The sequence below is a fragment of the Hibiscus syriacus genome, unplaced genomic scaffold (assembly GCF_006381635.1).
Source record: "Hibiscus syriacus cultivar Baekdansim isolate YM2019G1 unplaced genomic scaffold, ASM638163v2 tig00110503_pilon, whole genome shotgun sequence".
Taxonomy (NCBI): domain Eukaryota; kingdom Viridiplantae; phylum Streptophyta; class Magnoliopsida; order Malvales; family Malvaceae; genus Hibiscus; species Hibiscus syriacus.
The window spans coordinates 3,606,639-3,678,727 of record NW_024062764.1 but is presented as its reverse complement, the minus strand read 5'-3'; the positions used below and the strand labels follow the sequence as shown (position 1 = coordinate 3,678,727).

The 72,089-nt window shown below is 34.5% G+C and overlaps 6 protein-coding genes across 6 annotated transcripts; 3 read left to right on the top strand and 3 right to left on the bottom strand.

Annotated features, from left to right (window-relative positions):
- Nucleotides 1-329: 329 nt before the first annotated feature.
- LOC120129589 (U1 small nuclear ribonucleoprotein C-like) lies at nt 330-4,136 on the bottom strand. The gene is made up of 5 exons (XM_039147054.1): nt 4,027-4,136; nt 3,746-3,773; nt 2,992-3,247; nt 1,606-1,784; nt 330-531 (listed from the first exon to the last, which is right to left on the bottom strand). Exons 1-5 carry the CDS (start codon nt 4,032-4,034, stop codon nt 520-522), a joined length of 483 nt encoding a protein of 160 aa, XP_039002985.1. The 5' UTR covers nt 4,035-4,136; the 3' UTR covers nt 330-519.
- Nucleotides 4,137-8,293: 4,157 nt separating this feature from the next.
- Nucleotides 8,294-12,644, bottom strand: LOC120129711. Its single transcript, XM_039147151.1, has 5 exons — nt 11,448-12,644; nt 11,256-11,396; nt 10,334-10,715; nt 9,159-10,183; nt 8,294-8,980 (listed from the first exon to the last, which is right to left on the bottom strand). Exons 1-5 carry the CDS (start codon nt 12,642-12,644, stop codon nt 8,294-8,296), a joined length of 3,432 nt encoding a protein of 1,143 aa, XP_039003082.1.
- Nucleotides 12,645-38,748: 26,104 nt separating this feature from the next.
- On the bottom strand, nt 38,749-39,562 carry LOC120129710 (protein SLOW WALKER 1-like). The gene has a single exon (XM_039147150.1). It carries the CDS (start codon nt 39,223-39,225, stop codon nt 38,749-38,751), a length of 477 nt encoding a protein of 158 aa, XP_039003081.1. The 5' UTR covers nt 39,226-39,562.
- Nucleotides 39,563-41,256: 1,694 nt separating this feature from the next.
- Nucleotides 41,257-42,000, top strand: LOC120129543 (histone H2AX-like). Its single transcript, XM_039147008.1, has 2 exons — nt 41,257-41,542; nt 41,628-42,000. The coding sequence occupies exons 1-2, from the start codon at nt 41,342-41,344 to the stop codon at nt 41,847-41,849; spliced, it is 423 nt and encodes a 140-aa protein (XP_039002939.1). The 5' UTR covers nt 41,257-41,341; the 3' UTR covers nt 41,850-42,000.
- An 11,520-nt stretch (nt 42,001-53,520) lies between these two features.
- LOC120129709 lies at nt 53,521-57,194 on the top strand. The gene is made up of 5 exons (XM_039147149.1): nt 53,521-54,109; nt 54,317-55,519; nt 55,565-55,785; nt 56,516-56,651; nt 57,052-57,194. Exons 1-5 carry the CDS (start codon nt 53,521-53,523, stop codon nt 57,192-57,194), a joined length of 2,292 nt encoding a protein of 763 aa, XP_039003080.1.
- A 5,795-nt stretch (nt 57,195-62,989) lies between these two features.
- Nucleotides 62,990-68,931, top strand: LOC120129835 (serine/threonine-protein phosphatase BSL1-like). The gene is made up of 21 exons (XM_039147239.1): nt 62,990-63,408; nt 63,505-63,565; nt 63,636-63,714; nt 63,811-63,890; nt 64,047-64,141; nt 64,515-64,614; nt 64,715-64,784; nt 65,263-65,364; nt 65,483-65,564; nt 65,663-65,833; nt 65,925-66,114; nt 66,205-66,406; nt 66,487-66,654; nt 66,731-66,969; nt 67,087-67,171; nt 67,271-67,369; nt 67,447-67,646; nt 67,726-67,801; nt 68,132-68,267; nt 68,349-68,488; nt 68,577-68,931. Exons 1-21 carry the CDS (start codon nt 63,204-63,206, stop codon nt 68,658-68,660), a joined length of 2,664 nt encoding a protein of 887 aa, XP_039003170.1. The 5' UTR covers nt 62,990-63,203; the 3' UTR covers nt 68,661-68,931.
- Nucleotides 68,932-72,089: the final 3,158 nt, after the last annotated feature.

The window sequence follows — 72,089 nt, the reverse complement described above, 5'->3', positions numbered from 1 at the left end:
AACCCGACCCGACCCGACCCGAAATAAATAAAAAAATTTAATTCAATGAAAACAGTGACTTAATTGAAAAAAATTATATATGGAGGGATATTATTGTAATTATCCCTAAATATATAAGATAAAATTATATATATTTTTCGGGTCAGGTCGGGTCGGATTTTTTTTTACCCTAAACCCGACCCGACCCGACCCGAACAGTGCATTTAAAAAAAACCCGACCCGACCCGAACCCGAATTTTTTTTTTAAAAAATCCGACTCGATCGGGTCGGGTCGGGTCGGAACCCGTCGGATTCGGGTTGAGTTACCATCCCTAGATGCATCTACATTTTCTTTACGTTTGGTATAATGTTGATGGGTTAGGTGAAACCATTAATTTTGATTGACTTTGGTACATGTGATTTGATGAGTTCGATTGAAATGGCCCGAGCTGTTAGTGAGAATAAGATCTTGTCGTTGACACAAAGGCTAATTGGAGTTGGCGATGTGAGCAGTGAGTGTATATTCTGGACTTATAATTGTCAATTGTTGGCCTACATAAAATATAAATAAAATGATATTAGTAATAATAATAATTATTATTATTATACTTTAGTATATAATAATAAATATAATATATATTTTAATCCCAATCAAAAAAATGGGTGTCTATATATATTTAATTTGATTTGAATTAATACGAACCAAGTAACCTACGTAGTAAATGAATTGTTGGTGTTTCTTAAGGATCCGGATTTTAACACTATGAATACCAGGGTATGAGCTTTTAATGTCAAAAGACTGAAAATTATCTTTAAACAAATACTATCTTGTACTTACTCCAATTAATAAAATAAATAAATTGATTTTGATTTAATATATTCTTCTAAGCAAGATTTTCTTGCGAAAGAGAAGTGGGGCAATCTTTACCCATACTTCACTCCCAGCAAAAAAAGCATTTGCCCAGTGTTCCTACTTGGTAATTCTCGACTTTTGATGATCTAAGTGAGAGAGCAACAAGAAAAACTAATATATATATATATATATGTAACCCTTTTAACTATGTCACTTTTCCTATATATTTATACAATTTTCTTAAAATAAACCCTACATTTTTATCATGCATGCATTGATCCTTATCCTATTAAAGGTTAATGACCTATTTGAATATATATATATATATATATATATATAGGGTTTATTACGTACATAAGAGTGATAGCTTTTTGAATATATTTTAACCAGCCAAGCAAAATCAAGGAGTGATGCAGTAAATGGCAGAAAGAAACTCCATGAAGATGAGTGGGTTAGTGCCTAATGGTTAACTATCAAATTGACTCCTATCTTTAAATAAAACATCATTTTAACCCCTTAAATTTTTTCAAATATATATATATATATATATATATATATATATATATATCAATTTCACCTTTAAATTTAACCAAAATCTCCCGTCACCGACCACCAAAGCTTCATGTTCAACAACATATATAGGGCTTAACCTCTTACTTTAGATATGGAAGCAAGGGCATGCGAGTTTAACCAGATTAGTGATTAGCTTCAGAAGGTTGTGTATGGGCATTGAAATTGTCGAACCCGTCACTCGTTGAGGCAGCAGAACTGACCTGATACGGTGCAGACGTGGCCGGGGTTCCATTAGAAGAAGTGGGTGTCGTCGCAGTTGCAGCAACTGTCGTTGGGGTAGCCAATGTAGGAGGTCGTGGAAGGCTGTTAACTTGTCCCGGCAAAGGAGCACAAGGTGGTGCCATCATCGGCGGCGGCATGCCTGGAATGGGAGCATAACCTGCCATTGACACCCAAATGTGTATATATATTTATTCAGTCCCATATTTCCATTTTATGTGTGTGATCAAGATCTATGATGGAAAAGCCAATCCCTTGACTGAAAGGATGCCAGTGTCAATCAAGCTAGATGAAGTGCTTGACATATAAAACACCTTTAAGCAAAAAAAACTATCACAATCCAGAATCCACAATCACACATAATTCAAGATATAGTATGTTGATTAACATAATAAGAGTACAAGAAGAATGCGAATAATACTACTCGAGCACTCGGAAATGGTCTTGGCAGACTATGGGGCCTGATTCCTGGGACCATTGGTTGATTTACAGCTAACAGAGAAACAGTGAAGTCCCAGGAATGAGATGAAGTGTGAAGAAACAACAGCTTGAAGTAACCAAAACAAGCAAAAAATTATCAGTCCACAATCACACAAAATTCTGGATAGAGTATGTTTATTAACAAAATCCGGGTACAACAAGAACACGAATAATACTACTCGAGTACTCGAAAATGGTCTGGGCAGACTATGGGGCCTGAATCCTGGGACCATTGGTTGATTTACCTAACAGTGCAGTCCAAGGAATGAGATGAAGTGTGAAAAAACAACAGCTTGATGGAACCAAAACAAGCAAAAAATTATCAGTCCACAATCACACATAATTCAAGATAGAATAGTTTTATTAACAAAATCTGTGTACAACAAGAACACGAATAATACTACTCGAGCACTCGGAGATGGTCTCAGCAGACCGGCCCTGGACTATTGATTGATTTACAGCTAACGGTGCGACCCCAGGAATGAGATGAAGTGTGAAAAAACAAGAGCTTGATAGAACCAAAACAAGCAAAAAATTATCAGTCCACAGTCACATAATTCGAGATAGAGTATGTTTATTAACAAAATCCAAGTACAGAGAGAACGTGAATAATACTAATTGAGCACTCGGAAAAGGTCTTGGCAGACAATGGGGCCTGGTTCCTGGGACCATTGATTGATTAACGGCTAACAGTGCAGTCCCAGGATGAGATGATGTGTGAAAATACAACAGCTTGATGGAACCAAAACAAGCATGCAAAAAACTCATCAAGCTCATATCACAACATCAATTCAGGATGGATACGTTTATTACCCAAATATTGAAACCCTACGGCTACATTAGCAAGAACACGAAATATGCTAATATGTATCCAGTTTGAATCTTACCAGGAGCACCGGGAACAGGTCTTGCCAAAACAGGGGGCCTCATTCCTGGGACCATCGGTTGATTTACAGGTAACGGACCAGCCCCAGGGATCGGCATATTAGGAAGTCGAGGCCTCTGAGCCATTAAATGTTGATTGAAAGCAGCTCCAACATGCTGGAAAGCCGCAGCTTGACCAAGATGTTCCTTGATCCTCTGGTCTATTAAACTCTGGGTCTGCTGCTCCTCAAATTGCTGATAGTAAGTTCTAACATTCGCCTAAAAAACAACAAATCAGCAAAACTCACAAGATCAATTTAGGGGTGAGTATTTGATCAAGTCGAGTAAAAAAATTTGAGTTAGTCGAGTCTTATTTTATATCTCGAACTTTATTTGAATTTTTTTCAAGTTGAGTTAAGTTGTTCGAGTTTCTGCTTAAATTTAATTGTAAATATTTTTTATGTTATAACACTAAATTGATTCAATTTTAAATGGTTTTCTATAACCATATACAATATGCATGTATTTTTCTTCATATTTTTTATATGCATATAGGCAGAGTTGAGTGACTCAACTCAAACTTGAAAACTATTCTACTAATCACTAAAAGTTTCTAGTTATATTTTTTAAATCATAATTCATTTGAAACTTTTTCAAGTCGTATTTATGAAATTAGTCAAGTTAAAAAAAATCAATTTTTTCGAGTCAATTTTACTCACCTCTCTAAATAAATCAATACAAAGACAAGAATTTCTACAATTACCTTGTGTTTATAACCTGCATTGTGCTGCTTTCTAACTCATGGCTGAAATTTAAACCGAGAAAAGAGAAAAATTAGAAGTTCCTTAATTTTCAAGAAAATCAATTCAAAAAAATGAAAACCCCAAATAGAAAATAATTAGGAACTAACAGAATCGTGGGTCAAATAAGTGTCTCAATAATCACAGTAATACCTGCAGAATTTGAATCCAAGCAAAGATATCCACGAAATGCTAATGAAGAAATTTCGTAGTGAGAACGCTTAATTAAGATTGAACGAATTTGAAAATATTCATTACCGAGGCATTGCGAAACGACTCAGAAGCAAAGCTAAATGCTTGCCGATCGGAAAACCCTAGAGAGCTTGCACCGTAGGAAGAACCCTAGCTTCAATACAAGGAAAAAGAAAGAGGAATTTTGGCTTTATGAGTATAAATTTTGTTGGGAGTTAATATACAATCTGTATTGGCAGTGTTTTAGGATCGTCACTAAAAATATTGTTTTTTTAAATATGTGCTTAAATGATTTTTAATCATTCATAACTATATCAATTTAGGTGTTCGAATATTACCTATCGTTAAACTATGTCGTTAAAGAATATGGATCATGTCCTGATAATTTAAAAAAATTATTTAAAATTAAAAAATAAAATTGTATAATTTTTTTTTGAAATATTTAAAAACACTCCAAAACTTTGAAAATTTTCATTTCAAACCTTAAACTCATATCGATCGCCACCCTCTACCTTCAACAAAGCTCCACTTGATCTAATCCCCATTCGACGATCGATAACCCTATAAAATAGTAACCAATCGACGTTTGTACCTTGATGAACCCTATGTAACAAATTATGACAATGATGGTTGTGGTCGACAAAGACGATGTCAGTGGGTTAGTGTTGCGATTTAGGATTTTTATGGATTTGTGATTTTTTATAGTTTAAGAGAAACTAGGGGTTTTATAAATATAATAATATTTTTATTATTTTTAAAAAAAATAAAAATTACAAAAACGTGACATGTGTCATTTAATGGAGAAATTTTAAGGACAATTATAGTCTGGGCACCTAAAGTGATAACGTTTGAAATAATAAAACCTGAATGATTCAAAAAAATTAGACACCAATTTAGAAAAAGTGATATATTTTGAACACTTATTTTATAAATAAATCTTGTATCTATTCACAGATAACTCTCAACCTTTTAACATTGAAGTCTCACACCCATGACATCTATGGTGCTCGAACCCAAGTCCTCAAGAATAACACCAATTCATTTACCTCGGATGTCACTTAGTTCGTGCAATAGAAATTATATTTTCAAGGCTTAAGTATACAAAAGGTGTCTAATCTATGCTTGTTTTTCCAGTTTAGTGCCTAACATTTATTTTGTTTCAGTTTGGTGTCTAACGTTTCATTTCGTTACTCAAAATTGATCAAGCCGTTACAGACCGTTAAGTTTGGTCGTTAACCCATTAAAAATGCCACCTATCATTTTTTTAATATTAAAAAATGATTTCTGAAAATAAGAAATTATTTTGTTCCAATTTAATGCCTAACATTTATTTCGTTTCAATTTGATGCTTAACATTTCTTTCCTTCTCTTCCCCTTCTCTACCACTGGTCTAGAATCAGCGGCGGTCTGGAGTTCTCCTATTGAGTTTTTCAATAGGTTTTCGACTGCTCCGTTGTTTGAACTCCTGATTACTACTGATGTGAGTTAATATGTTGTGCTAATTAATGACATTTTTATGAATGAAAAGAGGAAGATTCGCAGCTTATTTTGATGGTTGGTTGGATTTTGTGTTGCGGTTTGATGGGTTTCAAAATGAAGCTATTCAAATGGCAGAACATGTTAAATGAACCACCACACTTGCCTTCATCTTCAAGGAAGGTGTCATGATTTCTGCTGATTCTAGAGATAGCATGGGTGGATATATATATGTATGTGCAAGATTGATTTAGTATTCTTGAATTCAATTTCAAAAAAAGGGTGGAGAAGGGAGGAGAGGGAAAGAAATGTTAGACATCAAACTAGAACAAAAGAAATGTTAGACACTAAAATGTAACGAAATAATTTCTTATTTTCAGAAATCATTTTTAATATTAAAAAATATGCCAGGTGACATTTTTAATGGGTTAACAGTCAAATTTAACGGTCCGTCACGGCTTGACCCATTTTAAGTAACGAAATGAAACATTATGCACCAAACTGAAACAAACTAAACGTTAGGCACTAAACTGGAAAAACAAACATAGGTTGTACACTCTTTGTATACTTAAGCCTATTTTCAAAATAATATTAGTATCATTGATCACTAAATTAATTATTGAATATCGTAACTTGCTTTTATTATTATTATTATTATTATTATTATTATTATTATTATTATTATTATTATTATTATTATTATTATTATTGGATAATGGTCACTCTATTATTATTGTTTTTACAATCGGGTCATTTTATTTTAAAATTTATAATTAAGTCATTTAATTTGTTTATCGATTGCAACGATTAGGTTATTGTGGCGTTAAATCTTAAATAGATGTTAAAAATTCATCTTTTGATCACTCAACTTTGAGTAAATCTTTTTGTAATGATGCAATCAAATGTTTAAAGTGTCTTTGCAACTTTAAAATTAATAGTTAAGAATGTCCTCAATTTTATTTATAGATTCATAAAATAAAAACATATCGAAGAATTTTTGTCCAAAATTAACCCTAAGACAATAAGGAGTAGATATTACACCATGTAAGAAATTAGAAAAGAAAAGCACAAAAAAGTTTGCTTATAACCAAAAGTTGAGTGCCCAATATGTAAACTTACTCAATATTGAGTGATCTAATTGTAAATAAAAATTTTAACATTCGTTTGAGATTTTAGATCACAATGACATGATGGCTACAACCATTAATAACTTAGGTGATTCGAATATAACTTTTTGAAATATGACGACTCAATTATTAACTTATTAATAATAAAGTAACGTGATATAATTTACCTAAAAAATTTACCTAAAATTATTTTTAAATTAATTATACTTTACCCAACAACTTTCTAAAATAAACTAAATTTTGGGTATTTGCCCCAAAAGTTGTCTTATAACATCGATGTTTCATTACTCACTCTTACCTCTCCAGGTGGCTTCACTATGATTTTACCATCTTTTGCAACAGGCAGGACGGACATGCCCCCCACGGTCTAATTATCTTTTGAAATTAAGTCCTTTCCCCTCTTAATTTTTTTGATATTACTTTTTAAGACACCATCAATTTTAAAATTTTAAAATTTTAATTTAAAATCTGTTCAGAATGGGACTCAGGCCACAATCTCTTACTTCGGAGGCAAGCGCCTTATCCATTAGGCCATATATGAACCCTTTGTAGACATTATATTTTGTCCAAGACCAAATTTCCCTTTTCATTTTTATTTTATCATTCCTTTTCCATTTTACTTTATTTCTAGTATATTTTTTGATTTCTTTATATTTGGTAATTATTTTAAGGTTTGCCATTTGTGTTAATTGTATGTTATCAACATTTGTGTTTGGGTTTTAATCAAGTTTGAACATTCTAGGTTAAAGTTAATATAATATAATATAAAATAAAATATATATTAATAACCAATTTTATATTGATCTTTTATTCATTTTTAGGTTACAAACGAGGCCCATTATTACAAGATTCAGTCTTGAATTACAAAACAGACCAAGTGACCCAACATGCCAAAATTGAATCCCAAGAAGATGGTTTGTATGATAACCTAACAATAATTAGGGTTTCCATATCTTCTCCCCAATCGCAACTTTCTCCTAACCATTGGGTATGTGCTTGATCCAACAACCTAGATGAGAAGAGAATTAGGGCTTTTGGAACCCTAAACCTAATACACCACCAATGCTACTGTATGCACCTGTCACCGCCGTCGCCTAGGCCAAACCACTCTGACTCCACCATTTCAGCCAACCATCAACATGTCAATCAAACAAAAAGCCAAAATCAGTCAAAAAAAATATTTATACAATTCCATTTAGATAAAACAAGGAAAATCCCAAGAAAAATCAAAGACTATCAAGTGTTGAAAATAGGATAATCATGTCCTACGACATAGGCTCTCGGTACTACAAGACACTCCACAAGTGATATAGAGGACATGCAACACAAGATTTAAAGAGGAGGCCATTTTCGAAAAGGGGGCTGAACGAAAAAATAAAGAAGAATGAATCAAACCGGAAAAAATAAGAAAGAGAACCAAACAACCAAATCAAAAAAGAAAAAAAGATAAGTGAGTAGAAAAAGACTTATCTCATTCTTTGCTTTTCGGAGAGCCGAGAGCACGCCGAATTTCAGAGATTTCAAAAGGTATAATCCTAGATGTAAGTGTTATGGAATGAGAGAAATAGAGAAAGATACGAGAAAAGAAGGAGAGAATGTAGAGAAGAAAATAGTCATTCATTCATTGCATAAGGAAAATGTGATTACAGAACATGTATTATTTAGTTACAAGCTGGAATTGAGACTAAAAAATGGACAGTTGTCATAACAGAATAATAACAAACTGATTCCTATCCTTCTATATCATTTGCAGGTATTGGGCCGTTCAGATTGGGCCTCTCACACTTCTCTACTGTTCCCTTGGTCTTCTCCAACACATCAGCTAAGTCCAAGGTATTGCTCCCTCGTGCTTCAATTCCTTCCCTACTTTCAATCCCCAAATTATTTTCCTCAATCCCTAACCCTCGTTCTTCTAATCCCAAATCTTCTTCATTCCTTCGTTCTTCCTCTCCGCCTTCGATTCTAACACCACGTTCTTCCTCATCTTCTCCTGCTATAACAATACCCCCGGCTTGAGACGATCCTTGTCCCCAAGGATCAAACATAGAAAATTGTCCTTGCAAAACGGAATAGTCTTCCCAAGTATCATTCGCTTCATCCAAGTTCTCCCATCGAATCAATAGCTGAGTTATGGGTTTACCATTTCTATTCACGATACGTCTTCCCACCACCTTCAATGGCTTGATTCGTAACTGACCGTCATCTTCTATTGCAGGAGGATCTGTGACAGCTTTGGAGGAATCCTCGATGAACTTCTTCAAGAGACTCACATGGAATACTGGGTGAAGTCTCGATGACTCTGGTAAGTGCAATTTATAAGCCACTGCACCTATCTTTTCAATTATTTTATATAGTCCATAGTATTTTGCTGCTAACTTGAGATTTCTGCGCAGGGTAAGGGAAGTCTGCCGATAGGGCTGTAATCGCAGGTAAACCAAATCTCCAACATTAAAATTCCTTTATGATCTATTCTTATCTGCTTGTTGCTTCATCCTATTACTGGCTAACTCTAACTGCTGTTTAACAAGCTATCTTAGATGTTCACTGCTATTCATAATTTCATTGATTGTTTGTACAGTAGTATGTAGGCCAAACCATAATAGGTGGTTTGTATCCATATAATGCTTGAAATGGAGTCATCTTTAAAGCAGTATGATGAGTGGTGTTATACCACCACTCTGCCTGAGGTAGCCATTTAGCCCATTTTCTAGGTTGATATAAACAAATGCCTCTTAAATATTGCTCCAAACACTGATTAACCCTTTCTGTCTGGCCATATATTTCTGGATGGTAAGCAGTGCTGAAAACTGCTTTAGTACCCAATTGTTTCATCAATTCCCTCCAAAACAAACTAGTAAATGTCTTATCTCTGTCAGAAATGGCCATTTTAGGCTGGCCATGTAGTTTATAAATATTGTCTAGGTAGAGTTTAGCTACCTCTGCTGCAGTGTAAGGATGAGATAAAGATAGAAAATGACTGTACTTTGTGAATTTATCCACAATCACTAAAATACAATTTTTCTTTAGTGAAGTAGGTAAACCCTCAATGAAATCCATAGTGATGATTTCCCAAGCTTGAGTAGGAACAGGTAAGGGTTGTAGCAAACCAGGCTTAGCAATATGTTCTACTTTAGTCTGCTGGCAAATGTCACAACATCGTACATAAGTAGCAACCATTGATTTAAGATTTGGCCAATAAAAATTTGACCTAATCCTATAATATGTAGCCTGTGCACCTGAATGTCCTCCTTGAGGAGAATCATGCATATTCTGTATAATCTGTAATCTAAGACTTCCAGTAGCTCCCACATAAACTCTTCCTTCATATCTAAGGACAACCTTAGTATACTTCCACTTATTATCAGCAGCAGGATTAATAGTCAAAATTGATATCCAATTTTGAGCTAAAGAATCCTCCTTATAACTGTCCTCAATCTCTTGAACCCAACTAGGAATCAAAACTGTCACCCCCATAGTCAAACATTGGCCTTGATCCTCCCATCTTCTAGATAAAGCATCAGCAACTATATTTGACTTCCCTCTCCTGTACTGAATAGTATAATCTAATCCCAACAACTTTGTCAACCCTTTCTTTTGAATGATAGTGGTCAACTTCTGCTCTAACAAAAATTTTAAGGGCTCATGATCAGTTTTAATAACAAATGGGCTACTCTCCAAATAATGTCTCTATTTAGCAACAGCTAATAGAATAGCAAGATATTCTCTTTCATAAATAGATAATAATGAATCTCTAGGGCTTAGAGCTTTACTCAAATATGCAATAAGCCTTCCCTCTTGGGACAAAACAGCCCCCACACCTCCAGAACTAGCATCTGTTTCCAAATAAAATGTCTTAGAAAAATCTGGCAGGGCTAGGACTGGAGCAGTACACATAGCCTTTTTAAGATCTTCAAAAGCAACATAAGCAACAGAATTCCACTGAAATCCATTCTTCTTTAGCATCTTTGTCAATGGCCTGCTAATAATGCCATAATCTTTGATAAATCTCCTATAATAACCTGTTAGACCAAGAAACCCTCTGAGAGATTTAAGGGTTTTAGGCCTAGGCCAAGATTGCATCACTTCAATCTTGCTAGGATCAGTAGACACCCCTGCAGCAGAAATAATATGACTAAGATATTCCACCTTAGTCTGTCCAAAAAAGCATTTGGACAGTTTTGCAAATAATTGATTAACTTGAAAAACTTCTAACACCATTTGTAAATGTTGAACATGCTCCTGCATACTGTTGCTGTACACTAATATATCATCAAAGAAAACTAAAACAAATTTCCTTAGGAAAGAATAAAATAACTCATTCATAAGAGCCTGAAATGTAGCAGGTGCATTAGTAAGGCCAAAAGGCATTACCTTAAACTCATAATGCCCTTGATGTGTTCTGAAAGCTATTTTATAAATATCCTCTGGTCTGATTCTAATTTGCCAATATCCAGACCTCAAATCAATCTTAGAAAAATATACTACCCCATGCAACTCATCCAATAAATCCTCCACAATAGGAATAGGAAATTTGTCCTTGATTGTCATAGTATTTAATTGCCTATAATCCACACAAAATCTCCAAGTGCCATCATTCTTTTTAATAAGAAGGTAAGGTGATGCAAATGGACTTTTGCTAGGCTGAATAACGGAAGAAGAAAGCATACTAGCAATATGTTTTTCTACCTCTACCTTCTGATTATGAGGAAACCTGTAAGGCCTTAAATTAACAGTTGTAGAATTAGATTTCAGTAAAATAGCATGATCATGAGATCTCTGAGGAGGTAGGCCTTTAGGTTCAGAAAAAACTATGCTATACCGCTCCAATACATGCTATAGTTCAATAGGAATAGAAGTAGAATTTCCTGCCATAGTTAATAATACCACATGACCCAAAATATCTGAATCCCATGCAGACATTTTAAGTAAGGTAGCTCCTGATATTTGTTGTAGTTCAGATGAGGGTTGTTGTCCCTGAATACAAATTTGCTCTCCTTGATGGTCAAAGCTTAGAGTCATATTATTGAAGTCCATTAATATTGGACTGAATAACTTCATCCAATCAACTCCCAAGACCATGTCACTTCCTCCCAATTTGAGCAACCTAAAATCATGTAAAAAAGTATGTCCCTGCATTTGCCATTCAACTTTGTTGCAATGGGCAGAACTAAATAACTGTTGACCATTAGCCACAGTGATAGCCAAGGGATAAGGAGTTTTAATTTGTATGCCAATATCAACCCATTTATGAGTCAAGAAACTATGCGTGCTACCATTATCAATTAGGATATTCAATGGTTTACCTTGAATAGTACCTTGTATTCTCAATGTATTATGGCCAATGCAGCCCGTAATAGCATTCATAAAAATCTCCAAATTTTCCTCCTCTTGTTGCTGAAAGTGTTCTGTAGCAGTATGATCATTTTCCAATGTAGAAGTTTCCATCTCCTCAGTAATCATATTCAATTGCCTGGTTTTACACTGATGACCTGGAAAATACTTTTCACCACATCTAAAACAGAGATTATTTATTCTTCTGTAATCCATAAGACTTTGCTTTTGATTTGGTACTGAAGTAGGTTTGGTAGGGACTATCAGTGTATTTGTTTTAGATGTATATAAGGGATTTGGGTAGGGTGGGGTTTTAAAAGAAGACCTCACTCTTCTGTTCTGAAACTCCACAGACAGTTCATACAACTTGGCCTGTTTAGATGCTTCAGATAAATTTTTAGGATCTAAAGCCTTGACCTTATGCTTGATATCCTCTCTAAGTCCACTAATAAAAAGTGACACAAAAAATTCCTCTGTCAAAGTAGGATTCTGCAACAGCATATGAGGTTGCAACTCCTCAAACTTCTCTTGATACTCTTCCACATACCCCTTCTGAGTCAATTTAGTGAACTCCTCAACAATATCAGAAAAAGTTCTATCACTGAATCTATGACAGAGATCAGCTTCAAACAGATTGAAGACCTTGCTACTTTGGTGAAACAAGGTCAGAATGAGACTAATCCACCTAAATGGTGGGAGACTTAGGAGAACAGGATTACTGCACTGGAGGCCAGGATGACCACAAATCATAACTATGTGGAAGATATATTAAAGATACTGACAGGCAGAACTGGGGGCCAAGAGCAATCAGTGGGGGAACATGTACAATCTCCTGATACTTTTAAAACTAAGGAGAAGACTCCTGTTATGGTGACTGTGGTGAATGACAAATCTAGGTTTACTTATAAAACGGATGAACCTGGTTTATTAAAGACTAAACCATATGTTTGTTTAGCCATTAAGAACAATTCTAGGTCTGAGAATCAAATGGGTGAAAACAGTGACTCTAGACCTATTATATTGGGACTAGAAGCTGAAAAAAGGGGGCCAGGGGGTTCATTTAGTTCTGGGATTATGTGGAATAGACCTAAAATAAAACTTCCTTTCTTTGAAGGGGTTAATCCGAGAGGGTGGGTTCAGAAATGCCTGAAATACTTTTCTATTTGTGGGGTTCCTGTTGAGCAGAGAGTGGAACTAGCTACAATGTATTTATCAGGCAAGGTAGAAGTTTGGTTTGATGGTTACATTATGCAGAAACACCATGTAACCTGGCTCTGATACCAATTTTTTATGGAATGAGATAAATAGAGAAAGATACGAGAAAAGAAGGAGAGAATGTACAGAAGAAAATAGTCATTCATTCATTGCATAAGGAAAATGTGATTACACATCAGGTATTATTTAGTTACAAGCTGGAATTGAGACTCAAACATGGGCAGCTGTCATAACAGAATAATAACAAACTGATTCCTATCCTTCTATATCATTTGCAGGTATTGGGCCGTTCAGATTGGGCCTCTCACACTTCTCTACTGTTCCCTTGGTCTTCTCCAACACATCAGCTAAGTCCAAGGTATTGCTCCCTCGTGCTTCAATTCCTTCCCTACTTTCAATCCCCAAATTATTTTCCTCAATCCCTAACCCTCATTCTTCTAATCCCAAATCTTCTTCATTCCTCCGTTCTTTCTCTCCGCCTTCGATTCTAACACCACGTTCTTCCTCCTCTTCTCCTGCTATAACAGTAAGTGTTTTGATTGAGATTTAGGTAAGGGTGATCTCGGATTTGGATTTGGGAAAGTGGGGAGAGTGATTTGAGTAATTTTAAATTTTCTGGCCATCGTCGACAGTGGTCAACGGTGGTTGTCAATGCCATTGAGTGAAGATCGGTCGTTTTATCTTCACTGGCGAAAGATCAGGAAGAAAAGCTTTGAGAGATTTCTCTCAAATATGTTTTTGAGATAAGAGAGAAAATGAAGAGTTAGGCTAAATTTTAGTCTTGATTTTCACTTATATATGGTACCCAAAACGACGTAGTTTTGAAGGTTAGGGCAACCATGCCAAACCCGCGTAGGTTAACAACATCCCAGGTCCTTCAAGCTTTATAATCCTTGCAATTTGGTCATTAATACATATGAGTTTATTATGTTTTCCATCCTTTTAATTTTTTCATGCTTCATTTTAGTCACTAAAAGTTTGGATTTACTCATGATTCAGTTCCCTCTATTTGTAATGTTCTCAGTTTAGTCATCAATCGAAATATAATTTTTATGCTTCATGCCTTTTATTTTCTTTTATTATGTTTTCATCCCTGTCTAGTTCATAACACATTTACGAGAATTTATGGGTTTATTTCATGTTAGTCCCTGAATTTGGTTTTTATTTTTTAATTAGTCCTTACATTTTTTTATCATTTTATTTTAATTCATCCTTTTATATATATACACATATGTTTATATAATATATAATTTTATATATGTAAATATGTCCAACTCTGTTTTTATATATTTAGTACATATATATATATATGCAGATACCATATCAAATATATGTTATAGTTTAAATTAGTAATATATATATATGGTAGTTTCCTTTTGTCTATATTCTTATAAAAAATAACACTTTTAAATATTTAAATATATTATTGAGTTAATCGATCAACGAATCGGCCAAGAGGGGGTGAATTGGCAATAAAAATTTTGATGGAAGCTTTTGCAGAAAATTGAAAAAGATTGCACAGCGATTTAGAGTGGTTCAAATTCTCAACCATGTCTACGTCCACTACCTTAACTATCCACAATAAGGATTTCCCACAAATTCACTAATTTGTCTTTCTTTTGAGGACAAAGAGTAACCTTACAAATCCCTCAAGAATTATACCCCAAATTCTTGAGAACACTCTCTCCCAAAGAGAAAATTACAAATTTCGCAAACTTACAGAAAACCTCACAAGGCAAGATATTTGCACAATTCTAGAACAAAGAAAGAACACTCAAGAATGAATACAATTGAGCGCAAATGGTGTTCTTGAAAGCAAAATGAATATTGAATGAAAATAGGCTTGAAAATGCTCAAACGATAAGTTCAAGGCTTTCTCTTTGATTCTCTCTCAATTCTTGTTTCTTGTCTTTGATCAATGGCTCCTCAACTTGTTTAAATATACCTTGGATCACTTCTGAACTTTGGGGATCATTGGTGAAGTCAATAGAGTCGTTATGGTGTAATTATCATTTAAAAATTCTGTTGGGAGCTTGGGTGTATCGGTACACTCTGTGTAAAATTCAAATACTCCGACCGTTGGTTGACCTAGTGTATCGATACATCCCAGGTGTATCGGTACACTAATTACATTCGATGTTTCTCGGATCCAGGGGTGTATCGGTACATCAGCCAGTGTATCGATACACAAAATGCATTCGATGTTGGGGGTGTATCGATACATCCAAGAGTGTATCGGTAGCTCCCTTTGCAAAAATCATTTTTGGCCCGATTAAGGTTCGAAATACTTTGTAAAAATTGTTTCAAAAATATTTTAAGACCCATACACAATTTTACACTTAAGGTTTGAAATTGACATTTGAAAACTTGGAGTAATATTTTTGATATTCGAATAATTTAATTCGAATATTTGAAATCAGATATAAAATCTTAATATCATTTATACTCTATTTGTTATATCGAAACATCAAAATGTTTTCAACATATATTTATAATATAATATATATTGAATATTTCGTAAAAGATGACTTTTAATATAAATATTCATTTTTTATTTTATTTATATTTTATTATTGGTTATTTATTATTTCTATTCTATAATCTTTTAGACACAAAAATATTTTTATTTTAAACAATGTTACTTTTCTATGTATCTTTGTACATATATAAAAAATATTTTAATAGGAGAATTATATTTTATTTTATGATAACATCTTGAACGAAGAGCGATCGGTTAGAAAACTTCTAAATACCTGAGTGCTTTTTTCTTTAAGACACAGGAGTGAAAGACATACTGTCAATTTCTAAATTAATAATTATAAATATTTTTGTGTCATATTGTATTATTTATTATTTATTTGATTGATATTTCATATTTCATACATCATATACATATCATTTATTATTTTTGCATTCATAAATCATGCATTTGTTTTCTCGTTTTCCAAAAGAATTAAAGGCAATGTTGTCTTGCATATTGAGTTAACGAAATTACGTCCAACATAATTGGATTTCAATTTTTGTTAATTCACGTAGTAAGGGAACATCCTTTTAAAATAAGATCGAGTGAATTAATTTATTTTTTTATTGAGTCAAATATAAAAAAAAAGAAAAAAAAATAAATTAACTCATCGAAATAAAAGAATCGTAATTTAAATTTTGAATTCAAATTTGTAAAATTCCACTACTTAGACAACATAGAATCGAGAGGTACCAATTTTGGACGTTGTGGGGGTGCTTACCCTTCCCCACGCACAATAGACTCTCGAAAACTTTAAAATTAATCTTTGGTAAACATAGACCAATTTATATCATAAAAACAATTTTCTTAAAATTGTTTTAAAATATATTTTTTAGATATTCGACCTACATAACTCAAAGGTCGATGGCGACTCCAAATTTCAAATTAAACCGAAATCCAAAATTTCCAAAATAAAGTCATAATTATTTTCAAATTTGTTTTAAAATTTAATAACTTATAAAAAATGGTTATGAAAGATCAGTGACTCCGTTGGGGAACTAGAGAGTCAGACCCTGTTCGATTATATGTAATTCGAGTTGATGAAATTTTACAAATTTGAACCGTTACTTGAGTTATGATCCTTTTTTATTTCAATTCTCATAATCATGCATCATATTTTATTGATTTATTGTAAATAGTTGCACTAATGATTGGATTTCATTATTTTTAGATAAGTTAACTTTTTTGAAATAAATCAGTCATGTTTTTTTTTGTTTTTTTGGTAAAAGGTTTGTGATTTCTTCCTCACACACATCACATGCATTTGCATGTCATAAGTTCTATACACAAGCTATGTCCCACTAAGTGGGAGTGAGTTACTAGTGCCTTTATGAGTAACCCTCGGCACATGATAGTGAATCACTCTTGGAGTACATGCCCTTATGATCTTCATGAGTAGCCCTCTGTGTAGACATAAGGAATGTGCTTCTTTGTATTGAACTCGATATTCTTAAGTCTATAATGAATGAGGATTGAGGGTTTGACAGCCCAAGAGGGCACCAATAACAAGGACAATTCGAGTACCTCTATTACCTTTGAACCTGAACTTTGCATATAGTAAACCATTATCCGTCAGAAATCATGCTGAAACTCGATCTGACCGTATTCACCCTAATAAGTACACAAAGGAAGAATGTCTCCTAACCTTTGCCTTTTAATTCATAAAATAAATTTATTTTAGAAATAAAAGCATGAAATCTAGACACCATGTGGGTAGATTGTGATTACACAATTCAAGCATGTAGGTAGAAAGCATGTATGGGTAAGATTGTTGCTTTAATAAAAATATGATTGGCTAGGTACCATGATATGGTAGGTAGTATTTATTTTATCTTTATCTTATTATCCTGAGTAACTTGTGTTTCTTTTTTTGTTCTTTTTGTTTACTTTTGTTTGTCATGGCATATCATCATATTATCATAAAAGAAGGCATTGATCTGCGAATTGATTATCTTTTTGGAAAAAAATTTGATACATGGAGCAAATGTACTAGAACCAAAATAGCTCGTATACTAAAATTCGAGTATGGTCTGAGACTGCTAGAAAAGAATGAGGAGATACTTTACCAGAGGACTACATATCAGGGCTGACTAGATACACTCACATCGATGTCCAACAAAACAAGATCGAGGATCTGAAGAAAATCTGGATTAGTTTGAAAAGCAGTAAGAAGCAAGCATTCCGGGGCATGTACGGTTCGCATCACAGATTTGCTCTTTGTTACTGTAGAGGAACCTTTGTTCCAAGCTTTGACTCAATTTCGGAACTCAACCTACACTTTAACAAGTATGATATGACCCTGACCATTGAGGAGGACATTGTTTTGTTTAACTTCAAAAGGAATCAGGTGGATTGGATTTATAGCCAACCTTCAAAACCTCAATCCTTCAAAAAAGATAGTAGTTGTTACGGGGATGGGTGAAAAATGGGCCTTAGAACAAATCAATAAGAAATGGGAAGGTGAACAATGGAGTAAGACTTTCCGAAGCTTACTGATGGCATCAAAAGTTACGGTAACCCTTGATTATAAGAATTGAAGGCTTCAAAGAAAGAATACGAATCTTTCACAACCTGATGAAAATAATGTCACGATGGAAGAAGTGATAAAGGATATGCCTTTTGAAGCCAAGATTCTTAGGATAGAATTTGAGGCTGAGAGAACCGAATGGGTAAAGGAAAATGGAAAAATGAAGAATGTGATATTCCATCTGGGATTAGACAGAGATGCTTACAAAGCAGAAGTTGAGTGGTACAAGAATGATAAGGAAAAACTTGAAGAAGACCATGAATATTTAAAGAAGGTTTATAGGAAATTGTACTTAAAAGACCGAAGGGTTAGGTTCGGTAAGACTTAAAAATAGTGGGTGAAAAATGGCGAAATCAACAAAATAATGCTCTCGAAGTTTTTATTTCACGAGATAATGCAGTGTTCAGATTAATTGCTTGAATGGGGTAAATTCTACAGTGATGGCCATAGGTCGCCATGCCATCCGGGCGACCTACGACGTGGCAACACGCATTCAGACGAACCAGCATAGGTCGCCATGCACGCCCGGCGTCCAACGTTCTTTATCATTCTCGTGCCATGCACGCCGGCGTCCAACGTTCTTTATCATTCTCGTGATTCTCTTTGCTATGCATGGCCCATGCACGTGGGGTGTAGGTCGCGAGTTGGCGACATGGTAGGTCGCCATGGAGTCCCGGCGACCAAGCTCTGGAATGCATTTGCATCCATAGCTGTGAGATTCCTGCATCCGTAGCTGCATGCGTTGCATCCATAGCTGCATTATTGCAGCGTTAATTTAGCTGCTAAATGCAGCAAATATTGATGTTCAATTGCAGTCGTTCAATGCTCAATAGTTATACGATTCAATGTTAATCTTATTTTCTTCAACAGTCAAATTTAATGACTCTGTCCAACGCTTTTTTGCTTTATATAAAGGATATGGGGTTTAAGGTAGAAGAAGAAGTAGATCCAGTAGCATAAGCATAAGCACATATAAACTTTGCGGAGAGAAAGAAAAGGAAGAAGAAGAAAAGAAGATAAAGGATCAAACATAGTTTGTGAGGTAATTTTTTATTGTTTAATTTAGTTTATTATATGAAATTATTAGTTTGTTAGTTTAGGGTTTAGGGTAAAACTAAAATCTAGTTAATTAGTTTGTTAGTATAAATTATTAGTTTGCTAGTTTAAGTTATATTATATTAGTTTGTTAGTTTAAGTTATATATTATATTATATAAAAAATTAGTTAATTAGTTAATTAGTTTAAGTTATTAAATATAAAAAAATATTAATTAATTTGTTAGTGTCTTTAAACGTATATTAGGTTGTTCTTTGAAGTTGAAGTTATATTATAAAAAAAATTAATTATTGCTTAATTAGTTTGTTATTTTAACTAAACTTATATTATAATAAAGAAATAGTTTATTAGTTTAAGTTATATTATAATATATTAGATTATATAAAATTAATTTGTGGGAGCTATTGTTGTTTAAATAAATTAAACGGTTTACACATACAGGGTATTATTCCACAACATTTGCCCACGTACAGATTGATTCGAAGAAAGAAACAAAGAAGGAAAAGAAGAAGGCATAAATACGTGAGTAATTTATTATTTTTTGTTGTTGTGTATGTGTAAATTAGTTAGTTAGTAAATTTATATTAGATTATATAAACTAATTTGTGTGAGATAATTTCCGTTTAAAAAATATTGTGTTTAAAAATATTTAGTGTTGTTTTAAAAAAATATTTTGTTTAATTTATATTGTATGTGTAAATTAGTAAGGAGTAAAAATTAATTGAATGAAATAATCCGGCCAACGCATTATCACGATATTTTACCTAACAAATTTGTTTGATATTTTTAAAAAATAAAAAATATTATCAAACTAATCATGATTATTAGTAATAATTACTAAATGATTGGTATCAAATCTAAATCATTAAATATTTATAATAAATAATTATTAGTAATCATGACTAAATCATATTATTATTAAATCATTAAATATCAAATCATTAGATTAATAATAATTATTAAATCATTATTAACAATATTAGTAATCAATCAATTAATCAAGTTAAATAACAAATTTTATTTAATCATTAATATAATAGTATATTATAGTATATTATATTTAATGATTTAATGTTTTATGAAATTATCTTATCTAATATTTTAATCTAAATTAATTTATTTTTTTATTTGTAGAGAAAATGAGCAACAACTTTTTCACGATTGTCCATTATAATAGATAGATTATGGAAAATGAGGTCGGAGTAGTTTTTCAGTCTGAAAAACCAATAAATATGATGTTCAAAAAAGACATCACATTTATAGAAATGAAGCATAAGATAGAAAGAAAAATTCGAGCTGTAGTTGATGTTTTGAGGTATAGGTTTATGATATGCCCCAACCCAGTCAGATATGCTGCAGTTCCGCTTGAAGAAGATGATGATATTGGAACCATAGTTGGATTACATGAGTCAACCAATATAGCAGTTATTGAGTTATTTATTGATGTGCGTAACATATGTGATGTTCCTGGGTCATCAAGAGGTATGGCTCAAAGTCCATCTGAAATGGCTTTATATAGTCAGTTTGAGGAGCCGACATACAGGTTCATGAACAGTTTTATGGCACTATTGGAAAGTGTAAATGAAGTCGGGGGGACATCTGCAGCAGCAGAGTATGAGACGAGAAACATACCGGAAATGGTTGTTGATATTGACGCTAAAAATCGATGGGGAGAAATTCATTATGATTCAAGCGAAGATGAAGAAACCGAAGAACCCGTTTTGGGCGGTGACGAAAATATTTTTGGTGGAGGTGCAATTGATGAAGTTCCGGCACCGTATGTAGCTACTCCTCACATGTACGAGATAGACTATGATGCGATGAGGGCACCTGAATTCCCAGACATGCCACATTTACCTCCGTACCAAATGACTGAATCATTCGATAATTCTGGTGAATTTTCAGTTGGGGTGCAATTCAGAGGAAAAAATGAAGCTACGCTGGCGATTAAAGAGTACTGCATCAAATGCCATGTTGATGTCCATGTTGTAGAGTCCAACCAGAAAACCTTATACGCGAAGTGTGTAAAATATGGCCCAGAGTGCATGTGGAAGATCAGAGTGTCGAAAAATCAAAGGCACGATGTTTGGGTCATCACGAGGTACAATGGTCCACACACATGTTTACGAAACTCCATCGAACAAGACCACCGATTATTGGACTCCGATGTAATATGTGAATACGTGAAGGCGATGGTTGAAAAGGATCCAAGGATATCTTGTTCAGTGTTAGCTGCATCTATTCGAAGCCAATTTGGATATCAAGTAAAATATGGCAAGGTGTGGAATGCGAAGATGAAGGCAATGAAGCTGACGTATGGAGATTGGGATACATCGTACAATGAGCTACCATATTGTTACAAGCAATGAAGTGATTTATCCCAGGAACCATAATGAAGTCTCAAACCATGCCTGCATATGACGAAGTAGGTCAACTTCTGCCAGGGAAGAAAATATTTCATAGACTATTTTGGGCATTCAAGGCATGTATTGAAGGATTTCCATTTTGCAAACGTATGATCCAAGTAGATGGTGCATGGCTGTATGGTCAATATAGGCATGTACTTTTGATGGCAGATGCTCAAGATGGTGAGCGAAATATCTTCCCAATTGCATTTGCCATTGTTGAGGGAGAGACAACAGAGGCTTGATATTTCTTTCTGACCAATCTACGTCAATATGTCGTTCGTGAAGATTGAGTTTGCTTGATATCTGATAGAGGAACGGGTATTTTGGCGGCAATTGAACGACCAGGAAGTCGTTGGATACCTCCGTATGCATATCCGACATTTTGTATCCATCATATTGGCAAGAATAGTATCGACCAGTTTCATAACGCACATATTCGTAGCGAGATAGTCAGTATGGGTAAGTTTTATTTTCAATATTTGTGCATTTTTTACGTGGTTTTTTTAATTGCGGTTTAACACAATATATTATGGATTATAATACGAACTACGTCGACCAAATTTTGACAAGAGATTGGAGAATTTGAAGGTATTTTACGATGATCAGCGTGTTTGGAAGTGGGCTTTAAAAATACCGCGGGAAAAATGGTCGCAAGCATACGATGAAGGTCGGAGATATGGACATATGACCAAAAACCTTACTGAGGCCATTAATTCGGTACTAAAAGGTACACGCCATCTCCCAATAGCGAGTGTGGTGAAAGAGACGTACTTTAGATTGGCTAAAGTTTGGTCGGACAAAGGTAAGGAAATTGAGAGTCTCATAAATAGAGGTCAAACTTGGGCTCCTACAGTGGTGGAATCTGTTGAAAACATTTTGATATTTCGATATAACAAATTAAGTTAAATGAATTTTAAGATTTTCCAAAATGATTTTCTAAGTATATTCAATATAATTATTCGAATATCAAAACATTACTCTAAATATTTCAAAAATCATTTTTAATCCTTACTTAAGTGTAAAATTAAGTTTTAATCTTAAAACAATTTCAAAATAATCTTTCAAAGTATTTCGAACAATTTCAAAGCCAAAAATTCCATATTGCTCAGAGGGAACCGATTCCCCCCAAGGGGGTACCGATTCCCCCATGAATGGTTTGGCTCCGAGATTTCCAGAATGCTCGGAGGGAACCGATTCCCCAATAGGGGGTACCGATTCCCCCTGTTCAACGGTCGAAATATTTGAATTTTACACTTAGGGAATCGATCCCCTATGAGGGGGAACCGATTCCCCCCACGCTCCAAGCATTTTTATTAAATGTTTTCACACTTAAACGGCTATATTATCTTCCTTAATTATCCCCAACGTTTAGAAGTGATTCACGGTGTATTTAAACAAGTTCTGAAGCCCTTGATCAACAAGAAATCATAGAGAAACAAGAGAGAAAGCATCAAACACCAAGTTTGTGCAAATCAAGCCAATTTTCCTTTCAATATTCATTTTGCTTTCAAGAACACCATTTGTGCTCATTTATAATTATCTTTGAGTGTTCTTTTCTTGTTTTAGAATTGTGCAAACATCTTACCTTGTGAGGTTTTCCTTGTAAGTTTGCAAATTTGTAATCTTCTCTTTGAGAAAGAGTGTTCTCAAGAATTGGGGTATATTCTTGAGGGTGTTGTAAGGTTATCTCTTTGGCCTCAAAAGAAAGAACAAATTAGTGAATTTGTTGGGAAATCCTTAGTGTGGATAGCTAAGGTAGTGGACGTAGACTTTAATTGAGAAAGTCGAACCACTCTAAATCGTTGTGCAAATACTTTCAATTTTCTGCAAAAGCTTCCACCAAATTTTTAATTGCCAATTCACCCCCCTCTTGGCCAAATCCGTCAATTGATTAACTCAACAATTGGTATCAGAGCCTAACTCATTTGAAGGTTTAATCGCCTCTTGAGTCTATTCGGGAAGAGTTATATCAATTATCAAAGTCATCAATGGTCTCCGCTTCAAACTTCGACTCCGGTCTCGATTCGATGCCCGTCAACAAGCCTCCTTTCTTCAATGGAGCTAACTATGCTTATTGGAAGAATAGAATGATGTACTTCATTCAAGCAAGTGACATGGGAACATGGAATGCTGTAGAAGAATGATACATCAAACCTCTCACTCATCCAAGATTGTGGAGTGAAGGAGAGACAAGAATGTTCCAGCTCAACTCCAAAGCCATCCATATCATTTTTTGTGCTCTTGGACCAGATGAATACGGAAGAGTTTCATCGTGTACAACTGCCAAAGAAATATGGGACAAACTTCAAGTCACTCATGAAGGTACCGATGAGGTAAAGAAATCTAAAATTAGTATTCTAACGCATAGCTATGAAAATTTCAGGATGAAACCAAATGAAGATATCAAAACTATGACGGATAGATTTTCAATGATTGTCAATGGTCTCAAATCATATGGAGAGATCATTTCAAATGAAAAGCTTGTGAGGAAGTTAGTCTACTCCCTCCCAAAATCGTGGCAATCAAAGAAGACGGCAATCATCGAGTCTAAGGACTTAACGTCCTTAACTCTTGAAGAGCTAATTGGGTCACTCCTAACTCATGAAATGATGCTCGAAGATGAGGTGGACCTCGACAAAATTGACGAGACACCAAAGGAGAAGGGGAAGAAGAAAAACATTGGAGTTGCTCTCAAATCCACAAAAGATGAGAGTGATTCGAATAACGATGACGATGACGAGGAAATGGCATTGTTTGCCAAACGGTTCAGAAAAATGATGAGACCTTATCGAGGAAGAAAATCCAAACGAAATGAAGGCCTAAAAAATGAACCGAAAGAGAAGGACCCAATCATTTGCTACGAATGCAAAAAGCCAGGGCATGTTAAATATGATTGCCCACAATTGAAAAAAAAAGGTCAATCAAAGAATAAGCACAAGGCTCATGTGGCTACATGGAGCAATGAAGAAAGTTCCGATGAAGAGGAACAAGAAGTAGCTAACTTGTGCTTGATGGCATTTGGGGAAGATTCTAAGGTAACTTCTAACTCATCCGATTTTGATGATTTATCCTATGATGAGTTATTAGAGGAATATAATGGGTTGGCTTCGGATTATGAGAAATTATTTTTAAAATATAAAAACGATGTTTCAAAATTGAAAAATGAAAACAAACTCATATCCAAAACCAACAACGATCTTGAAAGTAAAATCAAAGATTTGCAAATCAAACTAGAAGAGTTTGAAAAGAAAAATTTAGATCTGCAAAATTTACTTTCAAAGATCAATGATGATCATCAAAAGAAAATTGATGATCTTAAAACTTCTTTTGATAAAGTTGGAACAAAACATTTTGAAAAAGGTGGAAATTCAAAATCCAACTTTGTTAGAAAAAGTTTTAGAAACTACAATCATAGAGGTCCCCAAAGAACCTCTAATGGAAAAATCGTTAGAAGTATGTGGGTTTCTAAAGAACTCATTACTACTAAAGATAAAAATATCCTACACAAATGGATACCTAAGGGAACTAGGATTTTGGAAACAAATGAATATGGACCCAAAAGAATTTGGGTACCAAAAATCAAAAATTAATCTATGTTTGTAGGGAAAGGAGCACTGCTACAAGGCACGAGAAACAAATTCAAATTCATGGTAACTTGATAGTGGATGCTCAAGACACATGACCGGAGATAAAAGCCGGTTCATTGAGCTTAACGCCAAAAATGGAGGAGAAGTGACTTTTGGAGACAATTCAAAAGGTCACATTGAAGGTATTGGTACAATAGGTAATACCTCTTCCATACAAATTAAGAATGTTTTATATGTGAATGGATTAAAGCATAATCTATTGAGTATTAGTCAATTATGCGATAAAGGATTCAATGTCTTATTTGAAATTAATGGTTGTAAAGTCATTGACATTGCATCTAATCGGATTATGCTTATTGGTCATAGAATAGGGAACATTTACATGGTGCATTTAGATTCTTTTGATATGACTAATTTATGCCTAGTTGCTAAGGATGAACATGATAGTTTGTTATGGCATAGGAGACTAGGACATGCTAGTATGAGTGTTTTGCAACGGCTAATTCAAGGTGAATTAGTTCGAGGGTTGCCTAAGCTTAAATTTGATAATGATAAAATCTGTGATGCTTGTGCTAAAGGAAAACAAAAGCGTTTTCTTTTAAATCCATTAATGATGTATCAACTAGTAGAGTATTACAATTGATCCATGTAGATCTTTTTGGGCCAACTAGGACTACTAGCTTGGGTGGAAAACAATATGCATTTGTCTTGGTAGATGACTATTCTAGATATACTTGGGTTCTATTTTTAAGTACTAAAGATGAAGCATTAGAACAGTTCATCACATTTTCAAAAATAATCCAAAATGAAAAGGGTTACTCTATAACTAGTGTTAGGAGTGATCATGGCACTGAATTTAAAAATCTTTGATTTATTGAATTTTGTAATTCTAATGGTATTAGTCATAATTTTTCAGCACCTAGAACCCCTCAACAAAATGGAGTTGTTGAGAGGAAAAATCGAACTTTAGAAGAAATGGCTAGAACCATGCTTTGTGAAAATAATTTGCCAAAATATTTTTGGGCGGAAGCCACAAATACTGCTTGTTATGTTGTTAATCGAGTAATGATTAGGACAATTTTAAAGAAAACTCCATATGAAATTTTCAAAAATAAAAATCCTAACATTAGCTATTTTTATCCTTTTGGATGTAAATGTTTTGTTTTAAACAACGGTAAAGAAAACCTTGGCAAATTTGATGCTAAAAGTGATGAAGGAATTTTTCTGGGTTACTCCTTAAATTCTAAAGCTTATCGAGTATTTAATAAAAGAACTTTAGTTGTAGAAGAGTCTATACATGTTGTTTTCGATGATAATCCCCTTCCAATGAAGGATTCTTGTGTGAATGATGATGTAGGTGTTATAAATACAAATGATGTTAGACGTGAAGTTGGAGAACCATCATCAAAGGAAGAAATGAAAAATGAGGAAACTCATGATCCTCTTGAGAATCCAAACATTGAAGAAAGGGAAGTATCTTATCCAAGAGAGTACAACTATGTCAAGGGTGGTGAGATTATAGGTGATCCATCCAAAGGGGTAACAACTCGATCTTCTCTTAGAAATATTTGTAATTATGTTGCATTTATTTCATGCATAGAGCCTAAGAATATTAAAGAAGCATTAAATGATGAACATTGGATTATGGCTATGCAAGAAGAATTAAATCAATTTGAGAGAAGTAAAGTATGGACATTAGTTGAAAGGCCTAGTAATAAATCTACTGTAGGTACTAGATGGGTATTTAGGAATAAGCTTGATGAGAGTGGTAATATAGTGAGAAACAAGGCTAGACTTGTTGCTCAAGGGTATACTCAAGAAGAGGGTATATACTATGATGAAACATATGCTCCCGTAGCTAGGATGGAAGCAATTAGAATGTTATTAGCATTTGCATGTTTTCATGAATTTAAATTATATCAAATGGATGTTAAAAGTGCATTTTTAAATGGTTTTATAAAAGAAGAAGTGTATGTGGAACAACCTCCAGGATTTGAAGATTCAAAATTTCCAGATCATGTTCTTAAATTGACAAAAGCTCTTTTTGGTTTAAAACAAGCTCCTAGAGCTTGGTATGAAAGATTGTCAAATTTTTTAATTGAAAAAGGTTTTTCAAAAGGAAAGGTTGACACTACATTGTTTTTAAAGCATAAAGGTAAAGATTTATTAGTAGTTCAAATTTATGTTGATGATATAATATTTGGTTCTACTAATGATGTTCTTTGCCAAGAATTTTCTAAGCTAATGCAAAGTGAGTTTAAGATGAGCATAATGGGGGAGCTCTCATTTTTCTTGGGACTCCAAATCAAGCAAAGAAAAGATGGCATCTTCATTAATCAAGCTAAGTACGTCAAAGATATGCTCAAGAAGTTTGGACTGGAAAATGGGAAACCTCATGACACTCCAATGAGCTCTTCAACAAAGCTTGACTTAGATGAATGAGGTAAATGCGTAGATGTTAAATTATATAGGTCAATGATTGGATCTCTACTTTATCTAACTGCAAGTAGACCAGACATTATGTTTAGTGTTTGCTTATGTGCTAGATTTCAATCATGCCCTAAGGAATCACATTTACTAGCTGTTAAGAGAATCTTTAGATACATTAAGGACACTCCTAGTTTAGGACTTTGGTATCCTAGAGACTCTAGCTTTAGCTTGCATGCTTTTTCTGATGCGGATTATGGAGGATGTAAATTAGATAGGAAAAGCACCTCCGGTACTTGCCAATTCCTTGGAAATATGCTGATTTCTTGGTTTTCAAAGAAACAAAATTGTGTTGCATTATCTACCACTGAAGCAGAATATATTTCAGCCGGTAGTTGTTGTGCACAAGTTTTATGGATGAAACAATAACTTTTTGATTATGGAATTGAAGTAGGTACTATTCCTATCAAGTGTGACAATACTAGTGCTATTTGTCTCACTAAAAATCCCATCCAACACTCTAGAACTAAACACATTGAAATTAGACATCACTTCATTAGAGACCATGTCACTAAGGAAGATATAGTTCTAGAATTTGTTGATACTTTGCATCAATTAGCGTATATTTTTACAAAACCCTTAGATAAGGAAATATTTTGGACACGTAGGAGAGAATTAGGTTTAACTGACCTATCTTCACTTAGTGTTTAAAATAATTCAGCACTTTTAATAAATACTGAAAAATGTTCATAATAGTAATTTTTGATTGCATTCATTACTATTAGTTAGGGGGAGTTTATGATTCTTGATAAAAAAATTAACTTTATATTCAAATATTGATTAAAGATTAATTTAATTATTTGAACATAATTATTTTTCAATATATGAGTTGCCTATACCACTAGAGAAGATTAATTTAGCATTTTGTGTGCTTAAAAGTCGGATTTTACATTTTGGTGCAGAGGGAATCGATCCCCCCATGAGGAAACCGATTCCCCCTTTGAAGGGGAACCGATTCCCCCCCACAGGGGAATCGATACCCCCTGGGGTTCTGTTAAAATTGGGCATAACACCCCAAAACTTTTTCTGCCGTTTCTCACCCTCAAACACTCAAATCTCCATTCTTGCCTCAAATCAGTGATTTTAATCGGAATTCACTTCAAATATCATCTCCTAAACTTGCAATCATCATTAAAATCGTGCAAACAACATCTAAATCCCCTCAATCTTCATCTTTCAAGGTAAATTTTTCTAAACTCTCTATTTCATTGATTTTGAACATAGGATTAGTTTTAATTAGTTCTATGTTGAAATAGTGATCGGGCATTGATTGTTTAGTGATTAGAAACTAGATGTTACAACTAATTTCATCAAAAACACAAGAATTTTCCAAAAATTTTAAATTTTCGAAATTTTAAAAAAAATTTGTTGTTTTTCAAATTATTGTGTTTTGATTAGATTATGTTGTTGTTATGAAAACTATAAATATATTGTTTCTCAAAACCATATTTTTTAAAAGTTTTTCAAAAACTTTGCCCATTAGGATTGATTTAGAGAACCTTGAAATATTGAGGACTCAATTGAGTTTTGTGATTAATTGAATTGCATACATTTGTTTTTAAAATTGCAGGTTATCCAATCTATTCCGATTTCCTTCACCATGTCTAATCCTAAACGTGCTAGGTCTTCATCTAGTCGTTCTAGTCGTCAACTAAATCCTCCTCCTATTCCTCAAAATCCTATTCCAAATCTTGATCCTAACTTGACTATCCAAAATTCTTGTTTCAATCAACCGGGTCCTAAAGATTATCGTTATTGGTTTTACCTATATTTTGACTCGTATAAGATTAGGGAAGAACGTATCCCATCTCTTCAAGCTATGGTTGTTATTAACTTTAAATATCTCCCTATCTTGCACGAATGGAAATTTGATAAACTTTTCGAACTTGAACCCGTTGTCTATCATCAACTTGTTCGTATCTTCTACTGTAAAGCCGTTTGTATCAAAAATCGTGACAAAACCAAAACCATAGGAGTACGTTCCTACCTCCTAGTTCAATATTTCCATCTTGATCCGGATTACATAGCCAATGCCTTAGGCTTGGATAATGAAGGTTTATCAAATGAAAAACAAGTTTTAGGCTCACGATATAAACGAAATGATAGTGCAAGTGTTCTAGATCTTCATGAGCATTTTCTTCATCTCATGATCACTTGGTGGTTTCGACCATCCGAGGGTCGTTATTCCACTCTCAGAGCTTTAGACCTTTAGTGGTTGCATTGTTTTGAACATAACATAAAAATAAACCTTTCCGAGATTATCTTTGTTGAGATCGTTGAAACCATTAACCTAGTGCCAAGTAAGAAACTCTGTTCTTCACTAGTTTACGGTTGTATCCTTAGTAATCTCTTTTCTAAAGCCGAGCTTCGAGTTGGTCTAGATGCCGCTTTTCCTCTTAAGAAACAAATCAATCTTCTTTCTTTAACAAGAGCAGGATGGGTCAAAAATAAAGAAACCGGTGAATGGGTTCGATCTTCTGCAACTACTCTGGGAGCTAGTTCTTCACAAGCTCCACCCGAAGCTGACGAAGATCTCGAGCTTGAGCAATTAATGCGAGACATCGATGAAGCTGAATATGAACCTGAGCAGCCCGAGGAGCATCCCGAAGAGCAAGCATAACAATCGACTCAAATGTCTCCAAATTTTCAATCTTTTATGGAGACATTTGATTACCGATATGCGACCATGGATTCGCGCTTTAATTCTATAGAGTCTCATTTATCCACAATGGGAACTCAACAATTAGAAATTCTTCGGGAAATGCGTGCAAATAATGAAGCAACCAACGCATGTATTAATGACCTCACTAACGAAATGGCCGATATGCGAGCTCGTTTTCCTCATCCTGACCCGGATATGTGATTAAATGTTTTACTTTGAACTCCAAATTTATTGTTTTAACATTTTTGAATATTTTGGAATGTTTGAATTTGTGGATTGTGAATTTGTTTGGATTTATGGATGGTGTGAACTTATATGTTTGGTGTGATTTATTCATTATTGCATCATTTATCATTATTAGCAATATGACCAATTTTACCATATCACATTGTTTATGAATATTGATTATGGAACTAATGGCTAACGTTTCTCTTAATTGTGTACCTAATCAATTGGCTAAATGTTTTTCACGTTTCTTTGAATCTTTTTGATTTAACAAAAAGGGGGAGAAGTGTGTGTTTTAAGTGTGTTTTAAAAATGATAAATGGGAGAAGTGTTAAAGTAAGGGGGAGTAATTTCAAAACTTGATTTCAAAATCTTAAAATTACTAAAATGTTTTGTTATATCAAAAAGGGGGAGATTTTTGAAAACATTTTGATATTTCGATATAACAAATTAAGTTAAATGAATTTTAAGATTTTCCAAAATGATTTTCTAAGTATATTCGATATAATTATTTGAATATCAAAACATTACTCCAAATATTTCAAAAATCATTTTGAATCCTTACTTAAGTGTAAAATTAAGTTTTAATCTTAAAACAATTTCAAAATAATCTTTCAAAGTATTTCGAACCATTTCAAAGCCAAAAATTCCAGATTGCTCAGAGGGAACCGATCCCCCCTGAATGGTTTGGCTCCGAGATTTCCAGAATGCTCGGAGGGAACCGATTCCCCCCTGTTCAACGGTCGAAATATTTGAATTTTACACTTAGGGAACCGATCCCCTATGAGGGGGAACCGATTCCCCCCACGCTCCAAGCATTTTTATTAAATGTTTTCACACTTAAACGGCTATATTATCTTCATTAATTATCCCCAACGTTCAGAAGTGATTCAAGGTGTATTTAAACAAGTTCTGAAGCCCTTGATCAACAAGAAATCATAGAGAAACAAGAGAGAAAGCATCAAACACCAAGTTTGTGCAAATCAAGCCAATTTTCCTTTCAATATTCATTTTGCTTTCAAGAACACCATTTATGCTCATTTGTAATTATCTTTGAGTGTTCTTTTCTTGTTCTAAAATTGTGCAAACATCTTACCTTGTGAGGTTTTCCTTGTAAGTTTGAATATTTGTAATCTTCTCTTTGAGAAAGAGTGTTCTCAAGAATTGGGGTATATTCTTGAGGGTGTTGTAAGGTTATCTCTTTGGCCTCAAAAGAAAGAACAAATTAGTGAATTTGTTGGGAAATCCTTAGTGTGGATAGCTAAGGTAGTGGACGTAGACTTTGATTGAGAAAGTCGAACCACTCTAAATCGCTGTGCAATTACTTTCAATTTTCTGCAAAAGCTTCCACCAAATTTTTAATTGCCAATTTACCCCCCCCCCCTCTTGGCCAAATCCGTCAATTGATTAACTCAACAGAATCAATGGAAGCAAATGAGCAATTGGCAACATCAATGGTTGTTCATAATTTCGACCGAGTTGGTCGTACTTTTTTCGTGTCGTGCATACGCCGTAACGTCGGAGGAGAAGACCAAATATTTAGAGTTGATTTACGACACAAATGGTGTGATTATGGTCGTTTTCAGGCATGCAAATATCCATGTGCTCATGTAGTCGCTGCATGTATGTATGCTGGTGTAAGCGCATACACTTATGTTGATGAATGCTTCCACCTACGTAGGATATTAAATGTCTACAGCTATGCGTTCAAACAGATCCCGAATGAATCATATTGGCCCAAAAAGGATCATGATGAATGGCTACCAAATCCAATGCTTCGCAGAAGTCCAAAGGGTCGACCTGAGTCCACTCGAATTCATACCAGTATGGATTTCCATGCTAGAGAGAGAGGTCAAGCAAAGAGATGCGGATTATATAGGGGTGAAGGCCATTCAAAAAACAATTATCCTAATTTACCAAGATATAGGCCTCATCATTAGTAATCATATATATATTTCTATGTATTTATCTGGATTATGTGTGGTTCACTTAACGCCATTTTCGTTACATAACTAATATTGTCCCGGCATACATACCAGAGTTTGTGCAGTCTAAGGCACCCGTCTATTATTAATATTTAATGATTTGATAGTAACGATTAGTAATAATAAAATTATTATTAATATTTAATGATTTGATAGTAATGATTAGTAATAATGAAATTATTATTAATATTTAATGATTTGATAGTAATGATTAGTAATAATAAAATTATTATTAATATTTAATTATTTGATAGTAATGATAAATAATTATTAATAATAATGAAATTATAATAATAATGATTTACTCATAGGGTGATAAATTATTATATCTTCACATTTAAGTTGAATTTATGTAATTTTTGTTGATAAAATATTCGACTGGAGTTTTTAAATAGATGGACCTATTGATATGACATTTATAATTCGATGACTTGAACAGATTTGAATGGACGTATGGTTCAATTAACCATAAAAATGATTTAATAATAATTTAATAATGAATTTAATATTTAATGATTTTATGATTTAGTAATGATTTGATAATAATCATTATAGTAATGATTTGATAATAATCATTATAATAATGATTTAGTAATAATTATTATAATAATAATTTAATAATGATTTAAATATTTAATGATTTGATGATTTAGTAATGATTTGATGATTTAATAATGATTTGATAATAATCATTATAATAATGATTTTATTAATAATCATTATAATAATGATTTAATAATAATGATAATAATGATTTAATAATAGTAATGATAATAATGATTTAATAGTAATTATTTAGTAATTATTTAGTAATGATTTTATAATAATAATTTAATATTAATGATTTAATAATTATTACGAATAATTATAGAATAATAACAAATGAGTGTACAAGTGTGGACTACTCGAGTTTAAATTTATACATAGTTGAATTTATTAATGATTTTTAAATATTTAATGATTTGATACTAATGATTTACTAATTATTATTAATAATGATTTATTATTAATATTTAATTATTTGATACTAATGATTTAAAATAGTCGAATTACTAAATATTTAATTATTTGATACTAATGAGACTAGTAATGATTTGATACTAAAAATCATTGTTAAGGTTAAAAAACTAGTCTAATTTTAATATATAATTTGTAATAAATAGCAAACGAGTTTACAATTCTTGTCGATGTCGGGGTGTTGTTGAATGATAATGTCGGGGCGGACGTCTGATACGTTGTGGTCGTTGTGGTTGCTCAGGAGTATTGTACCCATCCTCCTCATTCATTGGGGGCATTTGAACTGTCATGTGTTCAAAGTCATACGTCGACGAAAACGTAGGAGAATAGATGGGTGCCTCAGGCTGCACAAAATCTGGTATGTATGCCGGGACAGTAGAATCATCAACTGCGTGATGCAACGATCCCGCATCGCCGAATGGTTGTGGTGCGCTATTATCCACATCAGTCATTTTCGCTTCAGGCTGTAGAGATGAACTCCCACTCCCACTCGGTAGAGAGTATTCATCTTTACCAAATCTTTTCTTAAACCTCAAAAATTGTCGCCTCTCTACTATTGTTGTGAGGAACGACTTTCCATTATCCCAAAAATAAGCAAGGTAAGCCGAAGTCTCAAAATTAAAGTCGTCGTCTTGAATGGCGTCAAGAGTTGGCATGAATGAAGCCCTATTGTTCCAAGCATTAATGTATGTTTCATGCTTCTCAACCCAATTAACGCCTTCTTTACGACGACCATCAAATATGTGCAGGTCGTCATGCGTCTCAACCCAATTCACCGGACGACGACCATTTAAGTTTTGGAGGAGGTCATGATCCCATGGACTCCGCGGAATAGGTTGGTGGAAGTGGAATTGCCACAGCACTCTATCCCCAAATTGGATCTCAACAAAAGCAAAATTGATTAATGGTGTAACAGCACACCAATATTGAAACCCATCTAAAATATTGTGCGGTATCAACGCAAATAATTATTCATTCATGTATGGTCTCCAATTAAACTGTAAAATTACAAAAACAATAAAATTAATTTAAATCAAATAATATAGTTAATTTAAATAATAATTAAAAAATACAGATTATACATACCTCCTTTTTGGCCTTAATGTCGATCTTCAGCCTGAACTCTTTAATGTTGTTGTGCACCAACCCGTGCCTTCAATTTTATGTCTCAATCTGTATATCAATCAAAACAAAAATAGAGACATTTTGTTCAATAATTTTAATCAAAATAAATTTTTTCTAATTAATATTTTATATTAAGGATTCATATTACCTTCCGGCAAGTGAAAAGTCAACCGCAGTCCGACTAATCGGTGTCAAAAACAGAAGTCTATGCCAAGACCATGATTGTAGCAGCAACAGACATCCACCGATTTCTGTTGTATTATTATCCAATATCGCCGAACCCCAGCTATATTGCCTACAATTCTCAAAAATTGTTAAAAAAAGAAGATACTGAGTGTGAACATAACTACCAGATTTATCAGGCATCAAAATTCCCCCAATCAACTGTAATATATATGCTCATGTTGCATATATAATTTCGTGCTTCGTACTATTTGGTTGAAGTTGAAATTCATTCTTCAACCATGACAACCTCACCCGCCACCTTCTACACTCTAGTGGTACGGGCGCTTTCCCAAGAAACAAGTTGCAAAGTTGTGCCACATTTTTAAACTCATGTGACATTACCACCGACATCCCATTAGTTTGGACCCCGAGTTGCATTGCCACATCCTCCAAAGTTATTGTGCATTCGCCACATTGCAAATGAAACGTGTGCGTTTCTGGTCTCCAACGTTCAATCAACGCACTGATCAAACCTGGGACCAACTTGTAATCTCGCACAAATGTTACATACCAAAATCCAGCCTCTTGCAAGTTTTCTTCTATCAATGGGTGTGGCTTGGGCACTTTATGTAGCCGAAGACGAAGGACTCGCTGCTCGTCCTCCTACAATTAAATAATTCAAAAAACTTATCACAATCATCGTAAAATAATATTCAAATATTTATTAATTATAATTCATTAAACAAATATTTTATTCACCATTATTCCCAAATGACTTGAAATATGTTCATTGTCAAGTCTCAGCAGTGGAATTTGGTCAGCCATTGGAATGAATCTATAAAAAAAGTAAACAACAGTATTTAAAAAATCATTTAATATAACTAATATAATCTAACTAACTAACTAACTATTTCACAACACAACAAAAAAATTTAATATAATAACTTATAATATATTAAACTAATAAACTAACAAACTAAACTTTTTAAAATATAAGTTAAACGTAAATTTTCCCTTAAACAACTAATAAACTATTCTTTAATATAACTTTAACTATTCTTTAATATAACGTTAACTAATAAACTATTTTTAATATAACTTAAACTAATAAATGATTTTTAATTATAATTTATTACTAAAAAACTAATTAACTATTTTTTTATATAATATAAATTCAACAAACAAATATAACTTAAATATTTAACTAACACAAACTAATTACATATTTTTTTATATATAACTAACGACTAACAAACTAGCTGATTATTTTTATTAATATGTAACTATCAAACATAATAATTAAATAATTTTTTATTTCTATATGATATAACTTAAATTAACAATAATATAACTTAAACTACCAAACTAATTAACTAATTTTTTGTTTTACCCTAATTTATAATAATAAACTAATTAACTAATAATTTATAACAATAAACTAATTTAAATAATTATTCTTTTATATAACTTAAACTAATTAACTAATTTTTTTATATAATATAAATTCAACAACCAAAATATAACCATCAAGCAAACTAATTAATTACAATTTTGTTTTACCTTAAACTAACTAACTAATTAACTAAAATGTTGTAAACCCTTAAACCATAAACTAACAATCTAATAATTTAAAATAAAAAACTAATTTAAATAATTAAAAAGCTTACCTCGATGTTGTGCTCTCTCTTTCTTCTTCTTTCTCTTTTCCCTTGCTCTCTTCTCCCTTTCTTTCTTTTATGTTTCACTCATTAACCCTCATCTAATATATAATACAACCACCCCCGTTTGCTTCAATTATTCACCTTTGCATGGGCCATTCACGTGAGCTGAAGGACTGCAATAATGCAGCAATAAGTGCTGCAATAATGCAGTTGAATTCACGCTGCATGCGAGCAGAGGTTTGCCGAGAGCAGACCACGTGAACAAAGCTCTTGGCGACCTATCCCATGCCCTGTGCATGGCCCATGCATAGCACCAAAGCAGAGCATCAGCCGGGCAGAGCAGCAGAATCACGAGAACGTTGGTCGCCGGGCGTGTATGGCGTCCTTATAGGACGTCGGGCGTGCATGGCGACCTATAAGGACGCCGGGCGTGCATGGCGACCTATGCTGGTTCGTCTGCATGCTGCCACGTCGTAGGTCGCCCGGATGGCATGGCGACCTACGACCATCACTGTAGAATTTACCTCATTTGAGCAATTAATCTAAACACTGCATTATCTCGTGAAATAAAAACTTTGAGAGCATTATTTCGTTGATTTCGCCGTGAAAAAATTGGAGTTAAAAGACGTCGTGTTAAAGTCTTAGAGAATGAGAATAAACGCTAGCTCAAAAAGCTTAAAGGTAAAATAAAAAAGAGAGAAGAATGAGAGGTTGACATGAATAAAATAATCAAGCAGACCAAAGCCTATAGTCGTGAAATCAAAAAATTAAAGAATGAAAAGTCTGAAGGAGGAGAAAAATAAATGATTAGAATCTAAAAATTGGAAGCTGAAATGAACAATGTGTTGGTTTAGTTCGAAGCAAAAGGCTAATGAATTTAGGAACTTGAGGAAGAAAGGGAGTTGAAAAAGGAAGAGGTCTGCAATAAAAGGAAAGGTTGGAACCGTATCCTTGATAGAAAGCAAGCTGAAGTTCAATCTTGGATGCAAAGGTACTCAACCAAAAATTAACGAGTCGAGGAACTTAGCAGGGAAATGAGAGAGATGAAGCTAAGGCACGAGGAAGAAATGAACCATACTCGAACCATGAACCTTGAGATTGAGGATCAGATCTTGTAATTGGAAGAGTGTAAACACCCATTTCTGTTCAGGTCTTAAAAAATATATATATTACTAGTTATATTATTATTATTATTATTATTAACAAATTACATTTTTTGTGTAGGCCAAAATGGAGCCCAACTACAACTGTTTAGACCCATAACCCAGTACAGACCCAACACCAGCTACCAACCCGACCCAGCTAACCCATCAAGCTGACCCGAACCGGCCCAGTAACCCAGGATCTGAACCGGCCCAGATAGAAGATCTGACCCAACCCCCTAGGTTTTTCGAAACCTAACCCTAGGGGTATGATTTGCTGCCGCCGCTGCCCTACTCTATTTCTATCGCCGCCTGCACACAAGCTAGCCATCATCTCAACATCAATCAAAAAAACAAAGAAAGTAGATTATAACAGTAGATTTAGGATTTTATTTTGAAACCTATGTAACATACGGTTATAAAAATTGAACCATGTAATAAGAGATAGGGTTTTTTCTCTCGATTTTTAGAAGCAATAAAAAGAGTTTTTGGAGGTATATATTTTTCATTTATTTCTTTCGAATAAACGAACGCCAATAAAAAAATTACATATCTATCGATTGTTTACAGTGAAAAGAGAAAGAAAAAGAGATAAGAGTGAGGGTAGAAAAAGAGATGAGAGTGAGGGTTTTTACCTGAGGGGGTGTTGGTTCATCTCCACGGTGGCCGGAGTGAGGGAAGACCGAACGTCGAGCGCGTTGTTTGGCGATTTAGGGTGGTTTTTAGATTTTTTTGGTGTTTCTAGCCCTAAGTACAATCCTAGACTAGTGGATTTAAACTCGGTGAGTGTTTTAAGTCACTATAAAATTTTCGGCCACCGTGTTCGGCGACCGGAGGTGGAGAAGGCGGCCGACCATTTGAGAGAGCTCTCGAAAGCTCTCAATTTTTATTTTCTAATTTTAGGGTGTAAAATGAAAAAAAAAACCCAAAGGTAAATACATATAGGAAAAATTAATGGTATAATTGCATTTTAAATGCCTGTATTATTGCCGTATTTTTACATTTTGATCCTTGTAAGGACCAAAATTGCTATTACACCTATATTTGGTGCATGCTTTAATTGTTCCTACACTAAAAAACCTTCATATAACCATCCAAACCAACACTCAAAATCATATCCTCCGTAGATTCATCCCCACAATTTTCCTTCTTAATTATTCCTACACAAATCGATGTAACAGTTTCATTATGACTTTCCATTGAATGAACCATCCTCCCACCCCCAATCAGATCCCATATCTTCACTGAATTCCCACCAGTAGTTGCAATTAACCCACCAGAAGGCAAATAAATCATATCCTCCACTGGTTTCCCATGATTCACTTCCAAAATCGACCTTGAATTCTTGACTCTAACATTCCAAACCTTAACGGTTTGATCATAAGAATCGGTAACAAACAAATCAGAACTCACGGAACTACAATCGCCGCACCGCATGTAATCCTTATAACCCATCAAGTCCAAAACCACGCTTTCCGTAGCAACATCCCAGAATTTAACGACGACATCGTCACCTCCAGAGAGAAAATAGAGCTTATCGAGAACCATATATATAATGAATCAAACTGAACGGGTATGAGACCATATACGACGAAGCGGGGTCCGGATTTTGACATCGTAGACATAGATGAGACCAGAGAGATCGAAAATAACTAAGATGAGGCCATCGGAACAGAAAGAAAGAGAAGAAACGACGTTGAAGAAGGAGGAGATGGTGGAGGAAGGGGAAACATCGCCTTCGTAGAGGGAGACCGGGGAGAAGAGGGAAACGGAGACGGAGTAAGCGGCGGCGAAAGGGTGGGGCGGGGAAGGGGAAAACGAAAGGGAAAAGATGGAGGAGATGAGGTTGGGGATTTGAGTGGATTTTAAAGAAGACCAATATTTGGATTCTGGGTTTGGGGAAGGGCTTTCGGCTTGGGTTTGATTAAAAAGGTTCTTGAGACCATTGATGTTTGTTCTTATGCTTTGATTTCTGCCATTGTCGCTTCGGGAATATTGGCTGCAAAAATGGATTTTTTTTGTCTTTTAGGGTTTAGGATTCTTTGGTTTTAGGGTTTTGGAACTTCGCTGTATCAAAACGACACGTTGAAAAAAATATAAAATAGGTTAAATTAAACGTTTAGAGCTCAAAATATCACTTTTATTTCGTTTGATCACTTAACTATTTTTTGTTTCAATCATACTTCATAACTACATAAAATTTAAGGTATATTACAAGTTTAGTATTTAAACTATTAGTTATGGTTAATTTTAGTATCTAAACTTTCAAAATTTTCAAAATCATACCTAAAAATTAGATTTTGTTTCATTTCAATACACATGTTCAAAATTTAACATTAAGTTTTGAAAAAAAATTGAAAATGTAGGTACTAAAATGGATCAAAACTTATAATTTAGGTAATAAATGTGTCAAGGTTTTAATAGTGAGGTACTAAAATGAAACAAAACTATATATTAAGCATGTTTTAAAAAAAATTAAAAGTTTAAGTACTAAAACAAATCAAAATCAATAGTTTAGATACTAAATATGTAGTTTATTCTAAAATATATTATTCATCTTCTCAGTTCTATCGTGTAAACTATAATAACATAATATGAAATTATTATATAAAATTGATATTTTTAATAAAATCAATACATTTATAACATTCTCTTTTAAGGATATATAATTACTCAAATTCGAGATCTTTAGAGAGAACACTATTTTCTTTTATTATTGAAATAATTTTATGAGTTAACGATTTTATTACTAAATTTAAAATAAAAAAAATACAAGTGTTTGAGAATTATTTTAGGATTTAGGTTATTTCTTACAATACGTGTGAAGCTCTTCGTAAGGAAATGATGAGTTTTATAAAATATAATAAATAATTGAAATTCATCATGAGGACATGGCACATTCCATACAATTTTCTTTCGATCCATATAAAGAGTTATAATTTTAATATATTTTATGAAACTCATTATTTTTCTCCTGACAAGTTTCACGTGCACTATAACAAATAACTTAAATCTCAAATTCTCATTGTCAAATTTTATTGGCCATTTAATTGAGTAGGTTTTTATTATACCGTGTTTTTTATTTTTTAAATAATTTTTTAATTGTTCATTAAAATTTTGACAAACTTCGTATTTAGTATCTAAAATATTAGTTTAGATTTATTTTAGTATTTAAATTTTCATTTTTCTACAATCATACTCAACGTTTAATTTTTATTTCATTTTAGTATTGACGTTAAAAACTTAATGTGTTTAGTACCCAAATTATCAATTTTTGTCTGTTTTAGTACCTAAACTTTCATTTTTTTTTTCAAAACTTCATGTTAAATTTCGAATTGGGTATTAAAATGAAATAAAAACTAAACTTTAGGTATGATTTTAAAAAATTCAAAGTTTAGGTACTAAAGCAGACTAAAACTATAGTTTAGGTACTAAATGCATAATTTACCCTTACGTTTTTATATCCATGTTGGCTATCCGGTGCATCCTATCTGAACCAATAAAAAATAAAACTCTTCTCATAAGGCAGTTTCCCACACGGTTATATAAACTTCTTTCCCAACCCCAATTTTTCTCAATCTCATTGATCATCAATCTGCTTGCAAAAACCTAAAAAATCCCCAATCTCCATTAATAACAATCTAGAGTTTCAAAAACAAACAAGATGACTTCACCAACAGGATCAACCAAGGGTGGCAGAGGCAAGCCCAAGTCCTCCAAAGCCGTCTCCCGGTCTCAGAAAGCCGGCCTCCAGTTCCCTGTAGGTCGTATCGCCCGCTTCCTCAAAGCCGGAAAATACGCCGATCGTGTCGGTGCCGGTGCTCCCGTCTATCTCTCTGCGGTCCTTGAATACCTCGCCGCCGAGGTTCGTCACGTTTTTTGTTTTCCTTTTCGTAATTCATGTTGACAATGTCGGACCGTTAGTGTAAATTTTTTAAGCGATTTTGCAGGTTCTTGAACTCGCCGGCAATGCGGCTAGGGATAACAAGAAGAATCGGATCGTTCCGAGGCATATACAATTGGCTGTTAGGAACGATGAAGAGTTGAGTAAACTTTTGGGGACTGTTACGATTGCTAACGGCGGTGTTTTGCCCAATATTCATCAGAATCTGTTGCCGAAGAAGACGGGTAAAGGGAAGGGGGATATTGGATCGGCTTCACAAGAATTTTAAACCGATTCTTTCTTTTTCCTTATTTTGGAGTGTGAATGTTTCTCCTGCTGTTCTGGAACATTATTCGTAAATTATTATAATATCATAGTTTTCAACTAGTCCTGTATAGCTTATCTTTTGGGCTAGTTTTGATTTTGGTTGAGTAGGTTGTGCAAAATTGAAATTCATATATATATATATATATATAAGTACTTTGCATTTGCTGAAATTTTCTTGCAATTCAACCTGCCAAACAAGATTTAGCATTTCCAGTAGCTGAAATCTCAATGTGTGTATATATATATATATATATATATATTAAACACGATTGAATTAACTTCTTCAACTCTGCCAAAATATGCAATTTCCCCTTACTTATCTCAAACATATCCTTTGTTGTTGGCTAAGTATTGGGTATGTATGTTCATTTTCTATTTTGCTAGTGTACATCCGAGTGAGCTGAGACTCAAGGGAAGAGTGATGAATACTCTGGAAAATGGGTTTGAAAGAGAGAGATCTTTGATGATTCTGTTCTCATTATACGGCCAAGGTCAGCTTGCTTTATTTCTTGACTTATCAGATGTTTAATTTATCCGTTGATGGATTCTGATGATCAGTCTCAGTTTTGAAAATCTCTCTCTTGTAATTGTTGTTTGAGTTGCAGTCCAGACATGTGTAGGGCTTTAGTCTTATTTGAAGAAAAGGAAGAATAGAGAAAATCAGTTTCATAGGCTAGTTAACTTTGTTTCAATTAAATTTCTGTTGTTTGAATATGATTGCACTGCTTTTTGTTTAGCCTCATTGCAAGGAAAGAAAACAAAGGAAGATTGAATTTGTAATGTTTCATAATCTAGTTTTACACATTTCAATCCATGGTTTTGTATCTATAACCAGTTGTAATATATAGTTCACATTTACACTGTAGAATTTAGTTGATTTTGGGGGGAAATTGTGACCTTTTTTATGCTTTGCATCACTTAGATATAAATACACGTTTGATATATTGGTCTGAACACTAACAATGCTGTGAAATTTAGGATATTCTATGTGGACTATGATGATTCTAATGATGTGGATATATATATATATATATATAATATTTTAAGGACTAGTTTCCTAATTGTTTATATATGTTAATTTTTAAACTTTTGCTGAATGTGTCAATTTTTGCATTAAATGTTTATGATGATAACAAGTTTTGAGACAGCTTGTTGGGTCATCTAGGCAAATGAGTTTATTATTTTTAATAGTATGGGGTAATTATAAGGTGTATATGTTTAGAGTCTTTCACACACAGGTGTATAGATGAAGTTGTTCGAACTTGAGTTCTCTAGGGAAAGGAATATTCTCTTTTACCACTGAAACCATTCAATGGGTTATACGTAAACGAGTTGGATTATAAATTATGAGGTTGATAGAATGTTATTTTCGTACGTTATGATTGCCTGTATCATTGCACTAGAAATGTGTCTGCATTGTTCGTCGTTTGAAGATTATTGCCGTGTAACTAGTGCATTAGAATGTTATGATAACCTTGTGTGAGTAATTTCATTATCTCTTGTATCAAGGGGAATTCTCTTGCTAATTCCTAATTGTCCTTCATTGTAAGTCACCCTTTTAGACCGTCTTAAATGTATGTAATTTGTTTCTTCGGAACAGTTCTTTCTTGTATTTGGGATTATCAACGTTTTACTTAAGGCCTATAAATGAACCGTTCGGCAGAAGTTTGTTTATTTATTAAATGAATAAATATGAACAAAATTTTGTGTTTGTTTGATTATATCAACGAATATGAACAAATGACTCGTTCGTTTATTTATGTTCGGTAATCCGTTTGTTTATGTTGTTTATGTTTGTTCGTTAAAATTTAGTCTAATCTCCAGTTTGACATATTAAAACCTAATAAATTCTAACCTTAAATACACTAATATTTTAAAACTAATTAAATTTGGATCCAAATAAAATACTCAAATCAATTAAAGAAAATACAAATCTTGAAATAATTTTTTTAAATATAAATCTAATTAATTTTAGGTTTGTTTATTTGTGTTCGTTTATCATTTTAACGAACGAACATGAATGAACACAAATAAGAAATTTATATGTTTAATTGTTCATTAATTTGATTAAAATTAAATGACTGAATATAAACATAATCTCACTCGCATTTCTTCGATGTGTTTACTGATCTAATTTTACTCTTACTGAATCTTCAACTCATAATAATTAACAATAGTTTCAAATTACCTGTCCGAATCTGATTTAAATGGTTAAGAGATCATGCATGTAACCACTAAGTATTAAGAATATGTGAAAATTTCATTGAAACTAATATTTAGATTTTTTTGATAAGTAAAATCTCGGGTAAATTATACCATTGACTACTTAACTATGTAGTCCTTTTATTTTTACCATCGATTTTCACTTTTTGTCAATCAGACCACTTAACTATTTAATTATATTCAATCAGACCACTTTATAGAAATGTCGACGTGACAGTTAAAGAAATTGGCATAATTCAACATTTAGTCCTTAATATTTATATATTCTATCAATTTGGTCTTGATTTAAATTTAATTTAATAAATTAATCATTCATTCAAGATCACGCCTTTATTGAAAAATTTTATTTATGAATTTTGATTTATTTAATTAAATGATGTTTTTATCCAATTAGTTGGCGACATATGTCACCACCGGATTGAAGTGAAAATAAAGGATTTAATTTTGCGCTACAGTCAAAATTAGGTCTCAAAGTATAAGAGGAGTCGAGATGTCAGTTCGGATTTGTGGAGGGAGAACATCTGGGAGGCGTGGAGAAGAGGAAAGGTCTGCTCGGAGTTTTGGAGGTTTCACCGTCTTTGTCAACAATGTGAGTAAAAGGATCCATACGTCAACCTTAAAAGACGCTTTTCAGACGTATGGTGTTGTGGTCGATGTTTTCATTGCGTATACAAATAGATAGTTCTACTTTCGCTATTGTAAGGTTCAAAAGAGTCTGAAACGAAGACATCAGTTCGATGGGCTGATGAGAGGATAATAGATGGCTTTAGGATTAGAGTATTTCATGAAAGAAAGACTGAATCAAGAAACACTAAGGCTGGGGCCGCAAGTTCAATAAAAAAGGTTTGGTGGCCATCCTTGAAAGATACCAGATCGTTTATGGATGCCCTAGTAGGAAATCAAAGAGAAGAAAGCAAGCCACAAAACACCAAAAAAATTCAACAGTATCAAAAGCTAAATGGGCCTGAGAATGTAGTATACATCAACATAGTTGAGGATAGAAGTAGTAGCACAGACAAAAAGGAAAGATGGAACAAGCAGAACATAGATATTCCAAAAAAGGAGGTATCGTGGAGAAAAAACTGTATGGTGGGCGAAATTAAGAATATGTATAATGAAGAAATAATATAATCAGCTTTTCGAGCTGATGACTTTGATTTTAAGGTAAGTCCCTGGTATGGATTCATGGTCGTTATCCAGTTCAAGAATGAGAAGGTTCGATAGGCATGCTGGTGGAAAAGAAAAGAATTGGTTCAACAGTGGTTTGAAGAACTTGAGCAGATGGAGGGTTCTGATTGAATTAATAAAATCAAAGTATGGGTAATCATGAAGGATGTGCCACTCAAAATATGGATAGACAAATTTTTTATGGATATAGGTAGTATGTGGGGTAAATTTCTTAAGATCGATGAAGAAACAAGGTATCGTGACAGGTTCGACGCAACAAGATTTTGTTGGAGGTCCAGTTCGAATCCTCTATTCCTGAGAGAACTACCATTATAATTAATGGTAGGGTTTATTCAATAAAAGTTCAAACTGAAGCTTACGAAGATGATCGAATTTTCATCGACGGTACCTTGGCGGGAGGAAGAGCTTGGTTAACAGAAGAGGGTGAGCCGGTTGATCTGCCAGTGGGTGAAGGTGAGTTTAATGAAGATGTTATTCCCAAGACCTCATTAAATGATTTGTTTCGGTAGGTCCGGAGTATCATTCGATTGGTAAGGTTGAAGGATCTTTGTATGCCGTTTCATTGCAATTCACGAGGTGAGTTACAAGGCTGAAGATGATGGGCTCCACGAAGTCCCGATATTCTCTAATGCTGGGCCAGAATGCAAGTCTGCTGACGTTAGTTTTGGGTTGATGGAAATAAATAGAGAACCGAATCAATTTTGGATGGATCAGCCTATTTCTAATCATTCAAGACTACAGGAGGCTCCTATTGAAGAGGTATCATCTATTAATGTGGTGGAAGCGCAGTGCGTAGAAGAACCACGTGTTGATAAAACAACAATTAATAAAAGAGTTTGTCAAGTCATTTTTAGTTCTTCTGCGGTTAAAAAACTAAACCTAAAAAATCTGCTATGAATGGGATGAAGCGGAAAAGTGATCGAAAACCCAAGAAAAGTAGCCGACTCAAGGGGAGAAAGATGAATGTTGAAGGTTCGAGTGTACTGTAGTCTATTAGTGAAACTGGTTATCAAGTTGGAATCGACGGTTTGGAGATCTCTGGATGCCACACCGTTCTTTTTAGCGAAGCAGAGGCGATCCTAGCAATCGGTGAGGCTTTGGGAGTGGAATTCTCGGCATCGATGAGGGAGGTGATAGAGAGACTGGAGGAGATCGAGGCTGTGGGTAAGTTTTGAATTAGAAAGGTTAGCATCTTTATTTACTTCTATGTGTTTCTTATTCTATGAATATGGGTTTTTATTTGTAATGATATGGAATGTAAGATGATTGGCGAAAAAGGAGAAATTGAGAGCTATATGTCGGGTTATTGAATCAATCAAAGTTGATACTGTCTTGTTACAGGAAACAATTTTTTTTGAGATTCCTGTATGTGTAGAAAGAAGGATAAAAGGTAAGAGATTTGGGGAATTGGTGTTTGCGCCTGCTGAAGGTGCTTCGGGAGGACTTATATCGGTTTGGGATCATAATGTTTTCTATGTGAGAATAAATATCATCCAAAGGAGAATTGTTGCTTTAAAAGGAAGTTTAAGGCAATGTAACATGGAAATAGGTCTAATTAATGTGTATGGCCGAATGTTCATGATGAAAGACTGGTTTTCTTTGATCATCTTAATGAGTTAATAGAATATTTGAATATTCCGGTTATAGTTGGTGTAGACTTGAACACTTTCAGAGTGGAAACGGAAAGAACGAGGGCGTATGGTAACCAGGCTGTAATGAGACTTTTCAAATACTTTATATCAAGATGGGGTTTAGTTGATGTTCCAATTTTTGGAAGTAGTTTTATGTGGTTCAGGGGTGGAGAGAATATGACAGCGAGCAGGCTAGATAGAATTTTAATTTCAACGGATATTATATGTAAGTTCCCTCATATGATGCAATTCATCATTCCTAGGAGTATATCAAACCATAAGGCGATTATTCTTAAAGATGAAATTATAAAAAAGTGTTGTCGACCTTTCAAGTGGGTTAGTCACTGGGCAAACAACCCGAATTACTTTGAACTAGTCAAAAAGTTATATGACGTTAACCAGGGTAATGGCGTCGATCATATTTTGAGGGTGGTAAAGATCGCGACCAAGGAGCGGGCAAAGGCAATTCGCGATAAGGATTGTGATTCCATTCAAGAGATTGAAAAGAAGATTGATGACTTGGAAAATAATTGTTTAACTAATGGATAAAATAATGCAATTCAATCTGCAAAGGTCGCTTTGAAGAAAAAATTGTGGGCGGTTCTGAGACGGGAAGAACGTGAGTGGCTGCAAAAATCTAGATTATGTTGGTTCAAAGATGGTGATAAAAGCACTAAGCTTTTCCATTTAACAGCAGCTTCGAGAGGTAGAATGAATCATATTTCAAAACTTAAGGTCGACAACTCGGTGCTAAAAAACCATAAAGGTATCCAACAAGCCTTTGTTAATTATTTTCGAAATGGTTATAATGATGTGAAGATGTTATCTGTTAAGAAGTTTGATATTCCCTTCAAGAGCTTAAGTGCTACATCAAGAAGACTCATTGAAGATCTGTTTACCGAAAGCGAGGTTTGGTTCTCCATTAAGTCATCCGATGGATCGAGAGCGCTTGGACCGGATGGGTTCAATTTTGATTTTTTTAAGAAATTTTGGAAATTCATTAAAGGAGACATTATGAAATTCATGGAGGATTTTTATTGGGGTAGGGTTGATGAAACTTCCTTCAACAAATTATTTATCTCGCTTATCCCAAAGAAGGTTGGTTTTTCTTTTTCGGAGGATTTTAGACCAATTTCTCTGATGGGAAGCTTGTACAAAACTGTGACCCGCGTTTTGTCCAAAAAGGATGGCCAGTTGTATTAACGAAGTCCTTGGAGAAAATCAGTTCGCTTTCATTACTGGAAAGCAGATTGTTGATTGTGTTTTAATTGCGAATGAAGTAATAAATGACATGATTAAGAATAAAAAGGAAACAATCATGTTCAAGGAGGACTTTAGTAAAGCGTATGACACCGTATATTGGCATTTTTTTAATATGATTTTAAAGAAAATGGGTTTTGGTAGAAGATGGAAGAAATGGGTTAGAATTTACATTTCATCCCCGTCAATTGCAGTGTTAGTAATTGGATGTCCATCTAATAGTTTTTTCATCAATAGGGGTTTAAGGCAAAGCTGTCCACTCTTGCCGTTTCTATTCAATAACATGGGCGAGGCTTTTAGCAGGTTGTTGAAGAAAGCAATAGAAGTTGGTTCTTTCAATATTGTTGGCGTAGGGGTTGGACGATTATTGTTGTATCATATTCAATTTGTAGACGATCTGCTTATTTTTTCAAAAGCAAATCATTTGATGATTAAAAATTTGAAACGAATTATTAAAATCTTCGAAATGGTTGTTGGGTTGAAGTTAAACGCAAAGGAAACCAAGCTTTTTGGTGTTAATGTGAAAGAAAATAGAACTAAAAGATAGGCTGATGCCATCCAATGTGGCTAGGCAATGCTCCCTACAACATACTTGGGTATTCTGTTGGCTCATAAACGAAATTCCAAGGCTTTATGGCAACCAATTTTAGATAAAGTAAGATCTCGCTTAGATATATGGAAAGGAAAACTTCTATCATTTGGGGGTAGAATTTCTTTGATTAAATCGATATTGGTTAATTTACCAGTTTACTTTATCTCTTTATTTCTGATTCCTTCTTCGGTAACCGATAAGATAAATAAGTGTATAGCGAGCTTTGTCTGGAGCACAAAGACTGACAGAGTCATTCATTGGATTAAGTGGGATACTATTTGCAAGCCAAAGTCGCATAGGGGTTTGGGTATATTTGATGTGAAAACCAGGAATCGAGCTATGTTAAATAAATTGATTTGGCGTTATAGTGAGGAAGATGACAGTTTATGGAAAAAGATTGTGGTTGCTAAATATAATTACGATCAGGGTGTTTTGAGCAGAATTTGCCTGCACCCATATTGATGAAAGCAAATAAAATCATGAGAGAGAGAGTCAGAGAGAGAGTGGGTGAGAGAGAGAGAGAGTGGGTGAGAGAGAGAGGGTCATTACTGGTCAGTCCTCCGGTGAGGATTGGACGGTTTTTGTGGACAATCTGAGTAAAAGGGTAACATGGAGAACAGTAAAGGAAATATTTCAACAGCAGGGAAGTGTTTTTCGTGTCTTTATTCCGAGCAGTTCTAACAAGCCGAATTATAGAAATCATACTTTTGCTTTCGTTCAGTTTGCAAAGGAGGAATGGTTGAAGAAGGCAATAGCAAATGTCAATGGTATATGGTTATATGGTAAGAAAATCTCAGTAGGAGTAGCTAAGTATCAGAAACAGAAACTTAGGCAAGTTGTTAGGAGTAATGTCAGAAGGGATGAAGACATTTTGATTAAGGGAGGGTATCGGAGTAGAAGAGTTGGACCTGAGTATTTCGGTCAGTTGAGAGACGAGAGATCGTATAAGGATGCGATAGTATCTTTTGATGGGAAGAATGAAGGTCTGGCGTGTAAAGAGATTCGGGAGGGTCCTCCAGGCAAGATCGCAAGGTTGAAGAATCTGTGGGAGATGCATATTCCAACAGATGAATATGACTGGGTGAAAAGATCATTAATTGGGATTATCAAATCCCATTTAGATTTGGAAATAGTAGTGAAGGGGCTGGCTAGCGATGGGATCAATGTCAAGGGAGCTAAATGGGGTTATGCATGGAATTCGTGTATTTTAACTTTTGGTTCAATGGAAGAGTTCAAGGAGGTGTGGTCGAGCAGACGAGAGGAAGTGGCCTTCTGGTTTGATTGGCTAGATCCACTTATGAGTGGTGAAGGTGTCCCAATGGCATTTTGTTCGGTGGAACTGCTTGGAATGCCCTTGCTATGCTGGAACGCTTCTTTTATGGAAAATATGGTATCAAGATGGGGGAAGCTGGTGTGTATTCACGAGTCGACAGCCAGAAGAGAAGATTTGGCGGTGGCTCGGGTTTTGCTGAGGGTGGCCAGTCCTTTTGACATCTAGGAAACTGTTACATTGGGTTCATATGGGAGATCTTTTAAGGTAAAAATTAATGTGGGTTCGGTCTATACAAAACTGGAAAGCTCATCAGTAATAAACTTTACGGTGGCCGGAGACGGTGAATCCAGAGATGAAGCTTCATTAGAGGAGAAAGAAGAAAGGTTTTCTGATGGGGTAGGTAGTAAAAAATTGTGTGCTGAGGACTCTAGGGACACAGTAGACAGGTGGTTGGTAGGGGAAAACTGCACAACAATGGCAGGCGGTAGTGGAAGTCAGCATTTAATGTTGCAGGATGGAGAAGGTCAAACTAGGGGTTTAAAGATGTCAGATTTTTCAGAAGAAGATTTGAATTTTAAAGGGGATTATCGGGGCCTTGGTTTAAGGAATGCTACTTTAAATGATAGTGACAAAGCCTAGTTAGAGGACTTGAGTGAGCCCAACTCAAACAACTCTAGATTTTCTCCTTCTGGGCCAGTTATAAATTTAACTAATTTGGGTTATGGTAACCATAAGGAGTCCCGGGTGGAAGTTTTAGGAGAACAGCATCAATCTGGTTCGATTGAATAATTTATGCAAAATGAGGTTTCTGTTACGCCAGAATTAATTTCACTTCCCATTCATGGTAAGGCTAAGGACAGTAGGACTTCAAAAAGCTCAAAAGAGGAAGGGTTAGAGGAAGTAATAGCTCAGGACAAGGAAATTAGTAGTGCAGAAGGTTCAGAGGTGGCAAAGGAAGCAAGGACAATTCATATGGGTAGTAACCAGGGGATTAGAATTACCAAAAAGTCTTCTGCATATGGTTTAAGGAGTTGGTGTCCTCTAGGTCATTTGTCTAATAGTCTGCATATAAGAAATACATCGATTAGAAGGTGGAATTCTGGCTCGTTTTCTAGAGTGTATCGAAGATCTAGAGAAAGAAAGGTATGGTTTAATCCGAGTAGAGAAGAATGAGCAATATAATCATTGGAACCTACTGATCATAACATAACTATTTTCGATTCTATGATGTGTAATCATTCCCTTCCTGCTATTTTGGAGGGAAGTTTCATGGGGGTTGAGGAGGAAGGAGGTTCTAGTCACATTTCTGCAGGTGATCATTTACAGTCTTCTAGGAGTGCAAAAGGTGCTGTAACTGTTTGTCAATCTGGTTCAGTGGCTAGGAATGAGAATATAAGAAAGAGAAGGATTTTGATAAGGGAAGCTATGGATGTGGTCAGTCGACTTACTGTATCTTCTATAAATTTCTCGGTATTTTTAGAGGAGGCTTTGGCTGCATGGGAAGTTAGTAAAATTTTGGGGATTTCATTCAAAGAGGGTAAAAAAGCATTCCTGGAGAAAATTATAAATTATAAGGAGGGTTTGGATGTTAGTAAGGGAGGGTTGAATATGGGAGAGTAGATTTTTGGTTGATTTTCTACATCGAGGCTTTGGTTTTAGATCTATATTTATGATAAAGACTAAGATTATTTCATGGAATGTCAGGGGTATTGGTAAAAAGGAAAAATCGAGAGCTATTGCTAATATGGTTAAGAGACTCAAACCGTGTTTACTTCTCATTCAAGAAATAAAGTTAGAATTTTGTTCCCAGTCTCTAAGGAGAAGGATAAGGGGAAATACTCGAAATGGAGGATCTTTCGCCCCAGCAGTGGGATCCGGAGATGGTCTTATGGTTTTGTGGAATGATAAGGAATTTGAAGTTTCCACTAGCCATTTAAGTGGTAGATTCATTGCAGTTTATGGGAAATTTAAGAACTCTAGAGAAGAGTGTGTGATTATTAATGTGTATGGTCCGTCCATTGATTCTGATAAGGCTGAATTCTTCAGGGAGTTGCTGGATTTTGTTGTTGCTCAAACCGTGTCAGTTTGCATTGGGGGTGATCTTAATGTGTACCTTGACCCGACAGAGAAATTGGGAAAGTCCCAAAACTGGCTCTTCATTGATATTCTTAGGAATTTCTTGAACCAATCTAACTTAATTGATCTTCCTTTGGCTGGGGGAAGGTTTACATGGTGTAACAATAGAGAAGCTTCTACTTGGGTCAGACTAGATAGGTTCCTAATTTCTGGGAGTTTTCTGGTTTGTTTTCCGAATATCGTCCAAAGCTTATTACCTAGATCGCTTTCTGACCATAATCCTATTTCTTTGGAGGAAAAATCTGTGGATTGGGGTCCTAAACCGTTCAGATTTTTTAATTACCTGTTAGAAGAGGAAGGTTTTGAGGGTTTGGTCAAATCATCCTTGGACAATTGGAGGGTGAGAAGGAAGAGAAGGGGTATTTTCAGCTTTTTACAAGGAGCTAAAAATTCAATTAGAATCTGGTATGGAAGAAAATTCCATAGGATTTCTGGGTCTATTACTAATTTGGAATTGAAGATTAATGATCTTGAAGCTAAAGCACAAGGTGGTGTTATCTCCCAACAAGAGTCGGATCAGTTGATGTAGTCCAGAACAGTTCTTTGGAGGCTGTATCGGACTGAAGAAAGTTTTTGGTTTCAGATATCAAGGGCAAAATGGATTAAAGATGGGGACAGAAATACAAAATTTTTCCATCTGTCTGCGCTCAATAGAAGTAAAAGGAATGAAATCACAAGTTTGAAGATTAATGGCTCAATTATTTCAAACCCGCAATCGATCAAGTCTCATATTGTGGATTTTTTAAGAAAGCTTATAATTCTAAGTTCACTATGGAAGTTGATGATTTATCACTGGATTTTGTAAAGCTGGCAGGGGTTCAATCCTCAAAGTTAGAGGAGCAGTTCTTAGAACAGGAAATATGGCAAGCGGTAGCTACCTCGGACAGTTCTAAATTCACCAGGACCGGATGGCTTCACCATGGGAATTTTCAAGAAGTTTTGGCCTAACCTGAAGGAACATGTTGTGAAATTTTTTCTGGATTTCTTCTTAGGCAAGAAATGGGACCATGGGATCAATCATGCGTTTATTACGCTTATTCCGAAGGAGATACAGTCGATTAATGTAGAGGACTTTAAACCTATTAGTCTAGTAGGCAGCCTCTATAAGATTATCTCTAAAGTTCTATCTAAGAGGTTGAGTTGCTGTGTTGGAGATATTATTAGTCAGTCACAGTTTGCTTTTATCCCGGGGAGACAGTTGTTGGACTGCGCCTTCATAGCGAATGAAGGTATTGACTATTAGAGAAAGAAAGGGCTGCAAGGGGTTGTTTTTAAAGTTGATTTTCATAGAGCATATGACTATGTGGAATGGCCAATATTATTTAGAGCAATGTCAGAGATGGGTTTTGGAAGTAGATGGTGCTCGTGGATTTCTGAGTGCCTTTCGACAGCCTCTATATCGATTCTTGTTAATGGGTCTCCTTCGAAAGAGTTCCCTATGGACAAGGGGCTAAGACAAGGTTGCAGTCTTTCCGTACTCCTATTTAACATTGTTGGAGAGTTGCTACATTTAATGCTATCTAAAGCAGTTGATAAGGGTTTATTTCAAGGCTTTGTTATTGGGAAACCTGAAAATTCTATTAGACTGTCTCATCTTCAGTTTGCGGATGATTTAATCATATTTTGCCAATCCTCTCTTCCTCAGATCAAGAATGTTAAAAGAGTGTTGAGAATTTTTAGTATGATGGCGGGTCTACATCTTAATTTAGCGAAGAGCAAGCTACTGGGAATTAATATGGAAGAGGAAGTTTTAACAGATTGGGCATCACAAATTGGCTGTTCAGTAGGTTCTTCTCCAACAGAATATTTGGTACTTCCATTGGGAGCTAAGAAAAATTCGGTGACTTTATGGGATCCAGTTTTTCGAAATCTCAGTGCCAAGCTTGCTGGGTGGAAAGCTATATGTTTGTCATTGGCTGGTAGGACAGTCCTATTGAAATCGATGCTAACTTCTTTACCAATTTTTTTCTTATCATTGTTCAAAATGCCTAACAAAATCGGTAAGAAGTTAAATTCGTTAATGGCCAATTTCTTATGGGGTGATAAAGAGGGAAAGAGGAGAATTCATTGGGTAAACTAGAGCACGGTTTGTAAGCCTCTTAATTGTGGTGGTCTTGGTGTTATAGATTTGAATCTCACCAATTGGGCACTTCTGGGCAAGTGGGTGTGGAAATTTGCCAATGATAAAAGTTCCCTATGGAAATGTATGTTGAGCAGCAAACACAAGGTTAGTTGTAAGTCAATGTCTACTAGGGGGGTTTCTCATCCACAATCTTCTTGGATTTTGAGAGGTATTGCTAACAATTACTTGAAGAATGATTCGGAAGGAATTAGTCTGAGATCAAATTCGAAACTGATAGTGGGAAATGGAGAATCCATCTTTTTTTGGAATAATATTTGGGCCGATGAGAGTCCTCTCAAATTTCTTTTTCCTAGAATTTTTGTGCTCTCTCCTATTAAAGAGGGGAAGATTGCAGAGTTTGGTAGTTTTGAACCGAGCGGTTGGGTGTGGAATGTTCAAACTAGAAGGAGCTTAAGTGATTGGGAGCTGGCTCAATGGATGAATCTGATGTCTAAACTAAAGGACATTCAACTTTTAGAGTTGGTGGATGATTTTCTGTCATGGACTGCAAGTGGAGATGGTCTATTTTCAATAAAATCATGCAGAAGTTCTCTTAGCCCTGTGTTGGGGAGTAATAATTTGTGGTTAAAAGGGGTTTGGCTGGGATTTGCTCCACCTAGGGTAGAAGCTTTCCTCTGGCAGCTTGCTCATCAGAAAGTAGCAGTCAAAGCTGAGTTGGTTAAGAGAGGTCTACCACTCGGAGATGACATTCTTTGTCCTTTATGTAAGGAAAATGAGGAATCAATGCAACATTTATTTATTTCTTGCGTTGTTGTTTGGGAATTATGTAATAAATTAGCTAGTTTTTGGGATGTATCGCTGGTTTTACCACAAGACCCTCCTTCTATTCTTATTTCTTGGGGTGAGTTGAGGGTGAACTCGACTATTTGGAAATTTATTCCGGGAGTCATCTTTTGGTCTATTTGGAAAGTTAGGAATACTGTGGTTTTTAAAGGTTCTCCTCTTGACAGATTATCTTTGTTTTTCATTGTTAGATTCATGCTTTCTAAATGGTTCCTAGCCAAATTCCCTAAGATTTCCATTCATGAGGATGTGCTGATTGGTAATCCATCTCTGACAGATGGAGTTACACCTTCTAAAGACAAAGTTTGTGATGTTTTTAGATGGATTCCCCCTCCGGTCGATTTCCTTAAATTGAATGCCGATGGAGCTGTCAGATTAGATGGTTTGTGTGGAGGAATTGGAGGTATTTTAAGAGATTGGAATGGTTGTACCCTTTTGACTTTTTCAGAAAATGTTGGCGTGGGAACTCCTCCACTTGCTGAATTAAAGGCTATTAAAAGAGGCATTGGAATATTTTTGTCATCTAGTTGGGAATCTATTGGTAGGTTGATCTTTGAAAGTGATTTCTCTTCTGCAGTGGAGTGGATTCAGTCCCCGATTTTGGCTCCTGTCTTCTTCTCTCCTCTAGTTTATCAGATTTCGAATCTTATCATTGTCAAGGTTCATTCGGTGAGGTTGATTCCAAGGTCGTGCAATGGGGAGGCGGACAGTCTAGCTAAGAAAGGGATAGTTTGATTGTAAGGTTTATAATGTGGTTTTTATGTTTTCAGTGAGTAGTTTGTTTCTGCCAGGAGAAGTGGCTTTGTTTTATGGATAGTTTTGTAGTGTAATTGTTAAATCTTATGTAAATGTTCTCCTTTAATAAAAGTTCTAAGGCACTCTTTTCCTCCTTTCGCTGATTAAGGAGCTTTATTTCAAGCTCCTTTAATCAAGAGGGGGTTTTTAACGAGGCCTGCCATTCTTATAAAAAAAGGATTCGATTCTTCCAAAAGCAGTTGCTCGAAACTCTTCTTGGATGTGGCGAAACATTATTGCTTTGGCGGCGTCAAAGGGGGTTGATTTTGTTTCAGAGTTAAGATGCGTGATGGGAAATGATAATAAAATAGATTTCTGGTTGGATCATTGGACTGAAATGGTCTCTTTGAAAGCTTCATTTCCTAGAATTTTTAGGATTGCTATTCGAAAATCTGGTAAGATCAGCAATTTTGGGTATTGGAACTGTGATGTTTGGGAATGTAAGATTGAGTTAAGGAGAGCTCTTTGCGACTGAGAGGTGGCTTTATGGATCGAGTTTTTTCAAGTATTAAATAGAGTTGTTAGTAATGTCCTGGACTTGGATAGAATTAAATGGCTTGGCACTTTGGATGGGGTTTATAAGACAAAAATCTATTTTTTAAAGGAAGCTTGTGCTAGTTCAGTGGAAGATCCTCTATGGAAATTGGTATGGTTTAAATATGCTCCTCTTAAAGTTATGACCTTTGTGTGGAAGGTTGTCCATCAGAGATTGCCAGTCATTCTAGAGCTAGAGAAGCGTGGTATTTCATGTCCGGATAATTCCCATTGTATACTGTGCAAAAGAGAAAGTGAATTGATCAATCACGTTTTGTGCCCTTGAGGCGTTGTATGGCAGCGTTTGTGTAATCTGTGAAAGATCAGAATTGATTTTTCGATGAGCGTTAAAGCATTACTTGAGGTATGGTGCAATTAAAAGGTAAGAAGGGAAATTTCGATCCTTATGGAATTTGGGATTCTTTGGTCTTATTTGGAATATTTGTATTTGTAGAAATAATGCCAAATTTAATGGTCAGTTATTGTCGGTGGAATTTTTTTATCTAAACTTGTTTAATATTGGGGCTTGTGTTAATAGTTTATGGTCGATATGTGGGTTTTAGTTGTGTTTCTGGTGCTGCTTTGGTGGTTGGTTTATTGGCTTAGGCTTTCCATTGATGACAGATGACCGGTCAATGTTTGTTGCAGATGTATATTTTATAGGTTATGTTTCTATCGTTGTTAAATGTGGTCTATTAGTTTGGAAATTTGATGATGCTTATAGGCGGAGAGTTGGTGGCATGGGGTGAGGCATTTGTGTTCCTTGCTCGTTGTAGCAGCCCATATATGTTGTTTCAAAATGTAGTTTCGATTCTTTCCCATTCCATGGTGTACTCTTTTTTCTCCATTTAGGTTTAGGGAGGTTTTTTAATGAGGTCCTTCGGGTTAGAGTACTTTGTATCCATTCTTAATATATACAAAGTGCCCTATTTCAAAAAAAAAATTGCGCTACAAGAGAATCGAACCAACACCAAGACAGGAAGAGAGCAATCAAGCTCCTAACCACTAGGCTATAAATTCCCAATCGTTTTAGAATATGCAACAAATAGTTTTTTTTGCTTTAAAAACTTGTTAATGATTTTTAAAAATAATTATAGAAATAAATATTAGATTTGTTTAATTATTTATTTGATATTTTATTTTATAATTTGTGTAGGTTCTAATTCTATTTCTTTTATTTCTACTTTGTTTTATCATTAACAAGCTTTTAAATCAGAAATATTATTTGTTGCATATTCTAAATCATTGAGAACCTTTGGCCCAGTGGTTAAGGCGCCTGGTTGCTCTCTCCCTGCCCTGGAGTTGATTCAATTCTCCTGAAGCGCAAAATTAATTCCTTTATTTTCACTTCAATTTGGTCGTGATACGTTACCTGATTGGATATAAAAATTATTTAATTAAATAAATCAAAATTTATAAATAAAATTTTTTAATCATGTATTGATGCGTGTCACATTGTGATTGAATGATTAATGTATTAAATTAAATTTAAACTAGGATCAAATTGATAAAATATATAAATATTAAGGACTAAATGTTGAATTACCCAATTTCTTTAATTGTCACATTAGCATTTCGGTCAATTGTTAACGACAAGTGGTCTGATTTAACATAATTAAATAGCTAAGTAGTATGATTGACAAAATTGAAAGATCGGTAATAAAAGTAAAAGAGTTGCATGGTTGAGTGGTCAATGGTATAGTTTACCCTAAAATCTCACATATAATTTTACGCAGACATTGTTGATAAGCATAAAAAAAATCCGTTGAAAACATAAATTTCAAAGTTTAATAATTTTAGTATGTCTGATAATGAGTTTTGAAATCAATCTATTTGAATTTCAAAAATTAAAATTGGTGAACGAAATAAATAAATAATGACGTGTTTCTAATGTAAAAAAATTTCAATAATGATTTATATATATATATATATATTAAAAAAATAACTATTATCTAAGAAAAAATATATTTCAGCATTGAATCATAAAACTATTAATATATATTTTGAATTTATTTGGAATATTAAAAATAAATATACAAACTTTTGTCAACATTTATAGCTAAACAATATAGATAAATTTAACAATTAATTTCAAGGTAATATCAATTAGTTCTTAAATTTAAATTCAATAATTATAATTTTAGCATTAAAATTTTAATAATTGTATTTTTTATTTAATTTTGAGGTGATGATTCAATATAATTTAAATTTATTTATAATGAAATTTTAATAAAGTTCTAATTTAACTTAATAATTAAGTGTAGGATCTCTTATAATAGGAGTCTTGGATCTCTTAATAATTAACTTTTTTTTTTTGAAAATGACAAAATTTAGTGTTTTTAATAAATAATTTACTTTAATAGTGAGTAAAATAAAAACGGGTAAACTACAAGAATGGTCACTTACATTTTGTTTTTATAAACTTATGGTTATCAAATTCAAAAAAGATAAGTTTTGGTCACTTACGTTATGTTTTTATTAAGTTTTGGTCACTGAAACGATTAATGTCGTTGAGTTGATGATGTGGTATGTTAATAAAAAAGTTAAATTTTCTTTTAACCCCTGAACTTAAAATAAACTATTAATTATGAGTTTTTTGTAAATTCAAAGAATTTTAGGGATGAATTCTCAATTTATCCCATTTTTAATATGTTTTTCTTCCGAAACCATAGCTTTTCTACATCACGCCCCCATCCATAGGTTGTTCGTATTCTTTATCGGAATTCGAAAGCCACAATAGTTGGTCTGGTTCATGGCCGTTAACACTCTGATCCATAATTAAAAGATTGTCGTCTTCCCTTTTAGCCTGTTGCTTTGGGATATTATGTTTTAGAACCAGTGAATGGATGTGAAAGGAGAAAGAAAGGTTGGAATCGATTACTACTATTTTTATAATTTGATGATCGGTGACAGGAAGATGATCTACCTATGGACGGGGGCATGCGACGCTGATGGAGGAAAGCAAGTGGTTTTGGTAAAGTGCGTTGAAGAAAAATATATTAAGAAATAGAATAAATTGAGAATTCATCCCAAAACTTTTTTGAATTTACAAAAAGACTCATAATTAATAGTTTATTTTAAGTTATGGGTTAAAAGAAAATTTAACCTTTTTATTAACATGTCACGTCATGTCATCAGATTAATGACATTAAACATCTCAGCGGTCAAAACTCAATAAAAACATATCGTAAGTGACCAAAATTTATCTTTTTGAATTTGATGACCAAAAGTTTACAAAAATATAATAAGCGTAAACATGTTTAGTATCATAATGATCACTTTTAGTCTATTTTGGTTAAAACGTAAGTGATCATTCTTGTAGTTGACCCATAAAAATATAATATTAATAAGGGTAAACGTGTTTAGTGTTATAATTATCACTCTTATTCTATTTTGGTCATCCAATTATTTTTTATATCACACTTAACGTTTAGTTTTAATTTTATTTTAGTAACTCGTTGTTAAAAAATTAATGGTGATGCTGACATATCACCATAAGGTAATGTCATGTCATCATTAAAAAATAAAAATACTACATTTATAACCTCATAGTCCCAACATATACTTTACGACTAGATCTAACAGATTACATTAAATTTCCCAAAACATTTTTAAATCATAATAATAATGAGGTCAAATCAAGTAAAACAAAATAACAGATAACATTAAGTATCAAAATAACTCATACATCAGTAGTAAAATACAATACGATATAAAACAAATACATAAAAATAGGCACATGTCACCCAAAATAAAGATAATCTGGAAGATGGGAACATTATAACAAAAATATGATATTAAATGCGTCGATCCTTCAAGTGTCAAGTCCGATGAGCCTATCCAAAAGTATCTAAAAGCAGAAACTTGGGGGAGTGAAATAGGGAGCTCAATATGTTCCAAAAGTTTCAAAAAGTAGTTCTATAAAGTATCATAAAAGTGATAGTGAGGTTTATTCAAAACACATAACTACTTGTTGTTCGTACACTAAAATACAATCCCCAGAACTATATCTATAAGGACTTACTCTATACCCAATAGGTATAGGAACTAGCCTAAAGGAGTACATTGAGGCCTATGATCCTACCCAAGGGTTATCTTATGTCCATAAAGAATTACCAGCTTTATTGGAGCTAAACCTATAGAATTCCATAACACATCCCAGAAAGTACCCAATAAAACAGTTTAAGTTAGTAAACAATAGTATGAGGATTTCATAAATCAGACATATTTATATTTTTCAATAAAACTTGTAACCAGAGAACATGAATTAGACAAACATAGTTTGTAATCAGTAAATTAGGAATCAAGATTTCGATCAAATAATTTATTCATAAATCTAAACAAATATATAAGTTATATTTCAAAGCATATAAAACATTCATATATCACACAAGGAACACACCTCACAAAAGGATTAATCTCGGAAGTCTATTGAGCACTGGCCTCACTACGCTCTACAACAATACTCGAACCTAAACCATAACAAAATAGGGTTAATATTGAATTAATATTTTAATCTAATTAATAAGAGGGTTTACAAAATCATACGGGTAATCACGTGCTCACGTTGTCGAATAGATCGAGAGGAGCTAGGTCGAGCTGACGAATAGTCAGGAGAATCACAAAGTACCTTCAATAAGCAATATTATAAATTAATCATTGCCCTTAATTTAAACGCACTTAAATAAAATAATAAAATACATATGCATGTTCGGGGTTCAACATTTAACTCAAAGGATTTCGAGTTAGAATTTGAGGAAACGTCGAAAAACTTAAAATATGATTTTTTGGAAAAAGTCAACTTTTGGTCAAAGTCAATATTGGTCAAAGTCAATATTGGTCAAAGTTAAAGTTAACATTGATTAAAGTCAACAGTTTTGATCAATGGTTAAGTCAACAGTCAGGTCAACAGTCCAGATCCGTTCGGGTTTATTCGGTTCGATTTGAGTTGACTCGATTCGATACGAGTTGATTCGGACCTGTTTTGGAAGGTTTAAGGATCGACTAAGTAGCCCTATGCACAGGGACGTGGATTTTGGTCGCGAGGAGACGACAAACCCTCCTGTGGCGACGATGTACTTCACGGCGATTGAAAATGGTAGATCAGAGCTTCGACGATGATGGAGTGTTGATTGGGTGATTTTGTGAAGGTTGCAAAAGTTAAGGGTGATTTCAGCCGAAAAATGAAAGGGTTTTGGGGTTTAAAATGTGATCTAACTAGCCTTAAAAGATATTTTAAACATTTAATTTTTATAAAAATGGCATAGCTTGTTGGCTAATGTATGGTCGCCCATGTTATGGAATGTGGGTTCATAATCCAGCAGTTACCTTATTTTATTTTTTTCTTTATAGGCTGGCAAGGGTTGGGCAATTCGAAATTGAGTCTCGTAATTTTCTAGATATTTAAAAACAATCTTCAAATCTTGCAATTTGGTTCTAAAGTATAAATAAATTAAAATTAAATAAAAATAGGGGTATGAAAAAATCAATAGTTCTGTTATTTTTTAACGATGGGTAACTAAATTTAAATCAAAATGTAATATTAGTATGATTATGAAAAAATAGTTGATTGACCAAAACATAACAAGATTGATAATTGTAGTACTAAACGTGTACTTTGCCCTATTAATAAAGATTTACTAAAAAAGGTAAACTACACGATTAGTACCTAAACTATCAATTTCGATCAATTTTAGTACCTAGTTTTTTCAGAATCATACCTAACTTTTAGTTTTTGTTTTATTTTAACACCATAGATAAAATTTAACGTAACTTTTGCACTCGACATTTTTCATGGGTAAATTACATTATTCATCCCTTAACTATTTTTCACTCCTATTTTGGTCATTAAAGTTTAAAAAATTTCAATTTAAATTCTCAACTTTCAAATTTCTCATGTTTTAATCAATCGAATTTAATTTATTAATAATATTTTGTGACATGATATTTTTATTATTTTATTAATGTATAATTAAAATAAAAAATAAATTTGAAAGTTAGAGTGATTATAGGAGTAATTTGAAAGTTAAGTAATTAAATAAAAAATAAACTTTAATGACCAAAATATGAGTGAAAAGATAATTAAAGGATGAATGATATAATTTACCTAAAAAAATGTCAAGTTGTAATAATTCATTAAGTTTTTAACGGATATTAAATTAAAACAAAAAACTAAACATTTAAAGTAAAAAAAAAGTAAAGAAGTGGTGACTAATGGTATAATTACACTTAATTTATTGCAACAAATGAGACAGCTATACAAACACATCCCAGAAAATCCTTCTTTACGGTCCTCTCAAATGGTTGACCTTCTCTTCTTTGTGGGAGTGTTCGTGGGCTCATACAGTGTTAGTGTGAATCAACAGGGACTTCAATTTTCACAACTCACCACCTAAATTTTGTTCCTTTTTACTGCTCCCACCATCCTCAATTTCTTCCAACAATTAAACAAAACCTTGAAACAAATATTTTTTTTAAACCTTGAAACAAAGAAAGTTTTTTTTTACTCTATTCGATCAATTACTTTCAATCTTCCAATACATATGAACAGTAATTTCATTTCTTAAACCACATCAACAAAGTGGAAGAAAAGAGTTGGTCTAATCAAAATCTGGGGTCCACCCAACCATTTGAGTAGCTCCCGATCTTGGATTCTTTTGAGCCTTTTTTTTAGAACTTTAGTGTTATTATTGTGAGATGAGATCAGAATTGAAGGTGTGAGTTGTGGGATTTTTGGGTTTTAGGTGTTGGGAGTAAAGATGGGTTCGAAGCCGTGGTTGTACCCGGCTCCGACTTACCGGACTTTGGAGACTTTTTGGGATTCCGATGAGGATGCGCCTGGTCCACGATGTGGTCACACTCTTACCGCCGTTGCTGCCACCAAGGCGCATGGTCCTCGGCTTATTCTCTTCGGTGGTGCCACCGCCATTGAGGGTGGCGCTTCCTCATCTGCTCCTGGAATCAGTTAATCCCCTCCTCTCTATCTCTATGTCCACCACTGTTTTTGTTTGGTTTTTTATTTTTAAACATATTTGTTATTTTAACCTTTTTCTTGGGTAGGATTAGCCGGTGTCACCAATTCAGTTCATTCTTACGATGTTCTTACCAGAAAGTGGACCAGGTGAGTACTTTCTTTTCTTTTGAATCGATCTAGAATTGTTAGCTCATCTTTTCTTTTGATTAATTTGCAGAATCAAACCAGCTGGAGAGCCGCCTTCTCCTAGGGCAGCTCACGCCGCTGCCGCCGTAGGGACTATGGTTGTGTTTCAGGTGGGTGAACTTGCAGAAGCGCCAGTAAAAGTTGATACATTTATATGATTTTATGGTGCATTGCTTATTTTTGTAGTTGTTTGATTCATTGGCTAGGGTGGGATAGGTCCAGCTGGTCATTCTACTGATGATCTTTATGTGCTTGATCTGACCAATGATAAGTTTAAGTGGCATAGGTGAGTTTTGGTTCCGCAATTTTCGGAGACTTCTCATTGTAAATTATTGTTGTTTTGTTATAATATGTTTATATTTAGATTCCACAGTTTCTCATAGTTGGTTGTTGTTTCATTTTAATCTGATTATCATCTCATTTGGTGGTTTGTTTTGTCTAGAGTGGTTGTGCAAGGGCAGGGTCCTGGACCTCGCTATGGCCATGTTATGGATCTGGTTGCCCAGAGATATCTTGTAAGTGTAAGCGGCAATGATGGTACGGGCATTTCACTTTCCAGCTTCAAACTCATTCGCTTTGATGATCACACTTCTTTTTTCTATGGCAACATCCCCACCCTCAAATCCTTTTGGAAATTAATTCACTAGGTGGAACGTGGTTGTTCTGATAAATTCAATCCGTTCCCAGATGTTCCTCGGTTTCCAAACTGCTTTTATTTCGGTGTTCAGTAAAGAACTAAAGATTGTCGTTTGGTGTTAAGATGACTTATGTACATTGCTTGTCTTACTATGTGGCAACTGAGATTGAGCGTCGTCAATTTTGCGAATTTTCATGTTTGTCTAGTGATTTCCTCTTGATTTTTATTTTGTTTCATTGAAATCTGAGCAACGGCTCTTTTATTTCTAAAAAGGAAAAAGAGTTCTATCAGATGCGTGGGCCTTGGATACTGGTCAGAAACCATATGCATGGCAGAGGCTAAGCCCCGAAGGTGATAGGCCTTCTGCTAGGATGTAAGTTTGTTTATTGTTACGCATATACATGATCTATTAAGAGGTTTATGTTTTCATAGTATATGTTCTAAATATTCCAATTATATATACCTTCTTTTAGGTATGCTACAGCTAGTGCCCGCTCAGATGGCATGTTTTTGCTCTGTGGTGGAAGAGACTCCTCTGGGGCGGTATGATCAAATCTCATTAAATATGTACTTTCTTTTGTGCGTTACTATTGTCTGCTTCACTTCTGGGGTGAAAAGTGAATGTGCTCTTTTTTTGTTAGTTTAAGCGTTTCAACTATTCGTATTGAAGTTACCATGTCCAATGCCTTTGTCTGAGATTTATCCGAACATGGGTATGGGATATAACTCTTGTTGGACATACTCATGTTGGACACATACTCGTAATTGACGGTCACACCAGAGTCACTTGAACTGTTGACGTCAAAGGCTGTCCTGCACTGTGCTTTATTACTTAGTGTGTCCTTTATTTTAACATAAGTTGCAATAATTAAGTCTGTTGCCTTGAACTGTATATACCCATCTACTTTTTGACTGAATGTTATAGTTTCCTGTAATTTATGTGTTACATTATATTATATCACATTAACTGTTTTTACGATGTGAGATGCTGTTTTTATTGATTATATATTCACTTCAACAGCCTCTAGCAGATGCATACGGGCTGCTTATGCACAGAAATGGTCAATGGGAATGGACTCTTGCACCTGGCGTTTCCCCTTCTCCAAGGTACCAGCATGCTGCGGTAAGTTGATGCCAATGCTATTGCTTATAGTTGTTATGAACATAAAACTGAATTTTTATAGGCCTGCCTCACTTTTTTTGTTTCGAAAACAGTCGGCCTGATATTTGCTTTCGACCAGGTTTTTGTTGGTGCACGGTTGCATGTTACCGGAGGTGCTCTTAGAGGAGGACGTGCTATAGAAGGTGAAGCAGCTGTAACAGGCAAGCTTTTGTTTCTCATCTTGAAATAATTTTCTGAAGAGTATGGTGTTTTGCGTATATCAAATAGGTTTATTTCGACTATTCTCTTTGTTTTGTAGTTCTGGATACTGCTGCTGGAGTATGGTTGGACAGGAATGGGCTTGTGACTTCCTCACGGAACACTAAGGGACATGTTGAATATGACCCTTCCTTGGAACTTATGCGTCGTTGTCGCCATGCATCTGCATCTGTTGGTGTGCGAATATATATTTATGGTGGACTTAGAGGAGGTAATGAAATGGCTGTGTCTGAAATAGAAATAGCTGTGTGTCAATTCCTATTCTAGAATGATTTCATGATTAATTATTTTACTTTTTACAGATATGCTGTTAGATGATTTCCTAGTTGCAGAAAATTCACCATTCCAGTCTGAAATGAATTCTCCTGTATTATCCCCCGAGAGAGCCACAAATTTGTCTAGCCCCCGATTTAATCAACCTAACTTAGGCTCATTTGGAACATCACCAACTTCAGATGATGGTCAAGAGTTCTCTTCATCCACGAGCTTGAGGTCCTACTCAATAACTCTCTCACACACACAGATACACGAACACTGTAGGAGTACTAAATTACTAATCGATGATTAATCTTTATCTTATAGCATGGACACAAATTCTATGGAGAAACTGAGGGAGGCTTCTGCTGCTGAAGCCGAGGCTGCAAATGCTGCATGGAAAGCTGCCCAGGCTGCATCTGCTGTTCCGGCAGAGGAAACATCTGTATCTGATGATAACTCACCTGCTCTTGAAACAGCTTCAGATGCTAGCGATAATGAGGCGGATGTTCGCCTTCATCCTCGAGCTGTATGCATACTTCAAGTTGGATCTGTACGGTTTTCTAATTTTCCAGCTACACTATTCTAATGTTTTTTTTCCCGGCACAGGTTGTGGTTGCCAAAGAGACAATTGGAAATCTGGGTGGGATGGTTAGGCAGCTATCTTTGGACCAGTTTGAAAATGAGAGCCGAAGGATGATTCCCTCTAATAATGACTTATCCTATCCTACGAAAAAATTTGCTAGGCAGAGGTCGCCCCAAGGTTTGCATAAAAAGGCAAGTGGAATTAATTAGTTTTCTATTATTTAAAAAAATTTAAAAAGTATTTTAATATTCACAATCCTTTTTGCAGGTCATTTCTACATTGCTTAGGCCCCGGAACTGGAAAGCTCCGGTAAATAGGAGGTTTTTCTTGGATTCTTATGAAGTGGGTGAGCTATGTTATGCTGCTGAGCAACTATTTATGCAAGAACCCACGGTCCTCCAGTTAAAAGCTCCAGTAAAAGTCTTTGGCGATCTCCATGGACAGTTTGGCGATTTAATGCGGCTATTTGATGAATATGGGTTTCCTTCAACCGCAGGTGATATTACGTAAGTTGATAGTCTGGCGATCATGCAAACCAGATAATAATTGAAACTTAAGGCCTACAACCGTTGCTTCCTATTATGTTATTGCTGGTTCTGATTTTTTTTTAATTTATGTTTTAGGTACATCGATTATCTGTTTTTAGGAGATTATGTTGATCGAGGACAGCACAGCTTGGAGACAATTACATTGCTTCTTGCTCTTAAGGCAAGCTCAAGACTAAATGAGCCTTAAATTTGATTATGATTGCAACCTTGCGTGTTTCTTTAATTTGATTCCGTTCTCTTGTTTGTAATGATTGTACAGATCGAGTATCCTGAAAACGTTCACTTGATTCGTGGAAATCATGAGGCTGCCGACATAAATGCACTCTTCGGTTTTCGTATTGAGTGCATCGAGAGAATGGTCTGTATGATTATGCATGTGTGGATTAATTATATGCCTTCTCCGAGTGAAGTGTGCTCAATATTATATTTTTGTAGGGGGAGAATGATGGTATATGGGCATGGACGAGGTTCAATCAACTATTCAACTTTCTTCCACTTGCTGCTCTTATCGAAAAGAAAATTATCTGCATGCATGGTGGCATAGGAAGATCGATACATTCGGTTGAACAAATAGAGAAACTTGAGCGACCGATAACAATGGATGCAGGATCCATTATTTTAATGGACCTGTTATGGTATGCATTTTTTGAGTCAACCAATTCAATTAAAATAAATCTTTTTACGGATTAATTTTGACTTCATTTGCCTATTCAGGTCTGATCCAACAGAAAATGATAGCATAGAAGGTTTGAGACCGAATGCCCGAGGTCCCGGTCTCGTCACTTTTGGGGTATGCATGTTATTGTTTGTCTAAAATAGCTTATTGAATGCATCAAGGTGATCCTTTATGTCATGCATCAAGTCTAGTTTGTAATACCGGATCACCTTAGAAATCTAGGAATTGATAACGATTGCCACTGAGGTGTTTGCGTTTAGTTTATTTGCTTTATAAGTTAATTGTCTTGGTTTGAATCTACTATATATGTTTCAATTACGCTATCAAAGTTTCGTATAATGCATGTTTAAGTCACGAGAACTTACTGTAATCATGTCATGTGAGATTCAACTTTTCTTATACATGCGCATAAACCTACAATGATTCTTGTTGCCAAATATGCAGCCGGATCGTGTTACGGACTTCTGTAAGAAAAACAAGCTACAGCTTATTATAAGAGCCCATGAATGCGTAATGGACGGGTTTGAACGATTTGCTCAGGGTCAGCTGATTACTCTTTTTTCTGCAACAAACTACTGTGGTACGTAAAATACATCAATCCACCTCCTATCTTGCAAAGTTTCTGCTTGCTAATCCATTACACACACACACACATATCTAGGTACTGCAAACAATGCTGGAGCCATATTGGTCATCGGTAGAGGACTGGTTATCGTCCCGAAATTAATACATCCCTTGCCACCTCCCATTCAGTCTCCTGAAACATCGCCAGAGCGTGTTGGAGATGACACTTGGATGCAGGTAATACATCCCATGCTGTAGCGTGTTGGAAACATCCCTGTCCACTGCATATACATGAACAAGTAATATATTTCCTTTGGAACTGCAGGAACTGAACATCCAGAGACCACCAACACCAACTCGTGGTCGACCTCAACCCGACCTTGACCGGAGCTCACTTGCGTATATATGAACACATCATTACGAATTCAAGGACTTAAAACTTTGAAATTCACGGAGCTATAACGTGGGAGGCCCCGGTTTTTATACGGCAGGTTCGATTCTTTCCTAACTTGGATTTTGAGAAGTATATCGAACGAGTTCATGTACCCCATTATTGCTCGTGGTTTTTCTCGAAGATAGAAGCCATTGTTTGTTGCATGCATAGCTTAAATCAGTATAAAACCAGTGACTGATATTATACAGGATAAATTATAGGGTTGAGTCAGCTTATTATTATTATTATTATTATTATTATTATTGTTATTTATTTTTTCAGTTTTTGCATGTAACATTAATGGGTGATACACATGTAGGTATCATGTGAATAATTTTCTTATATGTTTTCTTTTTAATTTTGGATTTAAATATTGGTATCTATTTTTCAAGTTTATCATATATTTTTGGTAGTACTACTAATATTTGATCTATCGGCGACTAATTTAGATCGGAGCTTGTGGTGAATATTCTAACCTAATTCTTTTATTTGCAAAGTTAAAATTTAACCCTCTAATCTAATAATACTTAACTAAATGAAAGTTGAGTCCAAACCCAATAATTCAAGTCAGTAATGGACTTTATTTTCTGGTTTTAGTTCATAAAAGTCCCAACAGTTAATTTCTTTTGATTCAACCATTTATTTCTTTTAACTGCTCGATTTCATGTTAAGCGCCTCAGTCTCAGTGGATGGGGTAAATGGGATGAGCAATTATGACGATTTTTTGTTAAGCGTCTCAATGGATGGGACAAATAGGACGAACACTTATGACAATGGCTCGTAACAAAAGCATCATAGATTAAATGAGGAAGAATGTTGCATCTTATAAAGATATGTGATGCTACATGTCATATTGAAACATATCATCTAAGACGTTTTTTGAGAAGATGGTAATAATATAACGACCATCCGTCAAATATCTATAATTTTTCAATCATTTGATTTTGATTATAAAAATATACCTTAGGATAAGAATTTGTTTTTATCTACAAATAATCCAAGTATTATTATTAAAATATGAATTTTATTATTCTCAAGATATTTTAATATGTATTTTTTTTTTTAAATTATTTACAAATATTCGAATCTTTATCAATTCAAATTCTTTAAAAGTTGAATGACAAGTGTGGACACGTCATTATGCCCGAGTCAATTCTTAGGCCCAGATCTAACCTCTCAGTGATGGACTCATATTCACGTGTTAGTTCAGCGGAGTTGGTCTGTCGGTTTCTGTCATATTCATCGTAAACGGAATCGTGTGGCTGACTTTTTGTCTAAAATAGCTCATCGAGGGGACTTTGCGATTCATTTATTGGATTCTCCGTCGGCTAGATCTATGGACTTATTGCGGGAGGATGAATCGGGATCGGTTCATTGAAGTCTTTAATGGGTAGAATTGTTGGGTTTTTTTTAGGGATCTTGTCATATTTTGTTCTTTTAAGAATCACGTGTGTACTCTTTCCCTCCAACTAGGTTTAGAAAGGGTTTTTTTTAATGAGACACACATACTTTTTTCATGTGTATGATTTTATCCTTTAATCATACATTTTACCTAAACAAAATTTACTCGATAAATCTATTATTCTTAAATTTGATCTAGATGTTTCAACCAAATTTCAAAGTACACATTAACCACTAAACAACTTAAATCATTATTGAAAAATTCAATCTTATATAAAAATAGAATTTTACATAAAATTTAGGGTAAAGTACACAAATAGTCCCCAATTATAGGACATTGCTTAGTTGAGTCCTTCAATTATTAAAAGTTATAAAATAGTCCCTTGATTATTCATATATGTCAAACTCGCCCCGTTAAAAAATTGACGGTAATATGTGTAACATCCTAAACCCGAATGGGCCTAAAGTGTCACATTGGGCCGTCGAGGCAACCCGTGATTTTCAAAACCTGTTTATTTTCTTTTCGAAACATAAAATATGGTATCAAATTTGTAATTAACAGTATTAAAAATATTTTACAAATCAGAGCTCCATGATATATAGTTTAAATCAAAATAGTACATCTTGAGGTTTACTACTCAAATACATAAGTAAGGTTCTATGAATACACATGTCCAATAAAGCTACAATACAATACTCTGAAGGAGATGTTGGAAGTCCTATTGCGACGATGCTTCACGAACAACTCGAGCTGCTAACCTGCGAACGGAAAACATCTGAACGTTGAGCTTACAAAGCCTAGTAGTATAATCGCTAATCTAGAGCAACATTATGAGTCTTATAAACATAAGCATGCTAAAGACATAATACTAAATAGTAGGTACATGCATGATCTTATTCAAGTGCTACCTACTTAGGGTTTAACTGTTCTAGCACTAAAGTAGGAGTCTCATGCTTCCCTTAGTCCTCTACTAAGGACCTCGCCATGAGTACACCACTAATGGGTCCCTAACCCTAATAACTGTAACTACTACGCATTATCTAAATGCGACACTGACACTCTTATGCATTATCTGAATGCAACACTGCTAGTAGTCTCACATAGCCATCAGACACTAGTTAACTAAGGGAACACAGTGTCACATAACATTGTTGAAATTCCCACTAAGTTGCTGAATGATCTCCTGGTTCTCACATAGCTATCAGGTAGATCATGGAAGGGGAACCCAATGTCACATAGCATCGATACAATTTTCGTTGAACTATTGGATCAGTCTCACACAGCCGTCAAGCCAAGCTTTAAGGATATCTGTTGTACTGGACTGATGCAACTATACATGCATATCTAAGGGCCTAAAGGCCACACAACACTGACATCGCTAACCCACTACTCGTGAGTGCTCGGGCCTCGCATCCTAGTTAGCCACTGAAGTGCCTCGCACACTAATAATGCACTGTTGGGGCAACTAAGGTAGCCTAACTACACACTAGTGTAGTTCAACATACTAAAGAGGTCAACCCATCACTAGCTACTATCTTGCTCGTTCTCTCAACTAAAACGTTATGCGAATGTTTATTAGTTTGTTATTCCTTATAATTCATTCAATTGCTCTATTATGATCATCATCACTTAAGGGTATTTTAATAATTTTTGTCTATAAAGAGGTCTCTGCGCGTTTCATATTTTTACAGTAATTACTGTGCTTATTGTTCATTGTCTAGAACACTAGCTAGCCCTATACTTGACTCGGGTTCAATACTGGGTAGTGACACTCTAATCGCTCTCACTACACTTTCCCTCAATTCACCCTCGAATTGGAGGGACAACTATGAATTCACCATTCGTTGACATTCTTGCAGTATGCAACTTCACTACTTAGTAATCTGATAGATTTGTCATACCACTTGCTGGTAAATCCTCTGCAACGATCCTACATTCTTAGATACTTGCTACATGCTCGGTTGAAAGTACTTGAACGTATTACGCCTACTATGGTTACTTCA

Coding starts and splice junctions, on each gene's coding strand:
- LOC120129709 (XM_039147149.1), top strand. CDS start 53,521: ATGTCAGAGATGGGTTTTGGAAGTAGATGGTGCTCGTGGATTTCTGAG. Junction 54,110..54,316: donor TATATGTTTGTCATTGGCTG/GTAGGACAGTCC, acceptor TTGGTGTTATAG/ATTTGAATCTCACCAATTGG. Junction 55,786..56,515: donor TCATTGTCAAGGTTCATTCG/GTGAGGTTGATT, acceptor TATTTTTTAAAG/GAAGCTTGTGCTAGTTCAGT.
- LOC120129710 (XM_039147150.1), bottom strand. CDS start 39,225: ATGGTTCTCGATAAGCTCTATTTTCTCTCTGGAGGTGACGATGTCGTC.
- LOC120129711 (XM_039147151.1), bottom strand. CDS start 12,644: ATGATTTGTGGTCATCCTGGCCTCCAGTGCAGTAATCCTGTTCTCCTA. Junction 11,397..11,447: donor CAGATATTTTGGGTCATGTG/GTATTATTAACT, acceptor ATTGAACTATAG/CATGTATTGGAGCGGTATAG. Junction 10,184..10,333: donor AAGGCTTATTGCATATTTGA/GTAAAGCTCTAA, acceptor AATTTTTGTTAG/AGCAGAAGTTGACCACTATC.
- LOC120129543 (XM_039147008.1), top strand. CDS start 41,342: ATGACTTCACCAACAGGATCAACCAAGGGTGGCAGAGGCAAGCCCAAG. Junction 41,543..41,627: donor TTGAATACCTCGCCGCCGAG/GTTCGTCACGTT, acceptor GCGATTTTGCAG/GTTCTTGAACTCGCCGGCAA.
- LOC120129835 (XM_039147239.1), top strand. CDS start 63,204: ATGGGTTCGAAGCCGTGGTTGTACCCGGCTCCGACTTACCGGACTTTG. Junction 65,565..65,662: donor AGGTGAAGCAGCTGTAACAG/GCAAGCTTTTGT, acceptor TTTGTTTTGTAG/TTCTGGATACTGCTGCTGGA. Junction 66,407..66,486: donor TTCGCCTTCATCCTCGAGCT/GTATGCATACTT, acceptor TTCCCGGCACAG/GTTGTGGTTGCCAAAGAGAC.
- LOC120129589 (XM_039147054.1), bottom strand. Junction 3,248..3,745: donor TAGAAAGCAGCACAATGCAG/GTTATAAACACA, acceptor GTTGTTTTTTAG/GCGAATGTTAGAACTTACTA. Junction 1,785..2,991: donor ACCTGTTCCCGGTGCTCCTG/GTAAGATTCAAA, acceptor TGTCAATGGCAG/GTTATGCTCCCATTCCAGGC.